Here is a 72,089-nt window from a genome sequence, read left to right as displayed (position 1 = left end):
AATGTTGTCTTGGTACCGGAAATCCCTCGTGAAGTTTCAGCTTCCAGTTTTCATTTAGTAGCTTTATGACCCTCTTGTTCAGTTCTGATCTAGGGGAATTTTGGGGATTTCGCAGTGAGTTTTTTTCGATTCCGTCCACGATGTCGGGTAGAAAACTCGATTTTAGGGGGGGTTTCTTCTTTGTGTTTTTCCAGAAAAACTCATCTTAACCTCCGTTTCAAGCCTCAGTTCTGGGGAGATCAAAAAAAAAAAATGTAGCAGTAGCCAAGGGCTGCCACCAGCCATGTCTTTGGGCGCCTGCATGCACGCCGGTGGGCTCGCGCGTGGGCGCCGTGTGCGCCATGGCCCCTCATCGGGCTTCCGCGACGTCAATTCTTCTGTTGGGCTTTTCTCCTTCGTCCGGACTCCGATTCAAGTGAATTTTTTTTTGAACTTGACTAACTTTTCGCTGTCTTTCCAACGGTGTGCTCGGTTGCACCCGGTTATTCCTGGATTATTACCAATTTACCCATTTTGCTTTAAGTGCTCGTTTTTCTTCGTCATGCCGTTTCTCCTTCGTTCGGACTCCGAATCATGCGATTCTTGAGTCCATCTTGATTAGTTTTTCATTGTCCTTCTAGCGGTGTACTCGATGGCACCCGAACTATAGTTTTCAGAAATGACTATTTTGCCCCTAGGGGCTTATTTGTCATATTTTAGATCTTTTGCTTCCGCATCAGTTCTTGTTGAGTTCCACGACCTCATGGAAGGTCACTTTGACTTCTTAGAGTCTTGTTTTCTGTTTTCGCTTCCGCATATCGGATCCGTTATCGGGTCAATCTTCGATTCATCACAGGACACGCTGGCCTAAAAACCAGGGTCGTTACAACGTCTATGTCAAGGTGAGACTCAGGGAGCATCCTAAGCTACCTTAGAGTATAAGCAACAAGAATCATGATATATATACATATATGAAAGGAATCAAGGTTGGGATAATCCAAGGAACACGATAAGATGGATGCTTGAAAATAGATCAACATGAATTGCATTTTCAATACAATTAAACAAGGTTTGAAATAATCCATACAACACGACAAGAAAATACTAGAATACTAGGATATAAGTTAACAAAAATTACATTATCAATGCAATTAACATGATTGGAGCATTCCAATTAACACGATGGAGGAAATATATGAAACCAAGAACAAGGCATAATATCTATGTAAGGACAAGGCATAAAATCTATGCAAGGACAAGATTAGAACATTTCATATAACGTAAGAGATTCTTAAATCTTCAAAGAATAACGCTTGAAATTTAAGGACTAAAATCAAGGATGAGCATAAAATCTATGCAATGAAACAAGATTGGAGCATTTCACATAACATGATAAGTTTAAATCTTCAAGGCATAGCAACTTGAAATTTAAAGAGTGAAATCAACCAACGTGGAAACTCGGATATCGCCCGGATTAAAATCGTACTCTTGAGATCACTTTAGGGCTACTAACCCATGGGTACCTTTCCCCTAGTGCGCACTATAGTGTAGGAGGACATTCCCCCGTACTAGAACCAAGTCCTAGCCATGTCAATTCTTGATTGATATCCCAAGTCCCAAAATCAACAAGTTGTGCAAGTCAAGATTGTATTAAATACAAGAAATGCATTACCCACATTTTATGCACAACCAATATTTTGAAACACACAAGTCATGCCCTAAGTTCTCAATTATAATGTCATGTGAAATGTCAAGAAATCAAAGTATGTATCTATATAGATTAAAACCAAGACGTATACATATCACATGGAATCCATTGAAGGAAAAATACCATAATTATATGATACATGATTCAAGTACTTACTAAGCAACACATGAGTGATCAAATCATTCTAAGACAAAAGTGCAAGTCTATGAAGTACTTTAATGAAACCAAGTTACAAGGGTCATGATTAAATCGATGGAAGCATAAAAGGGAATTTAATCTACTAAAGGGATTAAATCATCAAGATTACAAGGCAAGTCCAATGTCAAGTTACAAGTGCACTTCCTACGAGATACAACCATGTGAATTAGATTCCATACAAAGGAAATAAATAAATGCAAGTCTCAAAACTTATCCGATTATTCTTAATTCGATACATGTGAAGGAACTTGTCCAGGAAAGCATGGATACTAAGTTAGAAACTTAATCAAGACCAAGGAGCCATTGAATTGATTTTAATTAAAATCTCTAAGTTTAGAAATTCATCCAAATGATCTCAATTTAATATATGTTATGCAACTTGTCAAGACCTGATTTACTAGCACGATACAAGTGATTTCCATGCAATGTACGGCCATGGGTATTAAACTTTAATACTAGAAAAATAATAAATGAAAAGTTTCAAAACTTAATCAAATATTCTAGATTTAATATATGTGAAACTATATGACATGCATATCAAGAATATCAAGTCAGAATTCAAATGGAGTAAATAGTACACATAGAATAAATTAATTAATCAATTAATTGAATATTCTCTAGATTCTAAAACACCTCTCTCAAATTCACCTATGTTGAAGAGCATGCTAGGGCCTAATATAATATGCTAACACATATTGATTTCAAGCTAGTTAAGGCCACATGATTTAATATTTTATTCAAGATAAATACTAAATAAGATCTCCGTTACTTATCCAAATGATCTAGATTTAATATATGTCAATCAACATATCAAGGGGTAATATTCTATCATGCCACATGTTTAAACAAAGTTATGAGCAACCGGGAAAATCAAATCTCATACTAGAAAATAAATAATCAAAAGTTCTAGATTTAATATCCTAGCATGTAAACAAGTTGTATAAGCATCCATAGCATGCTATATAACAAGAAAGTAAATTATAACACCCCCTACCTCAATTTGAGATGAAAATCTCAAAAGCCCACCGAAATAAAAATGCTCCGAATCCGACGATACCGAAGGGTTTTGTCAGGGACAACACGATGAACAAGAATCTCAAGAAGCCCCATGAAAATCACAACTTGACTTCAAACCGAACTCACAAAGTGGTCAGAAATGGGTTCTAATAAGGGGGAAAGAAGCGCGTAGTCAAGACAAACACAAAACGCAAAGACACTATGACTTTATAACAAAGGGAATGAGGTTTAAATGAGAGAAGAAGGGTAGCAGCCCCCCTTGGGCTGCCATGGAAGCTTCAGGTCGTGCATGAAGAGAGGGGAAGATGACTTTTTAATTTTATAACCCCCTATTTATAGAAATCTCAAAAAGTGTCCCGGAAAGGCCCCGCCGGGTCCGAAAAAGTGGAATTTGAGCAAACGTGCTCAAATGAAAAAACTCTATGAACAAAAAAGATTCAAAATGAGAAAATATGAACAACCAAAGAAACGGCGTCAAAAACTGAGTCCCGACCAAAGAGATATGCACTAAACAAGTTCGGCGGCAACTAGGTCCAAAAACTCTGAAACTGGAGAAAAACGACCAGAAAGAAATTCTAAGAGTACACGACTCGATGAAATGTGAAAATGAATCATGTACGAGGATCTAGGCTTCAGACGAGGCATTTTGCAATAACTTTCGTTAATTGCACAATGGCCCCTACAAAAAGGATAAACTATGAAACTGCCTCAGAATGAAAATATCTTCCAAAAGATATTTTCTTAGATGCCCCTGAAATAAAATATCTTCAAAAGATATTTATGAAAAACACCCCAAGAAAAGAAAATAATTCCATAGAACTATGCATCCATAACTCTATGGACACCGGGAGCAACCAAACCAGGAAACCACTGAAGATGAAGACACGTGAAGTCAAAAACCAACTCCGAGCATGAAAAGTGAGGTTGTGCCAAAAGCTGACAAACGGGGAAAAGACAGAATAGGGAAGAAGACGAAATAGGGAAAATGACGAAAAGTGAATAGTGTCCGAAAAGTGAAAATGTGGAAATGACTCAGTCCTCAAAGGAAGTTGTCAATCCACATGAAAGAGTCTCAGAAACCAATTCCAAGAACTTGAGATGACACTATGTGACAAGAAACAGAACTCAGAAAAAAAAATTAAACGAAAAAAATTTATCCGTAAAATTTCAGGAAAAAGGAAAGGAAGGAAAATAACCGGGTCATTACATAGTTTTGGTGGAAAGGCATGAAATGGGATGTTTCTTAGTTCATGGTTAAATGCCTTACTTGTCAGCAAGTGAAGGCTAAACATCAGAGACTGGTGGGTTTGTTGCAACCACTACCAGTAGTAGAGTGGAAGTGGGAGCATATCACTATGGATTTTGTGACGGGACTTCTGAGATCCAAGGCAGGGAATGATGCCGTTTGGGTCATTGTTGACAAATTGACTAAGACGGCTCACTTTTTGCCTATAGCAGTGACAGATGACGCAGAGAGACTTAGTGGACTGTATGTGGGGTAGATTGTCAGGCTTTATGGGGTTCCAGTATCCATTGTTTCAGATAGGGATCCTAGGTTCATGTCTCACTTTTGGCAGAGTTTTCAGGAGGCTTTTAACATGGGGCTTCATTTCAGCACGGCATTCCATCCTCAGACTGATGGTTAGTCAGAGTGTACCACTCAGATATTGGAGGATATACTACGGGTTTGCATTTTGGATTTTGGGGGTAGTTGGGAAGACTACTTACCTTTGGTGGAGTTTGCCTACAACAACAGTTACCAGACCAATATTGGTATGGCACCTTTTGAGGCTTTGTATGGCAGACCTTGTAATCTCTAGTTTGTTGGACCGAGGTAGGTGATGTAGTCGCCTTGGGTCCCGATATTATCTTTGAAACTACAAAAAAGATTAAGTTGATTTAGCAGCGATTGGCTACAGCTCAGAGCAAACAGAAGAGTTATGATGACAAGAGGAGGAGATCCTTGTCTTTTGAGGTAAGGGACCACGTCTTTCTTAAGATTTCTCTACGGAAGGGATTTCTGAGATTTCGGCAGACGGGTAAGTTGTCTCCTAGGTTCATTAGACCATTTCAGATTTTGGAGCGCGTCGGTGAAGTTACTTATCATTTGGCGTTGCCTCCAGACCAGGATAGGGTTCATGACGTCTTTCATGTATCTATGTTGAGGAAGTATGAGCCGGATCCATCGCATGTTTTACGGTGGACGGATGTTATTGTTGATAAGGACGAGACCTACGAGGAGGGTCCAGTTCAGATTCTTGATTCACGAGAGCAGGTTTTGCTAACCAAGACCATTCCATTGGTTAAGGTCTTGTGGAGACATCACAGCGTTGAGGAGGCTACCTGGGAGGTTCGCTCTCGGTATCCCAATTTGTTCTCTCTTTCAGGTCCTACTCGATTTCGAGGACGAAATCCTTTTAAAGAGGGTAGGTTGTAATGACCGGTCATTTTCCTCCCTTTCCTTTTTAGGTGATTTTCATTTTTCGTCTTTTTCCTATTTTGTCTTTTTCCCTTATATTATTTTTCATTGCATAACCTTACCTTTTGTGCTCGGATTTGATTCCGGTTTTGCATGCATCTATGATATTTGATTTCCATGACATTTGTATTTTTACTTTTGTAGAAAATGCATTCTAGTTACTTACTTTCTCGTAAAGGGCATGGATGCATACTTCATTGTAATTATTCTTGATTTTTGGGGTTTTAGTGTAATTATATAAAATAATTATTTTTCGTCTTCGGACCTTTTTGTAATTTAATTTGGAAGATATTTTGAAAAAGGACTTTTTTGTAATTTTTGGAAGATGTGACAAGTGTCACATTCTCATGAAGCCACTTGTTGGCATTGGGGTGGAGTGACTTGGAAACATAATCTATTGACATTTGGAGGGTGGAGATTCACCCACTTGTTAGCCTAGGATTGGAGTACTTGTTGGTTTAGATGGTTGACAAGTGTAAGCTTAAGATGAAGCCTAGGAAGGAGCCATTAATTTGTGACAAGTGTAGGCTCACCATTTAGTCTTGCATTGTGTGTGTGTGTGAGAGGTAGTGTAAGAACACATAGTGAGTGGAGGATTTCTAGACCTTCCACTCACCATTTTACACTTTATCCTTTTCTTTTCATTTGTTCTTCATAATCCTAAACCTAGCCACCATTGGAGGAAAGCTTGGTTAATAGCTTATTCCTTCATTTTGGCCTCCTTCCACTCACCTTAGACCAAAAACCTTGGGAGACAAAAGTTTCCTCTTGCTCTCCTCTTCAAAACCCTATAATTGTTCTCCATTTTTAAGCTTGGTTGCTTGGATTATAGGCATTCAATTCTCTATTGAGGTAGGGGTGGTAATATGTTTATATTCTAAGCATTTTATAATCCTTTGGGGTTTAATATATATTGTGTACATGCTTTTAGAATTGTAATATTGCATACTATAGGAAATCCTTATGATTGACTTAGGGTTTATTGATTTAAGCATGTATATTGTGTATATATCTTGAGTAGGATTATTAATGTTGTTTAGAACTCTTATTAATTTGAATTACTATACTATTGTGATGTTAATCCTACATTCAAGTTGATTACTATTGGTAATTGTAATTATTTTAGAAGCTTATTAATATAATGTTGTAATCTAGTCTATAAAGCTTATTGTTGAGGCATAATTTAAAATGATAAGTTAGTGATATGGTATTGTGCATAATATTATGATGAGGACTTGTCATTTGGTATGCCATTTTAGACTTGGAACCCTAAGACATGGTTTGTGTGATTTCAAAATACTTGTGCATGGAAGGTGGTTTATATGCCTTAATTATAGTGTATGAGTTTTGAACTTGATTATGGTTTTGGATTCTCTTGGGACATTGTTACAAGTGATATGGCTAGATTTTGGCTCTAGTGCGGGAGGTATGAGTTCCCCCTAATTGAGATAGTGCGCACTAGGGTGGTCTTCCCAGTGGGTTAATGCCCAAAATAACCATTTTGATCTTGGTTTAGTCCGAGAAGTGATGTCCAAGTCTTCCTCTAATTGATTTCGCATTCAATTCCAAGTTGACAACTAATGCTTAATTGTAACTTGTAATTTTTGTTATTGGTGAATTGATGTTGTTAAGTACATTGATGGTGATATGTGTTGTTAAAGAATCATTTAAGTTAGCTTAAGATGATCCCTTAGAGCACCTTGAACATAAACGTTAAGTGGAACGATCCCTTGTATTCGTCTATATTGATCTTGCAATGATACCGAAACTTTAAGGTATACGTATATGCTTCGTCCTATAAGTAACTTGATTACTCACCCTAGTGGTTTGGGTTATGTTACAGGTAAGGAGACTATGTTCTTGGATGCTCTTCATCCTTAGGGGCTTATGAGCAATTTGAAGCATTTTTATATATTAACATGCAAGTGTTTAGCATGCTTTACTTTTGATGTTATATTTTTTCATACCATGGGTGTATGGTATTTTGGTAGCTAATGTTACTCCCTTGATGTGTAATGATACTTAAGTATTTACTTTTGATATTATAAGCATGCTTACTTTTGTACTTATATTCACTTGGCATCAAACTTTTCTTTAAAAATGCATTTTAACCAACTTTGGAGGTTTGGCATATGAAATTCTTGTAATGGATATGTATTAGGCCATAAGTTGTTGTAATACATTCATTTATTCATTTTAAGGTTGCTGACATGCTCACATACTCAAATCTCATTAAAAATTAGTCTTAAAATTTCATTTTTGAACCAATTCATTAGGGGATTTGAAGTATGGGTTAAACCTTAACACATTTGGCATATAGTAGGTCTTACAGAAACTTTTTGAGGTGTTTCGGTCATCTAAAACTCCATTTCGATCGACCTATGGTTTTTAGAAAATTCTTTGTACAGTAAATCACTCATTCCAATAGGCTTTTGCATTGTTCAGGGTCATTTCAGTTAACCGAAACTCTATTTTGGTCTACCAAAACAACCTCCTCTCAAAAAACATGTTTTCAGCAAATTTATGTCTAGTTTATTCGTCCGAAACTCCAGTTCGGTCGACCGAAATAGCCCTCATACACCAGCCTTCCAGATTAAGTTTTAGCACTGAAGTTCCAAATTTAAAGGGTCTTAACTTCTTCGTTTCTAATCCAAATGGGGTGATTCTTGAGCCTAAACTGAAGGATTATGAGTCAGCTTTCCAATGGTACTTATTAAATTCTTAGATTCCAATCACAGTGGGAGTTATTTATGTTTTAGTGAGGTAGTGTCAGTTTTTGCTTAAACAGGGAAAGGGTAATTTTATGGGATTCTTGGCCAATGTTCTTGGAACCTCTTGGAATGTTGTGCAATGATTAGATTGGGTTCTATTCACCTTGTTTGACTTGTTTAGAGTTAATTTTCTCCTTTTAATTATGAATTGACCATTTTGCCCTTAATTAACGGATTTAGCCCGTTTTAACTCTAGTTTCCTCTTTTGCTCTCCTTAAGTTCCGTGACCTCATGGAATGTCACACTGGTGTCTTAGAGATGATTTATATCTCAAAGGACTATGGTTTCATCTTTTGCTTCCGCATTTTGGATTCGTTATCGGGTCAACTTTCGGGTCATCACTAACGAACTAGGTTGAAAAACTTGAGCCGTCACAAATCCCCTTAAAATACAAAGCATTAAGGTCTAGAAGGCATGCGTAGGGCTAACTCTAGCGCCAAGAAGATGTTTACCCACTCATTGATGCAGTAATCCAACCCTCAAAGGCCATCTCCATGGTAGGAATGTTCTTCTCCTTGATGGAAACCCTAGAAGAATGGAAAAACTCCTAAAATAGTGTATATTTTTCTAAGCTCTAGCCTCCTCTCTGAGATAGATGATATGAAATGTATTGATATATCTAAGTTATGTTGAGATATGATGTAAAAATGGCTCAAAATCCTTATACAGGAAGCTCACGTGTCACACCCAATGATCAGGTCTCGTGCAATAGGGTCCCTTTAATGATTGCACCATAAGCTATCTTTTAGTGAGTTGGACTCTGTTTTATTTCATACTTGAGGAGGTTCGATCGATCGAATTCAGATGAGATCGATCGGACTGTGGCCAGATCCATCGAAGTAAGGCCAGATAGATCAATCCTTGGCGGCGCCTTTTTAGAATAAGACAATTCTGAGATATTTTTGTGAAGTTTTGGGAAAAAGACAAAAGTGGTAGGTGGGGATAAGATCGAGGAAGTTCGATCGATCTAAAGAAAGTTAGATCGATCGAAGATGGAAATTCTTTGAGGATAAAGACAAGGGGTCTGATCCATCTTGGTAAGGTGGGATTGATCAATGTGAGATCGATCGAAAATATTCCTGATCGATCGAAGTTTGCTGGTTTCCACCACTTTGCTTCCACTTTGCTCCATTCTTCCATTTAGCTTGAGATTACTTCTTTTGTGCTCTAATTTAGCTGAATTGACTTATTTTGGGGATAAGCACCTGAAAAGGGCAATAATATGAAATTAATCTAAAACAGGAAAGTAAGATAGATAAAGGTCCTAGAATACTCGAGCTTAAGTGGTTTAAATGTGCACATTTCTGCTCTCATCAGACAGCTGAGTGTGTAACAAGATACATACAGTTAGTGGATGTTTTTTTTGGCTGAGGCCAAGAACCAAGGTCTTTCCCTATTTGAGAGGGTTTCCTTGTATACCTTGTGTTATGTGCCTTGATTGACTTTTGTGTTCATATCTCCTACGTACAACATGTATGCACTCAAGTGAAAAAGGAAGAAATTGACCTAAGACCAATTCAACCCCCATTTTTTGGTCTAACAATTGGTATCAGAGCCTTGGTCTACTGAACCAAGGCATTAACAAGCCTGCAAAAAATTCTTGGAGTATGATGGAAGGTCAGTATGTTGATGATGCACCATGGTTTGATGGTACATGCTACGAGTTCTAGAAGATTAAGATGGAATCCTATCTTATTTCACAATCATATGATATATGGTACAACACCACCAAGGGAGTAACCGTGTCAAATGAAGAAGCTATGTCAAATGATGTAAATGAAAGATATGCCCTTTTCAGTAGTCTTAATATCCATAATCTCATTAAAGTTAAAGATTGCAATTCATCTAAGGATATGTGGGACACTCTTAAGGCATTCTTTGATCTCAATAAAGATTCTGAAGCATTTCAGACAGTTAGTGGTGAAGGAGATGAGGTTGAGCAAAGGTCTTATTTTGAATCTTTCAAGACTAACCTTTCAATCCTATCTTCTTTTTCATTTATTACTTTCAGCATGTTGAAATAGATGTTAAAGAAATGTGAAGTTGAAGGAGTTTCTGAAAATGAAGCTAATTGCACTACAAAGAAACTCAAACATCTCAAATTCAAGAAGAATGGTGTTCACTATATGTCTTTCATAACTGAAAGTGACAAGGAAACAACTGCTTTGAGAAGTTATAGAAAGTGCAGAGTTGTGTACTTACGATGTACAACCTCTCCTAACTCAAAAAGGAAATCTATGAAGTTTTAAGAATAATCGGATAAGTTTTGAAACTTATACTTAATTAATTCCTTTGTATGGGACTTAACTCACATGGTGGTGTCTTGTATGCAATGCACTTGTAATTTGACATTAAACTCGTCCATGACATGAACATTTTAACTCACCTTTAAATCTTGATAATTTAATCCCTTAAGTAGATTAAATTCCTTTATATGCTTCCATCGAGCTAATCATGTCTTGTTATAGAATTCTTGTTAAACTTGTGAACTTGACTTGAATTTCATGAACCTTCATCTTTTTATCAAGCATCGTGGCCCCTTGTATCTTGATCTCATTAAGTTAGTTAATGAACTTGTACACTTGTCTTGGAATGATTTTATTACTCATGTGTTGTTTTGAAAGTAGTTGAATCATGTATCTTATACTCGTGGTATATTTTCTTCAATGAATTTCAAGCACTACATATCATGGTTGTTGTCTATATAGTTGCATACTATGGTTTCTTGACATTTCACATGCCATCATAGTTGAGTACTTAGGGCATGACTTGTATGTTCCAAAATTTTGGTTGTGCATGAAACGTGATTAATGTATTTCTTATATTTTGATACAATCTCGACTTGTACAACTTGTTGATTTTGGGACTTGGGATATCAATCAAGAATTGTCATGGCTAGGACTTGGTTCTAGTACGGGGGAATGTCCTCCTACAACTATAGTACGCACTAGGGGAAAGGTACCCATGGGTTATTAGCCCTAAAGTGATCTCAAGAGTACGGTTTTAATCCGGGTGATATCCAAGTTTCCACATTGGTTGATTTCACACCTTGTCTTTGTCGTGATATGTGAAATGCACCAATCTTGTTTCATTACATAGATTTTATGCTTCATTCGTGATATCAAGTATACTTCTTGTCATGTTAATTGGTGTAGTCCAATCTTGTAAATTGCATTGATAATGTAATTCTTGTTAACTTATATCCAAGTATACTTATTGTCGTGTTATATGGAATATTCCATCCTTGTTTACGTGCATAGATAGTATGCCTTATCCTTGATTCCATATGTTACTCCTTGACGTGTTTTATAAAATGCACAAGCCTTGTTAATCGCATAGATATTATGCCATGTTCTTGATATCTTATATGACTCCTATCGTGTAAATTAGAATGCTCTAACCTTGTCATTAGCATAGATATTATGCATTACCCTTGATTTCATGTATATTCCTTGTCTTGTTAAATGGGGTGTTCCAATCTTGTTTAATTGTATTGATAATGCAATCTACGTTGATCTATATTCATGCATCCTTCTTATCGTGTTCTTGGATTATCCTAACTTTGACTTGTTTCATGTATATACATATATCATGATTCTTGTTGCTTTGTATAACATGTTTCTATATTGTTGAAATGCATGAATGATGTAATTTATGCTAGAAACACTCTAAGGTAGCTTAGGATGCTCCCCGAGTCTCATTTGGACATAGACATTAGGTGGCATGAGCCCCTTTAACATGTTTCACCTTAAGGTGATAAATTTATAAAATGCTAGGTCGATGCATGCTCATCTCCTACGAGTAGCTTTATGTTGCTCACCCCTATGATACTGGGGCATATTTCAGGTACGAAGACTTGGTTCGTGACGTTTTGCATTCCTTGGGTGGTTTGGAGACTTGAAGTCCTTTTAAATGCATTCTTGATCACATGCAAGTCTTAGCATGCTTAAGTCCAGTTTTTGAATTGTATTGTGTAAGTAGGCCAAAATGTCATTTTTTTTTTTGCCTTTGACTTGTAATATGTGCTTAAGCACACTTTTTGGCACTCATTCTATGTATATGATATATGGCCGAGGGACAAACCTCATTTGAAATCCTTGCGTATTGAAAAATGTATAAATTTGTCTCTAATGTGAATGCTATGAAAACCATGTGAATTACCATGGCATTTTTGCACTGGAGTGTACGTCAAGTGTGTAATTCATCCTTTAGTATCCATTTACAGTGTATGAGGTGTGGCCAAGGGCCAAACACCAATTTGTCTTCACTTTTGCATTTTAGTCTTATACATTGCATTTTGGGCCAAAAGAGTTAAAACCGAGCCTTTAAGGGTTCATTTTCAAATCAGGTGGTGCAAAGTGTGTTCTGGCACCTCCACTAGGTCTCATTAGTCATTTTTGAAGTGTGGCCAAAGGCCAAATGGTCATTTGAAACCATTTCCTAATTTTGGTTTTCAATTTTCTCATTTCAAGCTCATTTTCGCCTTTTTGGCCGTTGGGGGGTCGGATTTTGACTCGGCCGTTTTTGGGAGCCGTGGACCATCCCTGCACGCTTAAAATCATCATTTACGTCTGCGTGCATGATTGTTTCCGGGAAAAACCCTTTCGTTTGCGTTTTGAGCCTCCTATGGATTCATTTCCCCTTTTTGTTGAAAATTCTAGCTTAAGGGCATTTTGGGTATTTCTTATGGGAAATAAATTCCATTCTTGACTTTGTCACATAGAAAATGTGATTTTAAGGGGAGTTTCTTCTTTGTGTTTTTTCGAAAAATGTCATCTTGGCCTCAAAAACCGCGTCGCAAACTTAAATTTCTGCTAAAACACTGTTCCTGCTGTCTTGGGTTGCTTCTGCTCATTTGGGCGGGCACCCACTGGTCTTGGGCTGGCGCCCGACATGCACAGGGCTGCTCCACACCATTTCCCATAGTTCGGCCCATTTGGGCAAGCTCCTGCGGGTCCTTGGCGGGCGCCCGCGGATACTGTTCCTGCACTAGACACTTTTCTTCAACAGGCCATATCTCACTCGTTTTAACTCGGAATTGGTCCGTTCTTGAGTCTAAACTGACTGCGTCGAAATCAGATTTCCAATGGTACCAATTAGGGATTCAGATTCCATTTGTAACTCGACTTATTCATGTTTTAGTGAAGTAGTGTCAGAATTTGGTTCGAACCGGGATAGGGTTTCCCTTCCTTCGACTTCAGGACTTGATATCTTTGCCACACGGACTCCGAATTGGGTGATTCTTGAGTCTAAATTCATTAATTTTTCATTGTATTTCCAATGGTATGTTTGGTAGCATCCATTTATCTATGAAATGACCATTTTGCCCCTGGGGGCTTAATTGTTATCCTTCCTATCTCTTGCTTCCGCACTTATTCCTTTGGGTTCTGTGACCTCATGGAAGGTGATCTTAGGGTCTTAGAGGTGTGTTGTGCCTTGGGTGACCATTGTCTTGTTTCTAGCTTCCGCATCTTGGATCCAGTTCGGGTCATCACAGGACACACTGGGTTGAAAAATCCAGGGTCGTCACAAATACCCGAATTTTTCAGGACCACCCTTTTTCCTATCTCCTTACTTCAATTGCTTATCCCATTTACACTTGAATGTCCACTGTACACTGTTATTATCCCATTTGTTGTCTACTGAACTTTTATCCAGTGCCATCGTTTCAAGAACACAGTTAATCCCAAGTTTAGGGGGGCTATCCCAGCCATTCTTTGCTTAGCTGCACTAGTATACTCTTTCCTTTGTTCTCTTTGCACATTGAGGACATTATGCCATTTAAGTTTGTAGGGGTAATGGTATTAATTGTAGTATTTTCTTTCAATTCAAAAATTTTAGCATGACTTGTGTATTTGAGGAATTTTCTATGATTGGTCCATAACTAGCTATGATTTTGATCTTTTGAGGACTATATTACTTAAAATTTAAAAATTGCTTAACTTGAGAGTCCAATACTCCTTGTATGCCTTGTGGATGCCATTTAGGAGTAAATTTTTCGAAAGATTGATAGCATGCTTGCACTTTTGGTCCACATCATCCTGATTTTGTGAATCTTTTGAGATTCACTCTAGTATTCTATACTAGTATAGGCGCATACTAGCATTCATTTGTGGGGTACAAGCTTTGTTGATTATTGAATTGGTTATATCCCAATTGGGCTAGTAGTGCATTGAAAGCTTTCATTCTTGATAAAGGTGTTTCACCAATTAGCCGAAATTCTAGCCTCATCAAGCATTGAACATTCGCGCCGAAAGGTAGAGGGCCCAAACTCTAGGTTAACAAATAAACTTGAAAAAAATAAATAAATAAATAAAATAAAATAAGTTGCAAAAGTAATAAAAAGTGAGGACTTCTCCCAAAAGGTGAGAAGTGGGAAATGATTAGATGGAGGTTGTTTTGATTTATAGACTAGTTGATTTGAGCTTGTAAGTCTTTAGGGGTGTTTGAACACCTAGTGCCCTAAAGCCGTCTAGTTTGGGAGTCATTGACCTAACGCTCGATCTTATGGATCGCTAGAAAGCTTAATAGATCAACACATTGCACCATGCTTCCATCTTTGATCCCATAAAAAAAAATAAAAAAAAAATAAAAATTGAGTGAAAAGAATAAGCGCACCTAGATCAATAAAGTTTTAATAAAAGGTCCACTTTTTGTCTTGATGATCGGTACTAGATTTGTGTGCTAGTTTAAAGGTAAGGATGTGATCATTTCTTTAGTTAACTAAGATAGCAACATACTTGATGCCAGTCCATTCAAAAAGGATTCTAGAGTTGTTTTGATTTTTATGATCATTTTCTTGGTGTGTGGAGGACCAAACTTGCTTGCTTGATGTTGAGATTTTGGGAGATTGCTTGGACATGGTTAAAAAATTACATACTTAAGGTAGTTTTCTCCCAATGCTTGTTTGCAATATTGGTGCCTCTTTTGAAAGAATGAGCTTAATGTTTATGGGTATCATTTCTGGAAACCCTCATGAGACTTCACTCGTCCACTAGGGCTAACCTAGGGGTTCAAAAGGCTTGTTGCATATGCAAAATGTAATCGTGTTCCCTACGAAAGTGGCGTTATCCATTTATTGCTTTTTAGTTCATAGTTATATAGTTGTTCATTTCATTCTTTTACTTTATAGTTCATTGCTAAGGACTAGCAATATTTAAGTTTGGGGGTCTGATGAGCGCTGAAATGTGCGCATTTAAACCCCTTAAGCTTAGGTGTTTTAGAACCTTTATCTATCTTATTTTCCCGCTTTAGATTGATTTTGTATTATTTCCATTTTCGGTACTTATCCCCAAAATAAGCTAACTCAGCTAAATAAGAGCATAATTGAAACAATCTTGAGATGAATCAAAGTGGGAGCAAAAGGAAGCAAGTGGAAATTCAGCAAGTTCGATCGATCGAAAGTTCATCGATCTCAGCATTTCAAGATGTATCCAAGCTCTTTTGTCCTTATCTAAAGATCCCACAAAGTTCGATTGATCCAACTTTATTCCGATCGATCGAAAAGATTCCATTTTATCCACTTGTACCACCCTACCTAACACATTTGTCTCTTTCCCAAAAATATCTTCAAAATATCTCAGATTTGTTTTTATCCAAAAAGGCGTCACCATAGAGGATCGATCTAGCTTAAATTTGATAGATCTCAGCCATGTTCGATCGTTCTCACCACAAGTTCGATCGATTGAACTTCCCAAAGCCCAAGAAAATCCAATTTCCAACTCATTAAAAGTTGTCTCTTATCCAATCATTGGAAGGAATATTGGTGTACGAGCCCAGCTCATTGGGGGTGATATTTAACCTACCTATATAAGAATATGAGCCATTCTTGAGAGCATATACTTAATAGTAGATACATACACTAGAGACACAATTTCCATATTCTTAGTGAGGAAGAAAAGTAAGGAGGAGGCTAGAGACACAAGCATGGAGTTCTTCCATCAACCAAGAAGAGGAGCAATCTCTACCATGGAGTTAGCCCTTGAGGGTCGGAGGACACCATCCATGAGTGGCTAGACATCCTATTGGGGCTAGAGTTAGCTCTAAGCATGCTTTCTACATCTTGATTTATGTATTTTTGAGGGGATTTGTATTGTGATATATGTTTTAACACTTTTACATATATAGATCTTGTTTATTCAATGATTTATGTGGTTTAATGCTCCCAATTGATCATCTCATTCTATCCAAATGTCTATGTATGCTAGAATAGATGTTTATGTGTTTGTCTCAATTTCTTGTGTTATTGATGCATGTCTATGTGTATTAATGCTATAGATCTAGAGATTGTCAAGACATAGTGCTTAATGGAATGCTCTTGTGGTTTATTTGATGGTTCATACTTATTTCTTTATGGATTGTGCCTCTCCCTTAGTTTAATTAGTTTAATTTTATGTCATTAGCTTAATTATACTGTAGTTGCAGTTTAGATGTTAAATGGGAGGACAAATCCATGCTTGTTGTTTGATGTTCCATACTTATGAAAGCAAGTAACATATATCTCTAACCTTGTGATGTGTTTGGATTGTGAGCTTAAAGAAAGGATTAATGGCTAAGTTTGATATATTGTGCTATCCACCATGTTGCTTAGACAATATATGCTTAATTTGTCATCCATGCTTGTTGAAACAACCACACACACACGATGTTGCAATACATGTTTTCCCCCTCATTAATCATTCATTAAGGGTGTAGAAAAGCTATGCTTAGTGGTGATCTCTAAACCCCAAGATCTCTCTCTTATTTTCTCTCTATTACATTTGATTGCGTACTTCTTTTGGAATTACATTTATGTCATGGATGTTAAATCTTGCCTTTAATGAGAATATATGAAAAATCATGTGTTTTAGTATGCTATTTTGTACCGGAGCGTGCATTGTGTATGAAATTTATCCATTAGCATCCATTAATCATGTGGCCAAGGGTTAAACGGTGTTTTGAAACCATTTCATAATTTTGAGTTCCAAGTTTTCATTCTAAGTTTCATTTTTTTCATTTTGGCTGTCGGGGGGTCGTATTTTGCATCGATGATATTTTTAAGCCATGGACCATTGTAGCGCATCCTAATAGGTAAGTTACGTCTGTATGCATGATCGTTTCTAGGAAAAACTCTTTCGTTGGTGAAATGAGCCTCCTATGGACTCATTTCACATTTTTGTTAAAAAATCTTGCTTAAGGGCATTTTGGGGTTTTCCTTCAGGAAATAATTTATGTTCTCATTATGGTCACTTAGAGAACATGATTTTAGTGGGGGTTTCTTCTTTATGTTTTTCTAGAAAATGTGATCTTGGTACCGGAAATCCTTCGCAAAGTTCAGCTTTTTGTTTTCCATTTTAGCAGCTTTCTAACCCTCATGACCTGATTTCATGGAGGGGCATTTTGGGCATTTCACAGTAAGTTTTTTTCAATTTCTCCCAAGTTTTCATGTAGAAAACTAAATTTTGAGGGGGTTTCTTCTTTGTGTTTTTCCAAAAAAAATGTCATTTTGGCCCTCAAAAATTCTTTTTTTTTTTCAAAAAACCCTGCTGCTAGGTTTTTGTTGAGTTGGAGTACAAGTGATCAAGTGGTAGACTTATTGTAACCGGTTACATGTGCATGGGCAGTGTTGTGACCTCTATTTTTGGCCTCCTAACCGGTTAGGAAAGCTTGGTAACCGGTTAGATGGTCTTGGTTCATTTTGACCTTTTTATCCCTTTTTCTTCCGTTAGCCATATCTTCTTCATCCAGACTCCAAATCGAGTGAACTTATTTTTGAACTTTACTAATTTTCATTGTCTATCCAACGGTATGCTCTGTTGCACCCAAATATTCTTGGATAATTATCAATTTACCCTTTTAGCCTTAAGTGCTCGTTTTTCTTCGTCTTATCGTTTCTCCGTCGTTCGGACTCCGAATCATGCCATTCTTGAGTCCATCTTGATTGATTTTTCATTGTCTTTCCAATGGTATGCTCGGTAGCACTCACTTTCTTGTTAGAAATGACCATCTTGCCCCTACGTTCATTCTTGTCCATTTTTGAAACGCCGCTTCCGCATTTGTTTTCTTTGGGTTCCGTGACCTCATTGAGGGTCACATTGGGGTCTTAGGGACATGTTGTGCCTCTTAAGACCATTGTTTTATCTTTTGCTTCCATTCTTCGGATCCGTTACCTGGTCAACTTTTGAATCATCACTAACGCACCGGGTTGAATAAAAATTTGGGTCGTTACAAATATGGTTTGATTAAATTATTTTGATCAATTATTAGATTTAAATGAATTTAATCAGAGTATGGAGGTGTACATACAATTTAATTGAGATGCATGTTAATTGTGACGATCTAAACATGAGATGCTCTGATACTGCCTGTGACGTTCCAAATTTTCACAAACCCGGATAAGTCAATGTAACCCAAAAGTTGATTCGATAACGGATCCAGAATGTGGAAGCGAAAACAAAACACAAAGTCTATGGGGATATTCGGTATCCCTAAGACACAAACATGGCTTCCCATGAAGCCATGGGCCAAAAGAAAACAAATGTGGAAGCAAAAAGGTGAAAATAGACCAAATATACCCCCAAGGGCAAAATAGTCATTTTACATGGAAGCAAAGTCTCAAAAGATGTATGTCATCCCTTAGAAAATCTCCTAGTTATACTTATTGGGCCCTTATCGGGGTTATTGCAAATTTGTTGTTTTATTCAGAGCATAGGTTTTTGTCGTGGCCAATTTAATTTATTTTCATTATTGTTGAATTGAGGAAAAATGGATCAATGTATGTGGATGTATTGGAGAAAAGGTTGTTGTGCTTGTTGTGTTTGATAGTTGATGGTAGGTCGTAGATCATCGTCTTTACCACATCTTGAGGAACCAATTGATATCGCTTTACTTGAAAGAACTCTTAGGCAGCAAAGAAGGAACCTTTAGGATCCTGAAATTTTAAGAGAACTTGAAATTGAAGTAGATAAAATGGCTAATAAATATGAGAATCTCAGAAATCCTAATGCTGAAAATGAAAATTTAGCACCAATGACTCTTAGGGACCATTTTGTACCCTCTACATACATATCTCCATTATGCATTGCCATGTCCAATGAGGCTCATCATTATGAGATCAAATCTACCACAATTCAAACGCTTCCAACATATCATGGGTTTGATAATGAGAATCCTTATAAATATCTTGATGAATTTTTGGAAATTTGCTCCACCATCAAGATAAGGGATTTCCTCCAAGATGCAGTTCATATGCTTTTTTTCCCATTCTCTTTGAAAGATAGAGCAAAATATTGATTGAACTCTCTTGTTGCTAATTCCATCACTTCATGGGTCCAATTGCAACAAGAATTTTTTAAAAAGTACTATCCTATGAGTAAGACCAATCAAATGCATCATTTCATTCTTAGTTTTTCCCAAACTGATGGAGAAATATTCGATTAGACACGGGAGAGACTTCAAGATTTTCTGAGGAAGTGTTCGCACCACCAAATTCCAAAATGGCAATTGGTGCAAGCTTTCTATGATGGTTTAACAGAACAACATAGGCAATTAATCGATTATTCCTGTATGGGCATGTTTATATCCAAAAATCCAGATGATGCATGGACTCTACTTGAGAACATAAGCAAAAATTCTATGCAACATAGTTCTCATAAAGCTTCTACATCTAATGAGGTTAAACCCTCAAATCCATGTCAACCACGGACTCTTAGGGAAGAATCTTTTCAAGTGGATGCCATAGCCCACAAAGTTTTTCAGCTTGTGGCACCACATCTCTCATCTTCTCAGAATTCTTCATTAAGTGCTATGTGTGCACATTGCACAAGTACTTTTCATATTACAGAAGATTACCCCCCACCGGAGCAATTTTCTGAATGTATGCCAAAACAGGTAAATGCCATGTTCTCTCGCCCTGGAAATAATCCTTATTCTAATATATATAATCTAGGTTGGAGAGATCATCTAAATTTCTCATGGAGGCAACAAGCCCCACAAAATTCATCATTCCAAGGTTATGGGCAATCAAATCAATCTAATTCTCAGTCTGTGAACCGGACATTTTAAGCTTCTTCAAGTTATCGTCCTCCTTCATATAATGCAAATTTTTCCAATCAAAATCATATTCTTTCTCAACAGTCTCAATTGGATGAGCTAGTAATTTCCAATAAGTAGATAATGGCTACTCTTAGTGGTTTGCAATCAATTGTACAATTGGTTAATACTCATTCCCAATCAATAGCCAATATTGAAACCCAACTGGGACAAATGGCTAATTCAATAATCAGCTTCACAAAAAGGAAATAGGAAAACTTCCAACTCAACCTGTGGTGAACCTGAAAGGGCAGTATATGATTAATGAGATCACTCCTCCGAATGGATCAAATCTTGAGCAAGTTTAAGAAATCACCACACTTCAAATATGAAAATCTTGAGCAAGGTGGACAAATTCTACTTCCTGGTAGACTTTGTGGTTCTAGATACTGAACCAGTCCATAATCCAATAAAACATAATCCTGTAATCCTTGGTCGGCCTTTCTTAGCTATGGCTAATGCTTCAATTAATTGCTGAACCGGGATGATAGATATTTCTTTTGGAAATATGAAGGTGAAGCTTAACATCTTTAGTACTTCTCAACATCCTCAAGGGGAATATGAGTGTTTCTCTCTTGACATCATTGATGAAATGGTTGAAGAATCTCTCCCATTTATTTTAAGTTAAGATCCTCTTGAAACTTGCTTGGCTCATTTTTACTTTAAAAATTATGACATTAATCAAACCATTCATGAAGTCAACTCTTTGCTTAAAGCCAATGCAATCTCAGACTTTCCTCTTTGGAAAGTGCCAAAGAAACCTCTTCCATTCATTTCCAACACTCCTCATGTCCCTTCACTGAAATCTCAACCTCAACTTGAGTTAAAGCCACTCCCGGTTAATCTTAAGTATGTATTTTTTGGTGTAAACAAAACTCTTCCGGTCATCATTGCACCAGATCTTTCTAACGACCAAGAAAACAGCCTTTTAGTGGTGCTACAAGAGCACAAAGAAGCTATTGGTTGGTCGGTGGCTGATTTAAAATGAATTGACCCTTCCATTTGTATACACCGCATTCTTTTGGAAGAAGAAGCTAAACCTTCCCGAGAGGCGGAGCGTCAGTTGAATCCTAACATGGAAGAGGTTGTCATGAAAGAGGTAATCAAGCTATTAGACGTGGGAATCATTTACCCAATCTCGGATAGCAAGTGGGCGACTCCCACTCAAGTTGTTCCAAAGAAATCTGGCCTCACTGTTGTTGAAAATTTAGAGGGAGAACTTGTGCCACAACGTATGACTACTTGTTGGCGTGTATGCATTGATTACAGAAAACTAAATTCTGTAACTAGGAAAGATCATTTTCCACTCCTATTCATTGATCAAATCCTAGAAAGGTTAGCTAGTTAGAGTTACTATTGTTTTCTTGATGGCTATTTTGGTTATAACTAAGTGGTTATAGATCCTCAAGATTAAGAGAAGACCACCTTCACTTATCCTTTTGGAACTTTCGCTTATTGTCGCATGCCCTTTGGGTTGTGTAATGCGCCGGCCACTTTTCAAAGATACATAATGTCCATATTTTATGATATAGTCAAAAAATTTCTTGAAGTATTCATGGATGATTTTTCTGTCTTTAGATCTTCTTTTGACTCTTATCTCCATAATCTATCACTCATTCTTCAAAGATACGAAGATACCAATCTGATTTTAAGTTGAGAAAAGAGTCACTTTATGGTGTAAGAAGGGATTGTCCTGGGACACATTATCTCTAAAAGAGGGATTGAGGTCAATAAAGCAAAAGTTAAATTAATTCATGGCCTTCCTCCTCCCTTTTCGGTGAGACAAATTTGATCCTTTCTTGGTCATGCAGGCTTTTACCGCCGTTTCGTCAAGGATTTTAATAAGATATCTCGGTTTTTATGCCATCTTCTAGAAAAAGACACTAATTTTAACTTTGATGAAGCATGTTTGGAAGCTTTTAAGAAGCTCTGTTCACTACTCTCGTCTGCCCCAATCATGAAACCACCTAATTGGTCTCTACCCTTTGAGATTATGTGTGATGCATCTGACTATACATTAGGTGCTATTTTGGGCCGTCGTGTGGATAGAACTCCTCATGCTATTTATTACGCTAGCAAGACTCTCTCGGATGCTCAAAAGAATTATACAACAACGGAGAAATAATTACTAACGGTTGCCTATGCCTTGGATAAATTCCGTTCATATCTTCTTGGATCTAAGGTCATCGTTTTCACGGATCATGCCACGTTGAGACATCTACTTGCGAAGAAAGAAACCAAACCTTGTCTTATTCGTTGGATACTCTTACTCCAAGAATTCAACATTGAGATTAAGGACAAGAAAGGAACTGATAATGTAGTTGCAGACAATCTTTCTAGGCTTCTAATTGAGAACATTTCTAATTTTTCTGTAGTTTATGACCCCTTCCCAAATGAGCAATTGTTCCAAATTTCTCATGAGTCACCTCCTTGGTTCGCTGATATTGTCAACTATCTTGCGGCTTGGAAAATTCCATCAAAATGGTCTAAGCAAGAGAAAGACCGGTTCTTCGCTCAAATTAAAAATTTCTTTTGGGAAGACCCGGAATTATTCAAGTACTATCCGGATCAAATAATCCGGAGATGTATTCCTGAATCCGAAGTCTAAAACATCTTGAAATTCTGCCACACTCTTGAATGTGGAGGACATTTCAGTGCTAAAAAGACTTCATCTAAAGTTCTTCAGAGTGGATTTTATTGGCCTTCATTATTTGGGGATGCCTACAACTTTTGCAAGTCTTGTACACAATGTCAAAAGCTTGGGGCCATGTCAAAAAGGGACATGATGCCATTGAACTCCATTTTAATTATCAAAATCTTTGATGTCTGGGGAATAGATTTTATGGGACCATTTCCATATTCTTATGGTTATTTTTACATTCTCCTAGCAGTGGATTATGTATTTACATGGATAGAAGCTGTGGCGACCATAACCAATGACCACATTGCAGTCAGTTTGGCATACCTCGAGCACTCTTAAGTGATGGAGGATCTCATTTTTGCAATAGTTATCTTCGATCTGTTCTCCTTAAATACTCTGTCAGTTATAAGATTGCCACACCTTACCATCCTTAATCGAGTGGTCAAGTGGAAGTTTCTAATCAGGAAATCAAGCATATTCTTGAAAAGACAGTTCGACCGAACAACAAAGATTGGTCATTACGACTAAACGATGCATTTTGGGCCTACCGAACTACGTTTAAAACGCCAATTGGCATGTCACTATATTGGATTGTTTACGGTAAGGCATGTCATCTTCCGGTTGAATTAGAGCATCATGCATTTTGGGCCATAAAATGGTTTAATTTTAATCTTGATCAGGCCAGCTCTAACAGAAAATTATAGCTCAATGAGCTAGAAAAAATCCGGAATGAGGCTTATGAAAATGCAAATATTTATAAAGGAAAGACTAAAGCATTCCATGATAAACATATCATCAATAAGTCTTTTGCTTTAGGTCAAAAGGTTTGGCTTTTCAATTCTAGATAGTAACTCTTCCCACGAAAGCTTTGATCACGCTGGGAAGGTCCTTTTCAAACCACTGTGGTATTCTCTTATGGTGCAGTTGAGCTACAAGACCTGAAGAATGGGAATCTTTTAAGGTCAATGGACTGCGGCTTAAGCCTTACATTGATAACCTAGTCCCAATCGGATATGTGGATTCCATAATCTTTACAGATCTAATTTATGAGGACTAGAAGGATTCCCATAATGTCTAGCTATCGACGTTAAATTTAGCACTTCAGAGAAGCAAATTCTTCCATTACACGCTTCCTTATTGACTTGTTATTGTAAACCAAAAATATCTAAAAAAATGCCTAAGTAGAAACTCCACTTTGCATTCTTCAAAAATCATTTAGATTTTCATTCAAGTAGTCATCGTGGGTTTTTATGATCAAAAAAAGGTTTAAGTAACATTTTCAGAAGTCTTCAAGCAACAATCAATCTGAGGAACTGGGCACATTCGTGTCCAGATGCCATTTCCGGTGTCCGGACGCCATCATACTCATGCCAAATCCCAAGACTAAGATTTGGTAGAATCACACCGCACTACAATTCGAGTCCGGATGCCATCCCTCGTGTCCGGACAAAAAGGCCCATTTGGAGAACCCGAGCCCAACCTTGTGTTTATATATTGCTACCCTCCTTATATAATTGCATCTCCTTCTTTTCATCCTCAATTAATACACATCCAAATTACCAACCCTACCTTACCCATCTTCTATAATTTGATTTTAACCAACTCAATTCCATTAAAAATCAAATCTTTCTCTTCCATTATCATCAATCCATCAAGAAAGCAAGATTTTAATCTCTAAATTGAGGTAAGTTCTTTCATCTTTCATCTTTCAACTCTTGAATATTCCATAAAGATTAGAACTTCATTTTGTGGGAGATTAATTCTTTTTAAATGAGGAATGGTTGTGTTTTCATTCTAGATTCATGCTTGTTGGTTCTAAATAATCTAATCTTCACAAGTGTTCTTTACTTTTTAGTCTTGCACACCACGTGTTTGAAAAAGTTCTGAACCAACTTTCTTCACTCAAATGGCTTCTTCTTCTGCTTCTAAGTGCCCTCGCAAATCAAAAAGTTCTTCTAAGCAAATTATTAATCTGGATTGGTCTAAATGGCCTTTTCAATTTGAAACTACATTTGATGTTAGGAATGTCTTTCGTAGATGTGCTGATACAAACTGGGCGTCAAAAATCTCAAGAAACGGGGACTGGCATCCATTTTTCAACCATGTCATAATGTAGTTCATCCTCGCTTGGTTCGTCAGTTTTACCAGAATCTTTCATTCAAACCTCAGGAGCCAACCAAGCTTTTCACTGAAATCGATGGCACCATGTTTTCGGTTACATTAGAGGATATTGCAGTTGCATATGGATGTCCAATCAACTCCCTAGTCAATGTGGACGGTCAGCCTCTCTTTGCTCTCCTACTAGATATTCTTGATTTATTAGATGACCTAGCCGATGTTTTGAAAGAAGTAGCACATAGCAATCTCAAAAGTTTAGATAGCACTTCACCTAAAAGATCTTTTGTTCCACCCCGGATTTGGTTCTTGAGGTTTTACTGGCTATGAATGTTCTTCTAATTGGAAAACCTACAGCAAATAACAGTGTCCTTTTGGATTGTCTCTTTTCAGCAGAAAATGAATTTTGGTTTTCAGTTCCCACTTTGATTAAAAATCAAATCTTAAAGGTTTATAACAAATTGATTGTTCGTAAAAAGAAAGCTCTTTGACTTGGTCATTTCCGTTTCCTTATCTCATCACGAAGCTGATTAAAAATCAAGGGTTGGTGATTCCATGTAATGAGAAGCGAGAAACTATAAAGATGGTTTACAATTTCAAAGATTGGAAGGAGCAACTTCTTGCTCGCACTGGTGCAATCAATGAATGATCATGCTCCTAAAGGAGCAGACACTTCACGCTCTAATTTGTAGGGTGAACTGATTTCTCTTTAGTTTTATTTAGTTCATGTTATTTACTTCTGTTTTTTGTGCTTTGAATAATTATAGGATTTGGGCCATGTTTGGCATGACAATTGTGGGTGCACTTTTTTATGTGCACATTTTTTGGTTTTTTTTCCCCGTTTTGAATAAAGCATGACATATTACTTCATAATTGTATCTATATATATATGTCTATGCTTTTATGCTTGGTATATAGTTTTTGTGAATAGCTTATCAGGTCCAAATTTGGGGGAAGAAATTTTGCTTTTTCACTACGACTGGGTGCACTGAAGTTACTGTCTCGCACTCGGTAGCTTCTCTCCTTTTACATCTCTTGGCGTGCTTAATTTCTATACATGTTTTCATACATTAAGGACAATATATCATTTAAGTTTGGGGGTGTTGAGAGTTAACTATTCACAGGCAGATTATCATTATTGAATATGGTAGAATTGTTTATAGTGGAATTGGTTTCAAATAAATAAATAAATAAATTTAAAATTTATGTTTAGGCAAATGATTTTTTGGCATTGTTGGAACTAAGTTTGGGGGGGGGGGGGGGGAATTTGTAATACCCCTAGTTTTCAAAAAGATAAAATTGGAATTTAAATTTGGTTCTATATGCATTTATAAATTGATTTTTGTGGTTATATGCTTATGTGTCAAATTGTCTATTTGCGTAGTGGTATTTTAATTAATTTTTTTATCTAAATAAATTATTTTCTTTAATTGTGTTTATTTGAATTAAATTGTTAATTGTGACATTTCAATTAATTGAATTTTTCTTACTTGAATAATTTGACCTATTTGTAATTATTTGGGTTTAAATTATTATATGCTGCATTAATTTCATTATTAGGTTTAAATTATTGTAATTAAGGTTAGTGAGTTTTTAGATGTCACCTAAGTGTAGCCGACATAGATTTTAAATGTAGGCTTTGTTTATGGGCCGACTAGGATTTAAATTAGGGCTCTATTTTAATCCTACAGGGAGTAGGGTTTTAGTTAAGTCTATATATATATATATAGAGCACTATGTCACTTTAGGGTTTTAGCAAACATAGATGCTATTTACGTTCAGGGTTATTGAGAGATAACAGAGAGAGGTTGTGAGAAATAAACAGAGCAACCTTGGTGAGGGTTTGGCTGTGACTTGAAGGACGGACATAGGAGAGGGGAAGATGGAGCAATAGGAGATTTAACAGTGAATTGGATCACCGGAAAAACTTAAAACGACGGCAACAGAGTTTTGAATCCAAAACTGTAAAGGCAAGTTCTTTCATTTCTCTCTCCCGTTGCCTGTGTTCTGTGCATCCTTAGACTGTCTCTAGGGTTTTAATTGATCATTAATTAAATTATACATGCTTGTTACATGCTAAATCAGATGTCTATATGTGTGGAATTATTCTGCTAAAGTTCTTGTACCTCTGGTTTGCAGTTTGGAGTGGAAGCATATTTAATCGGTTAAAGTTTTAAACACTGTAATTGAATTGAACTATTATGAGCAAGACATGGGGATGATATTGGGTGTAAATAGGATTCTTAAACTCAGTATTAAATATGAACCGAAGGTTGGGAATAGCCGGAGACGAAGCTAATAGTCAAAACGGAGCAACAGAGCAAGAAAAGTGGGCGGAGAAAGCTCTCACATAGGGAGAGCCGGCTCTAGGAGCAAAGAGCCAGCTCCTACTCTATTAGAGCCAGATCCAAGGGTTGTAGGAGCTGGCTCTAGGCAGGTTAGAGCCTGCTCTTTATTTCTAAGAGCAGGCTTTGTGATCCTTTATGTGTTCTGAAGCAGTTTGGGTCTTGTTTGGTTCAACTGTGGGTTTCGGAACTGTGTTTAGGCTACTAGGATGGTTTGTAACACTAATTTCATGGAGTATTAAAGCCCTAGGATGCATTAATTTAATTTATAGGGTAATGTTTTAAACTGTAGGAAAGTCTAAGGCAAGTCGCAGGCAGTTTACGGACTTAACGGACTGAAAAGATTTAATTATGCAAACTTGGTCTATAAATTAAAAAGAGTTGGAACATGGATTCCAAACATTATATCATGCTATACTAGAGCCATTTTTAATAAATTAATGTCTTTGTACTCAGGGATTTAACCGTAGGAAGATATACAGCGGTGTAGGTTGTTAACGGATAGAAGAGGTTTAATTGCTTAATTTAGTTTTAGCAATTTATTGGAGTATATATATATTTATAAATCTGGTTGTAGGTGCATGCTAGTATCATTTAATTAACAAGTGTGATCTATGCATATCCTAGATGTTAATTGTTGAAATATATAATACTTTTCTGCAATGCATGGATTTAAGCTTGGAACTTTAATTGCGGTAATTTTAAGCATTACACTTCAATTATTTGGATTAGAGTTTGGACTTAAATTGTTGAACTAGTACTTAGGTTTTGTCAATCTAATTTGGCGTTGGCTTAGGATTAATTGAAGAATTAAATATATATTTTCTGTCAATTACTTGGATGGATGCTGGAATATAACTTGACGAATTAGTAAACTTTGTCTCATTTAATTACATGGATGGATTCTGGATTTTTAGTTGATGACTTGTCGTTTAAATTCTATGTTTATCAACTATATGTATAATATGGACTTTATTTGATGTACTGCTTATAATGTTGCATCATTTATAGATTATTTACATGTATGCACCGGTATGGAACGGTGTCATATGGAGGGATGTATTAGGTCACAACGTTAATTCCTACCCATTCATACATACGGAATGGATTAACTAAAATATTTAACTTCTACATGGTTTCATATCCTGTCAACTAAAACAGTTGAACGACATGCTGGATGGTTGTTTATATTTCTGTATTAGGAGGGATAGGGTTTTAACTAAAACGTTTAAATCCTAATTACATGTTGTGTCTTAAACAATGAACTGTTGACCGGCACAACATTGTACTTGGAGGGAACTTATACATATAAGTGGGATAGGGATTTAATTAAAATATTTAAATCCTAATTTTATATTGTGTCATGGCAACGAATCAGCTGAGCAGCACTATATTGGTTTGGATGGGAATTTATATATATAAATTATGGTACCGCAATTTGAGCTTGAGTCTCATAGTCGACGGTTAGGGAGCGTATATGCAGTATGATGCATAGCTAGCTGTGTTGGTTGAGGTATACCTTGTTAGGCTTAGATAGTCATGCCCACTCAGGTGCGTTTTGCATGGTACCTTCTATACAGGTTGAGACCCTCAGCATAGTCTGGTGAGAGTCCTATAGTGTGGTTATATGTATATATCTATTTATGGACTATATAGATATGATTGAGACATCTAGGATATATCTGCGTATCGGGTCTCTGTTTGGATTGTAGTTAGGATAGAACTTGTTCGTGGGCCTGACCCACTATTATTCTTTCAGGTAACGGACGGTTCCAGGTCTTAGATCTTGTTCATGCTGAGTAGAGACGACTTCTCATTCCATCGACGATGTAGGAGTTTTCTTTATGGTTTAGCAGTGGACTTCTTTTCAGTTATTCACTTTCCAGTATTGGTTTTGATTAGGGGTCCACCAGATAGATTCCCGAGTTGTATTAGAATTGGAAAAGTTGGATGTATCAGATCAATATTTTATATATAAACTTTTATTTTGAGGCTTTCAGTATTTTGATTTTTATTCTAGTTTCTTTTCAACAAAATTTTATTTATTTCTATTTCTTTAATTGAATTCTGTGTTCGTTTATTGCTAATTGGTTTGATATCCTCGGGTAATCGGGCGTGGGCCTAGCCAACCCGCATCCAAAAATCTGGGGGTATCACAGTTGGTATCAAAGCACTCCAGGTTCTAGTATCCTTAGGAGTGTTTTCGTTATAAGACTTCTGCGTTGCTTCTCTTAAAAACTTATAGCCATATTAGGATTTGTTGTAATCTTTTTACGGTTCGTTAGGAGGAGTTAATGTCAATTGAATTATATAGAAATAGAATGGTTGACACTAGGAGGAGGATGGGGTTCATGGTGAAAGCGATACGGACCCAATGGCATAAAGGAGTACATTGTCGAGTTCTTTACCAGAAGAAGAACTTGGGATCATAGGTAGTTTCGAGGTTGGCATTATTTAGGAAGTATACGCCAAGAACGGATTAAGGTGTAGGTGTTAGGTCACCGCATAACGGGGCCAACACAACTTCAGATGATCTCAAAAAGGAGACAAGAGAAGAGTAAGATTCTGAATAGGATCCTAAGGGAGGAGATATCAGCGTCTCCAAGAAAGGGGATATTGAAGCTTGAAGATGAAGGATTGCACGAGGGTGCTCTCATTCACTCGTAGTATAGTGAAAGATACTGGTAGCGTTGGTGTGAACCAATCTACAGATGGATGAATTTTCGTATCATGTCTTAAAGAGTTAATTGAGAAGTATTTTTTTTAGGAGTTTGGGAATTGGATGGAGTTCTTATTAGAACAAGGACGTGATTTTATATCATATTCCGGAGTGTATGGGGATTAGGTTGTAATGTTCTAAATTGCTTTGTAAAGCCACGAAAGGCAGTCTGCATTCTGCATATAAGGAGGATGAGGGTTAAGCCTTTTGGTTTTTGCTTAGGCAAATAAATTTTGCTTTTGAGCTATGTTTAACGGATAGGTTTCAAGGTTGGAAGATTTCCAACGAAACTATAAAATGAACTTATGTGAGAAAAATTGACAACTTGAGTTCAAAGGAGGTTTTCTTCTCTGGAATGGAGGATGTCTTAAGTAAAATTATATTTTGGTTGTTTGTTGTATTGGGTGTATTTACGTACTTCATTTTTTGTTATTACGTGATTCATTTTGTGATTACGTGTTTCATTTTTTGTTAATTAGTCCGGATTGGGAATATGGATGGGTTGGGGACACAAGTGTGTGATCCACCAACTATTGTTTTAATAACATGGAGTAATAACGTTATGTACGCTAGGATTTGTGGATATAGGGTCATAGGATTGGGTAGAGATGCAAACTTCTAGCCAACCTATTGGACCTAGATATGCATCAATATGGTATGCTACTTGGGAAGGGATAGTTAAACTATCAATACGGGTCCAATAATTTAAATATTAGTTAAATGTGCTCTACGCTAGGTAGGGATTTGTTTTTACAACGCTATAAGAATGGTGGCTATGAATGTCTTGGGGAATTCGTGAGGTTATGGTAGGTAAAGATCACTGTAATGCCACTATGGTTCGGATGGAAAATTTAAGGCTGGTAGGTACTTATTGGAATGACGCCGAGTGGGGATAGTGGACTAATTTAAGTTTTATCAGTCTATTCGTAATCCAGACATTATTTTTCGAGGGTGTCATTTAGAGGAGTTGCTAGTGTTGCACTTGGAGGAGGAACCAAAGTTTCTACATTGTATAAAAGTGGAATTTTTTTTTTTTAGGGTTATCTTTCGCAACAATTAGCTGTTGCTCCGATGTTGATGACTATATGGAGGATGGGAAAGGTTTCATATTTAATTGAAACAAGACAAGGAGTTAACTTGACACTTACCCATAATAGAGAAGTAGGGTGTGTTAAGGATAGGAAGGTGAGACTGAACACCTATATAAGGAAGCAGTGCACGGTGTGTGTGAAAAAGTTATAATGAGTTGACCTTCGATAAATGGAATTACCGGTTAATTTTATTATCGGTAAGTTTATCACTAACTGGTGATGCATAGATACAGTTGTAGGGTTAGCTTTTGACAATGCTTCAATGTAAGCAATAGGTGTATACGGAAGCTAGTGGTACCAGACCAGTTGGTACTTTCTGTAGACAAATGGGAAGGAGGATATAAGGACTGAGATTCACATCTCTTAGTTCTTTATTCATCCTGGTGCAACATAAAATGCTTCATGGTATGAAGTAGTTGTTTGGCGGATCGGCAAGTAGAGGGACGTGGTGATTTGGATACCATTTTTAATATGATCGAGACGGACCATTCGAGATTACGAGACCTTTGTAGACATTTTCTATGTTCAACTGATAGACCCCTTTCACGGATTTGGATTTGGATTTGGTTAGGATGTTGGTTCGTTTCTTTATTAAGTCAGCTAAATTCTGGTTTATTGCGAACTGGTGGGTCATCAGTTCGTATGAATAGAGGGGATTACAAGATGACTTAGATGTCTCAATGTGGTGATTCACATTTTGCATTAAGTTCTGTCCGGGGGAACGGAATAGGGAGGTGGATGCTCTCAACAACCGATCGGATATTCATATCTTGCGATTTATTGTTGAGTTTATAGTAGCAGTTTCGCTTGTATAACACTGCCACGGGCTGTTATCATAGGAAATAAGGAAGTCAGCTGTACATATTGGGGTTGATCTTTGTGGAGGTGTTGCCTTACTAAGTTAGAGCTTAAGGTACTGATGGGTGATTTGTAGTTTTGTTAGTGCTGTCAGAATAAATGCGATTTCATAATCGACACTTCTTCTCAATGCACTCGGATGCTTATCAGGGACATTAAGACATCAACTGTCAGTTCTAGGGATCAGGTTTGGGCAACAACATGTATATAATTGTCTTTACGAGTAACACTTATTTAAAAGGTGGACGATGGATAACCGGAGCTCATTGGAGATTTTTGCCACTGCCTCGATCAAAATGGGAGTGGGAAACAGTTGATTTGGGGATGTCTTCTATATCAGAAGCAAGATGCGATATTGAGGACGGTCAGTTTTTATATATTATATTGCCGTTCATGGAGGGTGTTTCTCCATTTAGGCGGTAGCCTATTAATTCGTGATTTACAACGTTAGGACGAGATCCATAGAAGTTTTACACATTTATGTTATATACCTTGGAGGAATTTGGATCTGTACCCTATTTAAATAATTTGGGTACGGATAGGAAGTTGCTTACTACAACTTACGTGTTTCATAACTTTTATGTTTCCTTGATATGGAACTCAAAAGTTTCCTTGGAGGATTTGGAATTCAGTGGAGCTCCTGCATTGCAGCAGCATCCACAATGGAATGGAAATGAATTTTCATAAAAATAATTCAGAGTTTCGTGAATTCCGAGGACGGAATTCCTTTTGTTAGGGGGGAAGAATGTAATACTCCTAGTTTTCAAAAGGATAAAATTGGAATTTAAATTTGGTTCTATGTGCATTTATAAATTGATTTTTGTGGTTATGTGCTTATGTGTCAAATTGTTTATTTGAGTAATGGTATTTTAATTAATTGTTTTATTTAAATGAATTATTTTCTTTAATTGTGTTTATTTGAATTTAATTGTTAATTGTGACATTTGAATTAATTGAATTTTTCGTACTTGAATAATTGGATCTATTTGTAATTATTTGGGTTTAAATTATTATTTGTTGCATTAATTTCATTATTGGGTTTAAATTATTGTAATTAAGGTTAGTGAGTTTTTAGATGTCACCTAAGTGTAGCCGACATAGATTTTAAACGTAGGCTTTGTTTATGGGCCGACTAGGATTTAAATTAGGGCTCTGTTTTAATCCTGCAGGGAGTAGGGTTTCAGTTAAGTCTATAAATATATATATAAAGCAGTATGTCAACTTAGGGTTTTAGCAAACACAGACCCTATTTACGTTCAGGGTTATTGAGAGAGAACAGGGAGGAACGGAGAGAGGTTGTGAGAAATAAACAGAGCAACCTTGGTGAGGGTTTGGCCGTGACTTGAAGGACGGATGTAAGAGAAGGGAAGATGGAGCAATAAGAGATTTAACATTAAATTGGATCGCCGGAAAAACTTAAAACGACGACAACAGAGTTTTAAATCCAAAACTGTAAAGGCAAGTTCTTTCCTTTCTCTCTCCCGTTGCCTGTGTTCTGTGAATCCTTAGATTATCTCTAGGGTTTTAATTGATCATTAATTAAATTATACATGCTTGTTACATGCTAAATCAGATGTCTATATGTGTGGAATTATTCTGTTAAAGTTCTTGTACCTATGGTTCGTAGTTTGGAGTGGAAGCATGTTTAAACGGTTAAGGTTTTAAACACTGTAATTGAATTGAACTATTATGAACAAGTCATGGGGATGATATTGGGTGTAAATAGGATTCTTAAACTCAGTATTAAATATGAACCGAAGGTTGGGAATAGCCGGAGATGAAGCTAATAGTCAAAACGGAGCAACAGAGCAAGAAAAGTGGGCGGAGAAGGCTCTCACAGGGGGAGAGCCGGCTTTGGGAGCAAAGAGCCGGCTCCCACTCTATTAGAGCCAGCTCCAAGGGTTGTAGGAGCCGGCTCTAGGCAAGTTAGAGCCAGCTCTTTGTTTCTAAAAGCAGGCTCTGTGATCCTTTATGTGTTCTGAAGCAGTTTGGGTCTTGTTTGGTTCAACTGTGGGTTTCGGAACTGTGTTTAGGCTACTGGGATGGTTTGTAACACTAATTTCATGGAGTATTAAAGCCCTAGGATGCATTAATTTAATTTATAGGCTAATGTTTTAAACTGTAGGAAAGTCTAAGGCAAGTCGCAGGCAGTTTACGGACTTAGCGGACCGAAAGGATTTAATTGTGCAAACTGGGTCTATAAATTAAAAAGAGTTGGAACATGGATTCCAAACATTATATCATGCAATACTAGAGCCATTTTTAATAAATTAATGTCTTTGTACTCAGGGATTTAACCGTAGGAAGGAATACAACGGTGCAGGTTGTTAACGGATGGAAGAGGTTTAATTGCTTAATTTAGTTTTAGCAATTTAATGGAGTATGTATATATTTATAAATCTGGTTGTAGGTGTATGCTAGTATCATTTAATTAACAAGTGCGATCTATGCATATCCTAGATGTTAATTGTTGAAATATATAATATTTTTCTACAATGGATGGATTTAAGCTTGGAACTTTAGTTGCGGTAATTTAAAGCATTACACTGCAATTATTTGGATTAGAGTTTGGACTTAAATTGCTAAACTAGTACTTAGGTTTTGTCAATCTAATTGGGCGTTGGCTTGGGATTAGTTGAAAAATTAAATATATATTTTCTGTCAATTACCTGGATGGATGCTGGAATATAACTTGACGAATTAGTAAACTTTGTCTCGTTTAATTACATGGATGGATTCTGGATTTTTAGTTGATGACTTGTTTAAATTCTGTGTTTATCAACTATATGGATAATGTGGACTTTATTTGATGTACTGCTTATAATGTTGCATCATTTACGGATCATTTGCATGTATGCACCGGTATGGGACGGTGTCATACGGAGGGATGGATTAGGTCACAAAGCTAATTCCTACCCATTCATACATAAAAAATGGATTAACTAAAACAGTTAAATCCTACATGGTTTCATATCCTATCAACTAAAATAGTTAAACGACATACTAGATGGTTGTTTATATTTCTGTATTAGGAAGGATAGGGTTTTAACTAAAACGTTTAAATCCTAATTACATGTTGTGTCTTGAGCAATGAACTGTTGACCGGCACAACATTGTACTTGGAGGGAATTTATATATATAAGTGGGATAGGGATTTAATTAAAATATTTAAATTCTGATTTTATGTTGTGTCATGGCAACAAATCAGTTGAGTGGCACTACATTGGTTTGGATGGGAATTTATATATATAAATTATTGTACCGCGATCTGAGCTTGAGTCTCATAGTTGACGGTTAGGGAGCGTATATGCCGTAGGATGCATAGCTAGCTGTGTTGGTTGAGGTATACCCTATTAGACTTAGGTAGTTATGCCCACTCAGGTGCGTTTTGCATGTTACCTTCTATTCAGGTTGAGACCCTCAGCATAGTCTGGTGAGAGTCATGTAGTGTGGTTACATGTATATATCTATTTAAAGGCTATATAGATATGATTGAGACATCTAGGATCTATATGTGTATCGGGTCTCTGTTTGGATTGTAGTTAGGATAAAAATTGTTCATGGGCCTGACCCACTATTATTTTTTCAAGTAACGGATGGTTCCAGGTCTTAGAGCTTGTTCGTGCTGGGCAGAGACGACTTCTCATTCCACCGATGACGTAGGAGTTTTCTTTATGGTTTAGCAGTGGACTTCTTTTCAGTTGTTCACTTTCCTGTATTGGTGTTAAATAGGGGTCCACCAGATGGATTCCCGAGTTGTATTAGAATTGGAAAAGTTAGATGTATCAGATCAATATTTTATATATAAACTTTTATTCTGAGGTTTTCAGTATTTGGATTATTATTTTAGTTTCTTTTCAGCAAAATTTTATTTAATTCTGTTTCTTTAATTGTATTCTGTGTTCGTTTATTGCTAATTGGTTTGATATCCTCGGGTAATCGGGCGTGGGCCTAGCCAACCCGCATCCGAAAATCCGGGGGTATCACTGAATTTATATGATTAATACAGCTTGTATGCTTATATAGAATATCAAGGAATGATTGAAAGTTGTCAGCATGATTGTTCAAATGAAAAAGGTCCATTGCATGATTTAAATGTTTTATTTTGGAGTCTTTCATCTCTAAGGACTTCACAATGCACATTCAGCACACCGAAAATTGCATTCCCTTCCTTGTGGTTTTACTTAATTGACTCCTTGAATTGGTAGGTTGGATAAATGAAATAATCTTTGGCATATTTAAAAAAATAATAATAATAAAAAATAAAATTGCATTCTTTCAACATGTCAGCTGATTAAAAAAGAAGACAAGGAAAGAATGTAAGATGTATGATTAGTTTGAGTTCGTAGCCTAACCATTCTGAGTCATTACTCCCTTAGGAGTGTTTTTACACTTAACGCCCTAAGACCATCTAGTTTAGGAGTCGTTGGCTTAACACTTGTTACATGGGGTGGTTAGATTGCTTAAGGAACTTTGACATTACACATCATCATAAAAAATAAAAATTCAAAAAAAAAAACCAGCACAAAATGTGTTCAAATAAATGTATGCCTTGATTATGATTTCAAAAGATTGATTAAGGATGGGAATATGTTAAATAAGTCATAAAAGGGTTAAAAGTGCATTCTTAAAGAAAATGAAATTTCGGTTCACTTCTAAAGATCTTGACATGAAATTCTATTTTAAATGAAATATTAAAGATCATATATGTGGACTAATCTGTTGATACATGAGGGCTGAGAAGTGAAAATTGTTTTGAGATGTCATTATATGCATACTTGTTGTACTCCCCTTGATTGAGTTTTTCCTCAAAGTCATATGTTTTAATGTACACTAGAATGAGCCTTGTTGTTTAGTATTTGTGGGTATCATTTCTGGTAAACCCTCACGAGACTTCACTCGTCCTCTAGGGATACCTAGGGGTTTAAAAGGCTTGTTGCATACGCTAAATGCAATCGTCACTTACACGAAAGAGGAGAAGTCTATGTTTCAATTTTGTTTTGCTAAGGGACTAGAAAAATGTAAGTTTGGGGGTCTGATAAGCGTCAAATATTGCATATTTAAGTGCCCTTAATTTTATTAGTTTAGCCCATTATTTGATCTATGTATATAGATTTACTTTATTTTTATGTTTTTGTGTTTTTGCAGGTCTAATTGCGAAAAAGGAATAAAAAAAAAGGTTTTAAAGGATTTTGAAGCACAAGTCATTTTGGGCTTACATTTCAAGTGATCATAAAAAAGAAATGACATGAAGATGCATGGATGAAACCGGAGCTAAAGAAAGAATTTTGTGCCAGAGTAGCATGCCTGGCATTCGGACACCACCTTCCATAAGCTCGTGTATGGACACATGCTGTGGCATCTGGACGCCACATCATCAGGGCCTCGTATCCGAACGCCAGTCCTCACGTTCGGACGCGAGACCATGGGCCCCCGTGTTATTTTAGTTCAATTTTGTCTATCTTGAGTGGGGGATTCGAATTTTAAATAAGGATTTGGTATTTTGAACTCACGTAAGGATAAAAGAGGGGGAAAGGCTGAAAGCCAGGGATCTTGGTTTGGATTTTGAAAAGATACAGAGAGAAGAGGAGGATTTTTAGGGTTCTTGGAGGAAGTTTGCAATAATGGTGAGAGAGGGGATTCTATTCTCTTCTCTAATCCTGGAGGTTGTTGCCATATTAATGAGAGGCTAAATCCCTTTTCTAGGGAGTTGATGTAACCTAGACCAAGTAAACATGGTTTGATTTGTATTCAATTTGGGAATTTTTATTGTATATATTCAGTTTCATAAATTATAAGTATTTACATTAACTTGATGTACTTTACATTGAATTGATGCATGTGTTTATCATATGAATATATATTTGTGTTGATTTGTTATCTTGTCTTAGAAATCTTATTGATACAATTATTACACTTGATTTCTTATAGTGACAATGGGAAAGAATTTATGGAATGGTTATATTGGCATGAAGTTGAGCATTTATATAAGTTATACTTAAGGAAGATGGACCATGCTACACCCTTAGATTAATGTCGTTAGGTAGATGGTCCATACCAACTGAAGATAATCTATGATATTTAATTGATTTCATATGCTGCAACATACTATTGAAAAACCTTGATAGGCCATGCCTAGGGAAGATCGTTCATACCACAATCTAGTCTAGGTGGATGAACCATGCTAACCAAAGATGGGTTATACTTAGGCCTGAATGTATGATCTTCTTGATGATGTTGTGGTAGTTTTATACTTCTACACATCATTTTATATATATAATTGTCAATCCCCAAGTTGAGTGCAAGTTTAACATGTTTATGAGGTTGAGGTGAAGTCAATTCCCTAGCCTTCTCTTTATAAGTTCAATTCATTCTATTCACATTATTTACTGTTTTATGAAAGTTAAATTCATAGGTTAAGTGACAAACCAATCAATTTATCGTCTTTATTATCAAATGGAGGAAGTAGTTGTATAATTTTATTTGCTATAAACTAGCAAACCTTGTGATTCGACAACCCCCTACTCTAGCATTAATCTGCAATGATGAATGTGTTATTGTTATAAGTGGTATTTTTAAATGGTACATATTTATGAGCATCAGACGTTAGATGGCATGATCCACTTTAGCTTTTTTCGTATTTTAGATTTCAAGTTGATGGCTTTGAGAATCTATATCTTGTTGCTTCGTAAAACATGCCTTTATGTTGTTTGAATTGCATGAATGATGTGATTTATGCTAGAAATGATCTAAGGTAGCTTAGGATTCTCCCTGAGTCTCACCTTTGACATAAATGTTAGGTGGCATAACTTTTGGAATTGTTTCACATTAATGTGATAATCTTGTAAAACGTTAAGTACTTGCATTCTCATCTCCTATGAGTGGTTTTATGTTACTCACCCCAAAGTTACTGGGGACATTTTTCAAGTGCAGGAATCAAGGTTAAGATTTTTATTATGCTTGGATGATTTGTGGACTTAAATGTTTCCATTCTTGTAAAGGTTGGCTTGAAATGCCACTTGTAGCCTTATATGTCAAAATGTGTATATTTGATTCTAAACATGTAATGTGTACATAAATACACTCTTTATAGTGTATTTGACCATGTATGAGATGAGGTTATAGGCTAATGATATCTAATTTATATTCTATGCATTTTCACTTTCAAGGTATAATATGGAAATAATGAAAAATGTTATGTCATTGCTTCACCATGTTTACATCGGGTGTGGGAATTCCATTCTTATTCTTTCATAGGGTTTCATTAACCATGTATGAGGTGTGGCCAAGGGGCAAACACCATTTTGTTTTAGGTTTTGAATTTTGGTTTCATTTATTGCATTATAAGGCAATTTTAAGAAGAAAAAAAAAATTTAGGGTTGAGAGGTCAAATTTTGCATCGGGGTTATTTTGAGGCCATGGGCCATTGAGACGCATATTAAATGTCATTTTATGTTTGCGTGCATGTCCATATCTCACAAAACCTCTTAAATTTTAGTTTTGGAATTATCTTAGGGTAATTTATAAGTTTTTATGTAAATTTTATGCATTGGAGTTTGATTTAAGCTTCCCTCTTTTTTTTAGCATGTTATGAGTGCATATTTGAGACCATGGAAGGTTTTTAAACTTGTTTTGGGACACTTGGGATGCATGCATAGCATTAAGTTTAGACCAAGCACCTTCCCTACACTTTACAGCAGCAGCTTTTACTGCTATCTGTTGCGTCGGTCGGCTAACAAGAACCATCAGCCGGCTGATGGTTCCTCGAGACCAATTCCAGTAGGTTTGCTAGTGAAAAAGGTTATTTCGGCATGCTGATGATTGAGCTTTGGCCAGTTGATGATTGAGTTTTGGCCGCTGATCCTTGCCGTCGGTCGACTGATCTTCCCTGAAGCTTGATTTCTTTTCAGTTTCTTGGATAGCATTGTTATACCAACTTTAGAGGGTCATAACTCCTTCATTTATGATTCAAACCAGGTCATTCTTAAGTCTAAATTCAAGAGCTTGAAGTTAGCTTTCTAATGATACCAACCATATACGATAAATCCAATCGTAGTGAGAGTTATTATAGTTTTAGTTAGACAGGGTGTTGGTATCTCTTAATCGGAGGATGCCTCCTTATTCTATTATTGTATCTTTACCATCCGGACTCCGAATCAGGTCAATCTTGAGCCTAACTTCATTCATTTTTTGTTATCTTTCCAATGGTGTGCACGTTGGCACCCATTTTAGTTTGAAATGACCATTTTACCCTTGGTTCATTTCTTATCAGGTTTGAAATCTTGTTTTAGTACTTGACTCATTTGAGTTCTGTGGCTTCATGGGGAGTCATTTTGGTGCCTTAGGGATGACGTATATTAATAGAGGACATTTTACTTCTTTCGCTTCCGCATTTCAGATTCATTATTGGGTCAACTTTAGGTCATCACTGACGCACTGGGATTATAAAACTTGGGACGTCACAATTATATGTTCTGTAATTGGATTTCATTCAAATAAATGATTATGTTGAATTATTTATCTTGTCTTAGAATTCATTTCTTCATAATTATATTTCTTATATCTTTATAGTGAGAATGAAGATGAGATTATGCAATGATTTTCTTGGCATGTGGTATGAAGATTTTGATAGTCCTTGACTTAGGGAAGCCTTTGATGGATTGTGACTTAGTCTTTGACTTTATGTGCATTTACCATACATGTTAAGGGATTTGATAGTCCATGACTTAAGGAAAGATGTTTTCTACTACACCGTAGTTTAGGTAGATGAATCATACTAACCTTTGATGGATTATGCTTTACTCTTAAATGTATGAACTTCTAGAAGATATTGTGGTTAGCATGCATTTTTACATATCATGGTTGTAGACATAGTTAGTTCCTCAAGTTGATTATAATTAGAGATATTTGCAAGGTTTGAGGAGAAGTCAATTTGCTTGTCTTCTATCTATAAATTTAATCCATTTGAATTCACTTTATTCACTATTTTTATGCAATTTCAATTTATAACTCTAAGTGACAAATAAAGCAAACCATCATATCTTTTATGAAACTTGAAGTGATTTCACAACTTTGGTTACCATAAACTAGCAATTCTTGTGGTTCGACAAACCCTTATAATAGCCCTATTCTACATTGATTTGTGTTATTGCAATTGGTGATTTTAATTGGTAAACAAATCGCACACATCAATATAGCAGGTTATTCAAGTTTACTTCACAGCCTAAATATTTATTTCGGCACAAAACCCAAAACCTCAAGGGCTTTAGAGTTCAAAACTGGTTTGGTCAATTCTCAAAATAGTATAAAAGAGTTCAATGCTTTGGATCATCATTTTAAGCATGCTCACATATCAAACATCAATGTAAGAGAAAGTTATTCAATTTAAAATACCGTCACAATAGCTTTGCATCAGAAAATGAAGATTGAGGTAGGTTTAGATTATGAAAAATGATACCAGCTCAATTGTGGTTATGTAAGTCTCTTCTGCAGATGTAGACACCCCAAATACACTTAATTAAATCTTGTTCAAGCCTCAGAAATAGCCATAGCTAGTTTTCACCTCCACAACCTCTCTACCTTCCACCAGAAAATAAGCTTCAACATGGCCTTCTTTGAACTTCTTGTTGGGAAACGTGCAAGTTTTGAAAACTTTTCGAGGGATTTTGATTCATATATCTTGATTCATCACATAGAGACAAGTTTTATGCAAAAATAAAAATATGATGTATCATTCAATTAATGGATTGAATACTTATATCAAAGGTCTGAGTAAACCTTTAAATCTTTCCTCTAAAGTGAATGTTCTCACTTATTGTACATCCCTTAGCAAGATGCCTTCTCCTTTGATCTCCATCTTCTTGGTAATTGTATTGCCTTTAGGAATCACACATAAGCCTCCATGAATGACCTTGGAAAACTAGGCTTGTGGGAGACTCCATTAGATGAGAACATAAACCCTAATTTTCTAGAGAGAGAAAATATATTCCTTTTTCCTTCTACTAAAAATCACCCCTAAAATATACATAGACCATGTATATTTATAGGCAACATAAAGGTAAAGAAAAAGAAACAACTAATCCTTCTCAATCTCTAATTCACATGTCTCAAATCTAATATGATTCCAATATCAAGTTGGGCTATGAGTGAGAATCCTTTGGGCTTATTATTATATTGGCTACAATGAATTAATAATTGGCCTAGTTCATGGACCCAATTCAATCAATTCATAAATTAATTTCTACTCCACTAAAAGAAATTAATTGAACTCCAATTAAATAATAAACAACCTCTAAGTCAATATTGCACTTTGACCCCTCTATGCATAATTAATTATCGAATAAATAAAGCCATCAATCCGACTACTTAATTAATATATTTATTTTGGTACCATTGATTATTTCTGGCTCGATCATAATAAAACATTTGTTTGACAAAAATAATAATTTAAATAAATAAATATATAATAAATTATTTTATCTAAAAACACACGAAGGCCTTTGAATTTACTTTGTGATCAACCATAATCAATACAAAATAAATACAAGTAGCAATAATATAAATATTGAAAATATAACCCTCTAACTATTAATTACATAACTACCCAAAGTGTGGGTCTAAGGATCCCGAAGAATCCGCCGAACAAATCAAAGTAATTATTAATTAATAAAAGAGTCTATAATTTTCTCATGCTTAAGAGTCAAATGCCATGACGGTGATAGGAAGCAATTGCATACGACGGCTCTCGCAATATATCTCAACCTAACGCGGATCCAGTTCAAGTCTTAATTAATTATAAGTCCATCCATAATTACCGACTATGAACCATTTATGATTACCATTTATATTCATGTATTGATCGCCATCACATACATATATAAATATCTCTCGTAATCAAATGGGCACTATCAATTCCAAAATAAATTGAAACATAATACATTGAATCCACCAATTATATAAATCATAAATATTTCAGATATGTCAGGAACATATGTCACTTTAATCCAAATAGGAATTTGCTATAGCAGGGCATATAAATCCCAACAGATCCCACTTGCCCTCATAGCCAATTCAAATTGCATCTAACTCCAATGTTATCCAGGTGTTGATCAAAACTATTGATCGATGACACCTTTGTAAATGGATCAACAAAGTTGTTCTCCAATGCAATGTCATAGCCATGAGTACATATTCTTGCCGAACAATATCATGTAGGACATGATACTTTCGTCTCAGTGTACCTTATTCCTCTATGGAACCTTGGGTCATTGGTTTGGACTACTTCTACACTATTGTCACAACATAGCTCAATAGGTAGGCTAGTATACTCCACAACCTCTAAATCAGTGAGATCAAACTAATAGGCTTCCTTTGCCGCCTTTAAGGCTACAATGTATTCCACCTGCAGGTTTGAGTCAGCAGTTGAAATCTGCTTAACAATCTACCAACTGATTTCCCTTCCATTAAGTGAACATACACTAAGTCATGAACCTCATAGTATCTACTTCTGATTGAAAATCAGAACTAGCATACCTGACTAGGACCATATCATCACATCCATAAATGAGTATGATATCATTAGTCCTCCTTAGATACTTAATGATATTTTTAACAACAGACCAGTTGTTAAGTCCAGGATTGGATTGATATCTTCTGACTATCCCTACTATGTAGCGGATGTCCTATTTGGTATAGACCATGGCGTATATGAGACTTCTATATGTCAAAGCATATAGTTCCAGTCTCATTTACTCAATCTCCTCTGCTAGTCTTGGAAAACTACTTACTTGAGAGAGCAATCCATACCAATAAAGCAAGAACTCATTATTTGAGTAATGCATACCAAACCTAGTCAAAACTTTATCAATGTAGGATTATTAAGATAAGCCTATTTTCCTTTTAACCTGATCTTGCAAAAGCTTGATCCTAAGAATATAGCTTACATCTTAAAGATCCTTTATTTCAAAGTAATTAAACAACTACCTATTTATTGATGACAAAACTTCCACATCATCCTAAATGAGTAGGATGTCATCAATATATATAGAATCAGAAAAATAATGACATTCCCTTGTACACTCATGATTTATTCACTAAGAAATCTTCTGGTGTCTTTTTGTAGATTAACTTGCCTTCCATAAGTATCACCCTACTAGAAAGTTCTACAAGATCCCAGAATTTATTAGAATACATAGATTCCAACTCTGATTTCATAGTAACTCGCCAAAACGATCTGTATCCATATCGGTTCACGCTTCCGTTTAGCCTACTAGGTCCAACTCATGTTTAACAAGGATGTCCATAACGGTCTCACCTAAAAACATGATTCTGTCGGATTGGATAATAATCCTCCCACTACATCAATATACCGATGCAGGAATCTGTGTACTAGATGATGCTAATGCATCAATAGGGAATTCATATATTATTCTTAATCTCTATAATAAGTGTGTTCATCATAAGGTACATTTGGTACTCATACCATAATCTCTAACATTATGTTACTAGGTATGTGATTCATAATATGATACTCCTATAGATAAACAGTGAATGAAAACAATCAACTTTTATCATTAAGATCATAAAATAATCCATCCTAGTGCATTTAGAGTAGCCATCAAATCAAGCATGCCTATGATCTGCTTCCAACTTACTTGTCCATATCAAGTGCACATGTGCAAGACTACCCTATATGTGCATATGATTTAAACTAAGATTTAGTCAAAAACACAGCTCAAATGGTATCCTTAAGATAGACTAAGATATAATGTAGTTCATAATGCGCATCGATATCATTAACGCTAAACTCTTAAATGAAAGAGATAATGTGGCATAACTGATCATAGATCTAACCATGTTAAGTGGAATTCTGTTATTCCTATTTGACACTTAAATCCATTTAGCGTCACTTGCGGAAAACTGGTACACAACACCCTCATTGACCATATAGTCTTTGCACTATCCCAAGAAATACTCATATCCTCGATCAGATCAAAGTGTCTTGATAAGTTTACATAATCTGTGCTCCACATCAGTCTTGACCTTCTCAGAATATACTAAGAGTTTAAGACTTGTGTTGTATCAGATAAACTTATCCAAAACGTGAGTAATCTTGCTTGGATGTTCATAAGACCACACGTGTCAGTGTGTACCGACTCCAATTGTCCTTTATGTCTATTTCATCTGGGTGATTAAGCCCTTAGAGTTATCTATCCTTCAAAACAGGGTTCACAAGTTTTGTTTAGGCTCCTCTGCCTCACTAGGTAATTAACCTTCTTTGACCAATCTTTGAATCTTATTTTGACTGATTACAACCCAAAAATAGACACTAAAAATACAATGAGTCAGGAATAACAATTTTTCTCTTAACATTCAATCTAGAAGATGCAACATTAGTTTCTACATCCTGCAAATCTTAAGAGTTTGTGATTATAGTATATTAACCATCTTTCAATGCACCAGAAGCAATCGCATATCTATTCAATTTTATAAAACCAATTTTAAAATAACAATCCAGTTTTTATAAACCACAAGTGAAACAAGAATTAGATAGCGTCTAACTTCTGTGCATAAAGATAATTATCTAATATTAATATCCTCATATTCTCTAATTTTAGATGTAATACTCCCACTGACTTAGCTCCAACCTTAGCATCAGGTCAAAAGATAAATATATATCCATATCATCAAGGCTTTTGGATTCCTGAAATCTATACAATGAATTGCAAACATGTTTAGTGGCTCCAGAATCTATCCATCAGGAATTAATAGATGCAACCACATAACATGGCTCAATGATTAAATATATATTTTCCTATGCGACGTCATTGCTTAGACAGTTCGTCCTTTAGTATTTTAGTTAGCGGTAAAAGAAATAGTTTCCTTCACCCTCAACATACACTGCCTTATTCCCTTTAACCTTTTAGATACCTATGTTTTATGCTAGCCTAGTCCTATTATCATCCTTCTTCTTTGCTTGCCCTTCCACTTGGGCCTAGAAGAAGATGGTATAGACTAGGTTAGATTGATAAGAATGCCTATGTTTTTTATTATCCCTTCATTTGTTACCAATTCTATAAGAATATCAGCGAGTGTGAACTCAAACTAATTCCTTATTTAGTTCACTCTAAAAGAACCAAACCAGTTTGGTAACAAGGCAATAATCATGTCAATTTGAAACTTACCACCCAAGTCAGCCCTATAGATCTCCAGCTCATTTTAAAATAATAAACTATCATTTTCCAAAATTCGATCTCATACTGGAGTTCCTTAGCCTATCTTGATGGTGTTCAAGTCTGACATAGTATGTAGGCATACGCCCTATCTAATCTCACTAACACATCTCTTAAGTATATTAAAGTAAATGAATTAGGTATAGAAGTATTAAATAGATTTTGTACCCTTACGTTGTGAATAATATATCTAAGTTCCTTTCCCAATCAATATTAATAAGGTCCAGTTATATTGAATATGTAAGCAAGCAGATAAACTGGATTACGCATAATTAATCTGAATATAAATGCATTCATACAATATGCAAGGTGAATTATTAATATTGTCATGCATATTTAAAATTAAAATGAGTTTGTTAACCACATAATATAATAAATCTTAATCGAACAAGAGATTATTATCATTATTGGTGAACAATCCCATTTAATTAATGCGGGTCCCTCAACTCTGTAGCATAATAAATCAACCAATCAATATGTCAATAACTTATCCTGTTGGAGGAGTTCATTATTACTATTGTTAAGAGTCATTTACTATTAGGCGAGCACTTCCATTAAAATAGTATGTGGGTCCCTTAACCACTACATGAAAAATCGGATAACCAATACGCCAATAACTTATTCGGTTGACGAAGTTCATTATTGCTATTGGCGGGCAAATCCCATCATTTCCATATCTCTTAAGACAATGCCTTGTCTATCATATGAAATGATTCCTGATTTATGTTTAGCCTTTCAAAAATCGACTAGTGTAGACCACTCCGTTGGGGAGCTAACACTATTGATTTTAGATTGAGTGTATAATGTTATTAATGGTCTAATGAAAAATAAAACATTAAATATCTTGCCATTATAATCTAGACTCTTTAAATCAAGCGTAGGGCCTTATTTTTAAAGATATAATTACAATGAACATTTAATATTTTAATTTTCATGAGACAACCAATCTTGAAATATTAAGACTCCTCAAATCATGCGTGAGGCCTTTTGGGGTAAAGCCTAAGAGCAAAACCGTGCGGGCTCAGGCTCAAAGTGGACAATATCATACCATATGGTGGAGTGGGTCGTTACAAATGATATCAGAGCTTGACCCAGCCGGAAGTGTGACGACGGGGATGTCGGGCCTCTAAAAAGGGTGGATTGTGATGACCTTGTGGGCAGGTGTGCCATGGGCAGGTGCGAGAGACACTGTCAGGCTACCACACTGGCGAGCTACAGGTGCACAAGTCCCACATCGCCTGGGAAAGGGAAAGGTGAAGTGCTTATATGTAAGTGTGTCATCTCCAATTGGCATGAGGCCTTTTGGGGTGAAGCCCAAGAGTAAAACCGTGCGGGCTCAGGCCCAAAGCGGACAATATCATACCATGTGGTGGAGTGGGTCGTTACAAATGGTATCAGAGTATGGTTTAATTTATTACTAGAGATCATGATTTTATGAAAATCATCATTCATGGATCCAAAATTATATTCATATATATTTTTATTGATGTATGTTGATGTGTGATTTAATATGTTAATATATATTAATATATGATGATGTATGTATAATTGTGAATGAATGATGATGTCAGTTTGGGCCATGGATGAAGCTTATAGGTTATTGAATGTAATTTTATCTTTGGATGAATGTAATTAAGGTTTTGATTTAGCCGTTTGAAAATTCAATGATGTAATTTAATTTTTTCCATTATATTTCAAATTGTAAATTTATTTAAATCCATGTAATCTTCATCAAAGGATGCTATGAAGCTTCAGGAAGGTTCAAGAGAGTTTATTTTGGCTTCAGGAATTTTCTGGAATTTATAGAATTTTTTTAAAATTTTTCAAGAATATTTTGGGCCAAATAATATTTTCTGGAATTTTTTACTATTTTCTGGTATTTTTCGGCATTTTTCCGATGACCGGAGCGTCGCCGGTGGTGAGACAAGGTGCTGGAGGAAGCTGTAATCAAGTACAGCACAAAACAATTGCATCTGGCGCGTGAGGAGCACGCCAGAGTGAGGATGCTTGCTGGCGCGTGAGGAGCACGCGCCAGACCAAGTAAGGATCTCCACGCACATGGCAACGCGTGAAGGCGCATACCACGCGCCAATCCTCCTCCCTAGCATGTGGCAGTGCGTGAAGGCGCGTGCCACGCGCCTAAACCTCTCCCCAGCGCGTGCAAGTGCGTGGGAATGAGCTGTAGCTCCTCCAGGCGCGTGCCAGCGCGTATGGGGTCCTCCGGGCGTGTTCCAAGCGTCGTTTTGCTTCTCCTAGCGCGTACCAGCTCCTACAGGTGTTTACAAGCCATTGGTGGACACACGTACAGCAAGAATAGTATTTAAATGTTAAAAGCTGAATCCATTGGCCATTTAAATTGCTTCTGTCTGTTATTTATTTATTTATCTAATACATGGAATAATTAATTGTTTATTATTATTATTCATGCATTGGATCCATGATATTTAATTAAATGACTTGATTTGTATTAATTAAATTATGAAAATTAATTGGATTTAAATACTAGTTAATTTGAGGGCACTTATTAGGAAACGTGCAAGTTTTGAATACTTACAATTAATGGATTGAATACTTACATCAAAGGTCTGAGTAAACCTTTAAATCTTTCCTCTAAAGTGAATGTTCTCACTTATTGTACATCCCTTAGCAAGATGCCTTCTCCTTTGATCTCCATCTTCTTGGTAATTGTATTGCCTTTAGGAATCACTCATAAGCCTCCATGAATGACCTTGGAAAACTAGGCTTGTGGGAGACTCCATTAGATGAGAATATAAACCCTAATTTTCTAGAGAAAGAAAATATATTCCTTTTTCCTTCTACTAAAAATCACCCCTAAAATATACATATATCATGTATATTTATAGGCAACATAAAGGTAAAGAAAAGGAAACAACTAATCCTTCTCAATCTCTAATTCACATGTCTCAAATCTAATATGATTCCAATATCAAGTTGGGCTATGAGTGAGAATCCTTTGGGCTTATTATTTTATTGGCTACAATGAATTAATAATTGGCCCGATCCATGGACCCAATTCAATCAATTCATAAATTAATTTCTACTCCACTAAAAGAAATTAATTGAACTCTAATTAAATAATAAATAACCTCTAAGTCAATATTGCACTTTGACTCCTCTATGCATAATTAATTATCGGATAAATAAAGCCATCAATCCGACAACTTAATTAATATATTTATTTTGGTACCATTGATTATTTCTGGCTCGATCACAATAAAACATTTGTTTGACAAAAATAATAATTTAAATAAATAAATATATAATAAATCATTTTATCTAAAAACACATGAAGGCCTTTGAATTTACTTTGTGATCAACCATAATCAATACAAAATAAATACAAGTAGCAATAATACAAATATTGAAAATATAACCCTCTAACTATTAATTACATAACTACCCAAAGTGTGGGTCTAAGGATCCCGAAGAATCCGCCGAACAAATCAAAGTAATTATTAATTAATAAAAGAGTCTATAATTTTCTCATGCTTAAGAGTCAAATGCCATGACGGTGATAGGGAGCAATTGCATACGACGGCTCTCGCAATATATCTCAACCTAACGCGGATCCAGTTCAAGTCTTAATTAATTATAAGTCCATCCATAATTACCGACTATGAACCATTTATGATTACCATTTATATTCATGTATTGATCGCCATCACATACATATATAAATATCTCTCGTAATCAAATGGACACTATCAATTCCAAAATAAATTGAAACATAATACATTGAATCCACCAATTATATAAATCACAAATATTTCAGATATGTCAGGAACATATGTCACTTTAATCCAAATATGAATTTGCTATGCCAGGGCATATAAATCCCAACACTTCTGTGAAGTAATCTTTTCCTACTGAATTCATTATTGAATCTTAGCTTAAATTAACATTTAAAATCTCAGAGAACCTCTTTCATTCTTTGGTCTCGAGTACCCTCTCACACAGCAGCTAAAATGTAGCCCAAAGGGCCTATTTCTGTGCACACTCACTGCAAGAATTATAACAGCATATATATACTATGAATTTTACAGCCCTAATATGGATAAGTGTGAGATACTAACCACCAATAATTTGATGGGAAATATTCAGATAGTAAATGCTATGAATGGACAAGAATACCCCTGTACAACCCTAGCTTGACACAAACAAAACACCTTTTCTGCAGCCCTCAACAGTCATTATACAATGCTGATACATACAGCTAAGAATTGTATTTATGTCACTATCCACTCTCTAGGACCACTATACACGTGGCATAATATTATGAGTCCATCATTACACCAAAGATATTCATGAAATACCATAAATACCCTTACATTAGACTTATAATTGCAGCACCTGTCTGTGTATATAAGCCAGAATATGACAACTATAGTGTATTACTGCACCAAAAAAGGTGTAACACATCCACACACATAAGTGTAATGTGTGATACCAATATAGAGAATAACCACAAACCCTTTTGATCATTTGACATTAAAAGGGAAAACCTCACTTAGAACCAACAATCTCCCCCTTTTGCCTTTAATGTCAAAACCCCTGGAATTCTCCCCCTTTTTGATATTGAAGTCAAATGGGTTAAGGGATTAACATTGAGAGTAGAATACACATGAGTGAAGAACATAAGTAACACATCAAAATATCTTCTTTGTGTAGAAATATAGGCTTTTCAATGGTATATATAGAGTTCAAATAATATCATGGAGATACTCAGTTGATGAGCTTGATGGTACTGAGCAACATGTCAAGAAATGAGGATTACTTTAACTTCAAGAGGAGTGGTGTGTTGTCGTACCGATACACCAAATTGTGTGTAGTGTGGCCAAGTTTAAATTTATAGAATGTCACTACTACTTCTAACTATAAATATAGCTAGGGTGAGTAGGGATCGTCCCAAGGGAAATAGAGTGTATTTAGCTTAGAAATCAATGTTGGATTAGTAGGTCGAGTGATGAAAGATGATTTGATTAGTTAATTAAACTAAAATGTCAACTAAATGGATGTGAAGTAAAGCAATTGAAGTAGAGTAAAATGTAGAGAATATAAGAGAGGGATCTTGGGACTTAGAGGTCACCACCAAACATCACCTTCCTAGACACTTAAAGTATAATGTATAAGGGGGATTATATGTTGCAATACTAGTGTGTGTCATTAATTGAATCAATAAGCATGGATGGCTAAATAAGTATACATTGTCTAGCCAAACTAGTGAATAGCACAATATATCAAGTTAAGCCATTATTCCTTCGTTTAAGTCCACAATCAATATACATCATCAAATTAGAGAAATATACTATTTGCATTCATAAGTATGGAACATCAAACAACAAGCATGGATTGTCCTCCCATCTAAGAAAGTAAGGCAACTACACTACAACTAAGCTAGGGATATGAAAATTAAACTAATTAAACTAAGGAAGATGCATAATCTATCAAGAAATAAGTATGAACCATCAAACAAACCACAAGAATATTCCATTTAAGGACCATGCCTTGACCACCACTAGATTCATAGCATCAACACACATAAACATGCATAAATATCACAAAACCTAGAGATAAACACATGAACATCTCTTCTAGCATACATAGACATATGAATAGAATGAAATGATCAATTAGAGGTATTAGACTACATAAATCATTGTAGAAACAAGATTCATATATAAATCAAATGTCAAGACAAGAGTTACAACACAAATCCCCTCAAATTACAAAATATCAAAGTCTAGGAGGCATGCTTAGAGCTATCTCTAGCCCCAAGAGAATAGTTTAGCCACTCATTGATGTAGTCATCCAACCCTCAAGAGCTATCTCCGTGGTAGAAATGATCTTCTTCTCCTTGATGAAAATCCTAGATGAGTGGAAGAACTCCCAAATGGTGTGTGTCTCTCTAATCTCTAGACTCGTCCAACCTCTCTTGTGTGTATGGTTCCTTTCTCTCTAGGATTATATATGTATAAAATGGCCCAAAATCCTTATATAGGTAGCTTAAGTGTCACACCCAATGCTTAGACCTCGTGCACTAGGACCTCCAAATGATTGTACCACGAGCACACCTTTTAATTGGCTGGAACTATGACGATCCTGGTTTTTAGGCCAGCGTGTCCTGTGATGAACTGAAGACTAACCCGATAACGGATTCGATATGCGGAAGCGAAAATAGAAAACAAGACTCTAAGAAGTCAAAGTGACCTTCCATGAGGTCGTGGAACTCAACAAGAACTGATGCGGAAGCAAAAGATTGAAAATATGACAATTAAGCCCCCAAGGGCAAAATAGTCATTTTAAAAATTGTAGATTCGGGTGCCACCGAGCACACCGCTAGAAGGACAACGAAAAACTAATCAAGATGGACTCAAGAATTGCATGATTCGGAGTCCGGACGAAGGAGAAAGGCATGACGAAGAAAAACGAGCACTTAAGCCAAAAAGGGTAAACTGGTAATTATTCAGGAAGAATCAGGTGCAACCGAGTACACTGTTGGAAAGACAATGAAAAATTAGTCGAGTTCAAAAAAAAATTCACTTGAATTGGAATCGGACGAAGGAGAAAAGCCCAAAATAAGAATTGACGTCGCGGCGGCCCGACGAGGGGCCACGACAGCCCCATGCGCATGCCCATGCGCGCGCCAATGCAAGCCGGGTGCACGCTGGTGTATACATGGCTGGCAGCAGCAGCCTATAAAGCTGTTGTGGGTTTGTTTTTTAGAAAAATCCAGAACAGAGGCTAAATTTGGAGGCCTAGATGAACTTTTTCGAAAAAATACAAAGAAGAAAACCTCCTCAAAATTGAGTTTTCTTCGTGACATGCAAAAGAATTTTAAAAAAAACGCAATGTAAAATGCCCAAAATGCCCTCCCAAGAAATCTGGTCCAGAGGGTCAAAAAAGCTGCTAAATAGAAAACTGAAAGCTGAACTTTACGATCGATTTCCAGCACCAAGACGACATTTTCTGGAAAAACACGAAATAGAAACCCCCCCCCCCCCCCCCAAAATCACGTTTTCTATTCAACCATGTTGAAAAAAGAAAATAAAACCACCGTAAAAAGTCTATAATGCCCCTAGATCAGAATATGCAAAAAAAAGTGCGAAATGAATTCACAAGAGGCTCAAAACACAAACGATAAGGTTTTTCCCGGAAACAACTATGCACGCAAACGTAACTTACCTATTTGGACGTGCTACAATGGTCCATGACTTAAAAATACCACCGATGCAAAATGCGACCCCCCAACGGGCAAAAAGGCAAAAATGGAACTTGGAATGAAAACTCGGAATCTAAAAATATAAAACGGGATCAAATGACTGTTTGGCCCTAGGCCACACTTCAAACATGATTTATAAGAACCCATGAAAGAATGAAAACGGAATTCCCACACCCGATGCAACCATGGTGAAGCAATGACTTGCGATTTTTCAAGATTTTCACAATATTTCATGAAGTTAAAAAGTACATAGAATACAATATAATGGTCATTGGCCTCCGGCCTCATCTCATACATATCAAATACATTGAAAGGAGTATACTTAAGTACACATTACATACATGGAATCAAATATAAATATTTTGACATATAAGTCTTCAAAATGACATTTCATGCTAACATTTGCATGAAATGGAAACTTGAAAGCTACACGACATCCAAGGAATGCTAGGCGTCACGAACCAAGTCTTCGTACTTAAAATATGCCCCAGTATCGTAGGGGTGAGTAACATAAAGCTACTCGTAGGAGATGAGCATGCATCGACCTAGCATTTTACAAATTTATCACCTTAAGGTGAAACATGTTAAAGGGGCTCATGCCACCTAACGTCTATGTCTAAATGAGACTCGGGGAGAATCCTAGGCTACCTTAGAGTCTAAGCAACAAGAATCATGATATACATACGTGTATGAAACGAATCATGGTTGGGATAATCTAAGAACACAACAAGAAGAATGCTTGAGCATAGATTAACATGAATTGCATTTTCAATACAATTGAACTAGGTCTACAGTAATCCATATAACATGATAAAAGCATATTTGAATACAAGTTAACAAGAATCACATTATCCATGCAATTCAACAACAAAAGAGCATGTTATACAATGCAATAAGGTATAAGTTCTCAAAGCCATCAACTTAAAATCTAAAGCACAAAATAACAGTGGTGGTTCATGCCACCTAACGTCTAAGTTCTAAATGAATCAATAGGATCAATCCTAAGCTATGTTAGAACATCAAAACACAATTTTCAATATCGATGTAATTTAACCAATATTAGGACTTCCATTACAACGCATAAAGCACAATTTCGCAAAGTTAACATCATGTAACTTAAAATGGAACGACAAATAAGGAACAACAAGTTACAACATCATCTAGTTATCAACTTGAAAATGAAATGCGAAGTCAAACAAAGTGGATACTCGGACGTCACGTCGGATCATACCGACAACATAGTTACTTTAGGGTTACTAGCCCATGGGTAACCTCCCTATGTGCGCACTAGACTATATAGAGGGACTATCCCCCGTACTAGAACCACATCCTAGCCATAGTCAAACAACGACATCCCCAAGTTTCCAAAATCACTTCTAAAACACAACTAGATCATGGAGCAAATTGATAGAATTTAAACAGATAAACACAATTAAATTCTATAGATTCTGATTCAATTCTAATTAACCTCAATTTAATACATGTTAAAGGACATGGCAAGATCATCACCTATATCCATTCTAAAACTCAATTAGGTTGGTAGAACAACAAAGTAGAACTTTAATTAAATCATGCTAATTTAAATCCCAAGGTTCTAAAATAACTTCTAATAGTCCCAAATTAATATATACTAGTAAACAAGTTATGGCCAATACAAATATCAAGTTAAAACCTTAATTAAGCTAATAGGACCACAAAATAGATTTTAATTAATTCTTTCAATTAAAATCTCTTGATTTTCAAACTTAACCAAATGCTCTCAAATTAACCTATGTTGGAAAACATGCCAAGAACTAATGTAATATCACATTACAAGTTTATTTCATTCAATTTAAGACTATGTGAATTAAACTTTCACTAAAGTTAAATATAAATTAAAAATTGCAATTCTCATGCAATTAATCCTAATTTAATATATGTGAACAACTATACCTAAGCTTAATTTTCTAGCATGCCACAATATAATTCCAAGTTGTATATCACCATGAGGATTAAATCTTAAACATGGAATTTAATTAAATAAAAGGTTTCAAAACCTAACCGAATATTCTAAATCAAATATATGTGAAACTATATGGCATGTAAATCAAGAATATCAAGTCAGAATTTAAATACTGTGAATAGTGCACTCGGGGCAATTTAATTAATCAAATTAATTAACAATTACTAATTTTCAAAACACCTCCAATCACTTTCAAATTCAACTATGTTGGAGAGAATGCTAAGGCCTAATTTAATATGCTAACACATATTGATTTTAAGCTAGTTAAGGCCAAGTGAATTAATCTTTCACCTAAGATAAATATTAAATAAAATCTTTAATACTTATTCAAATGTTCCAATTTTAATACACAACAATGAGCATATCGAGGGGAAATATAAAATCATGCTACATGTTTAAACCAAGTCATGAGCAACCGGAAAAATTAGATCCCGTACAAGAAAAATAAATAATAAAATCTCTAGATTTTATATTTAATCATGCAAACAAGTAGTATAAGCATCACAAACATGCTATATAACAAGAATTTAAACCTAGAACATCTCCTACCTCAATTTGAGATGAAAATCCCAAAGGCCCACCAAAATGGAACGGCTCCGAATCTGACGAAACTACTAGGTTTTGTCGGGGACAACGCCGTGAACATAACCCCCATGAAAAGCCCCATCAAAATCATAACTTGACCTCAAAACCAAACTCAAGAAATGGTCAAAACTGAATTCTAATAAGGGGGAAAGGTAGAGCACGGTGAGGGGAACAACAAACGTTAAGGCCGAAGACTTTCCATCATGGAAAAGTGAACCAAAAGAGGAGAGAGAAGATGGAAGCACCCCTTGGGCTGCCATGGGAGCTCCAGGTCATGCATGAAGAGGGGAGAAGATGAAAAATGAAATATCTCACCCCCCTTTTATAGAGATCCCAAAAAGTGCCCCGAACGGGCCCCGCCGGGTCTGAAAAAGTAAAATTTGAGCAGACGCACTCAAATGGCAAAACTTTGTGAACAAAAAAGATTCAAAATGATAAAATATGAACAACGGAAGAAACGGCATCGAAAACCGAGTCCGAAGCAGAAAGTTATGCCCAAAATAAGTTTGACGCAAACTAGGGCCAAAAACCCTGAAACTGGAAAATATCGACCAGGAGGAAATTCCAAGAGTACAAAACTCGAGGAAATGTGAAAATGAATCCTGTACAAGGATCCAGACTCAAAACAAGACATTTTGCAATAACTTTCATCAATTGCACAATGGCCCCTCCAAAAAGTGAAAACTACACTTATAACCCAGAATGAAAATATCTTCCTAAAATATTTTCTTAAAAACCCCTAAAATAAAATATCTTCGAAAGATATTTACAAAAAACACCCCAAGAAAAGAAAATAATTTCAAAGAACTTTGCATCCATGCCCCTATGGACACCGGGAGCAACCAGAGTACTTTCTTGCAAAAGTAAATATACGTATTTCGTGGAAACCACTCAAGATGGAGATACATGAAGTCAAAAACCAACTCTAAACACAAGAAGTGTGGTTACACCAACAAAGTGTCAAACGGGGAAAAGACAAAATAGGGAAAAGGACGAAATAACGCATAGTGTCGAAAAATGAAAATTGTAAAAATGACTCGGTCCTCAAAGGAAGTTGTCAATCCACGGAAAAGAGTCTCAGGAACCAATTCCGAGCACTTGAGATGACACTAAGCGACACGAAACAGAGCTCAGAAAAGAAAATTAAACGAAAAAAATTCATTTGTAAAATTTCAGGAAAAATGAAAGGAAGGCAAATGACTGGGTCGTTACAGGAACTCTATTTTTCTCGCACTTCAGGAGGTTCGATCGATCACAATGGTGGTCAAATCGATCGAACTATGGCGGCACCTTTTTGAAATAATGACAAATCTGAGATATTTTCAGGATATTTTGGGAAAAGGACAAAAGTGGTAGGTGGGGATAAGATCAATGATGTCCGATCAATCGAAGTAATGTTGGATCGATTGAAGATGGAAATTTCCGGAGGATAAGGACAAGAGGCTCGATCTATCTTGGCATGGTTAGATCGATCACTGTGAGATCGATCTGAGCTTGGTCTGATCGATTGAAGATTGTTGTTTTCCACCACTTTGCTCTTTTCTTCCACTAAGCTTGAGATTACATCTTTTATGCCTAATTTAGCTGAATTGACTTATTTTGGGGAAAAGTGCCTGAAAAGGGAAATAACATGAAATTAGAAAAATAAGATAGGATAAGGTCCTAGAATGATTAAGCTTAAGGGGTTTAAATGCACACTTTTCAATGCTTATCAAAGAGTAAACTGTCTATCTTCATATAACACATGCTTAAGAGAAAATAATAGCAGAGGTGGTAATATGTAGAAAATTCAGTAGGTAGACCAAGCTTGTAATACTTTAAGATCCATTCAACTTCTGAACTTTAATATACTTATTGGTTTCAAGGAAAACACATTAATTTTTATTGAATTATGAGTTGACCAAGATTACCATAGACATGGTTCTACAAACCTCATAAGCTCATATCACCAAAAATCATTACACAGCTGAAGAAATTTAGAAATTTGATTGGGACAATCTTCAACATTGAGTCTGCACAGTTGTTGTTCAACTGGGGCAAAAATGCGAATCCACAACAATATTGAAATAGAACCTTGCACCATTACTTCAACATAAGCTGAATAATCATACTCTAGTGAGGATTAAATATAGAGAATCAAGAATGAAGAGATAGACATACTCAAGATGGTATTCATAAGAATTCTGCAAAATTACTGTTCATATAAACACACATGGAAATCCACAGCAACATAGACCAAAATTCAGTTCCATTACTCATGTATCAGCTGTATAATCATGCTTAGATAGTAATCTCAGTGTACAACATGTTTCCAACATGATGAGCAAATATTCAAGTCTACAAATGAGCCACTATAAGCAATCAAAAATTTTCAGATACCAAAAATCATTGCACTGAGAATATAAGATAAATCCTATTTTCAGCAATTGTAGGGTATCAAAATAGATGTGTTTCAGCCTTTGTGTTATGAGAAAACCTTGTCTTTGAGTGGAGGTGGTCTTAAGCCTTTAACCAAAAACTATCATAACAATAAAAGCTGAGTAGCTATATTATTAAGAATGAAAAGCTAAGAATCTGAGTGAAAATCAAAATAATTATCTTCAAAGAACTTGAGATTGTACTTCAATATTTCTGGTCTTTCTTCATCTAAATAATGGACTAGTTTGTCTCTGGGAGTTGGAGGTTTTGAAAAGATTTGAAGATGGTATTTAACAAATGAAAAAGATCTTTTTATTCTTGAATCTTCTTTGGAGGAGGATTGATTATAGACTTCTGTCCTTAATATCAAGTGACTTGAGCCCTTATCTTCATATTCAATAGACCAGTGTATTTCACATTTGTTCATTACTAGAATTAATGGGACTCTGGAATGATTCAGTGAAAGAGTAGTGAGGTAGTGGTTGTTATACCTCAAGAAGGTATGTGGTTAATAGTAGCTCTGTGAGTATGTTTGAAAGATCTTCTGAGAATGACATTCTTCAAACCATCTTGATTTGACACACTTGAAGGAATTTATCAAGGAAATCGTGAATACCACGTTAGAAACTTAGTCAAGTTCAAAGAATCATTGAATAGGTTTTAATTAATCCTTTTAATTAAAAACCCTAGATTTTGGAATTCATCCAAATACTCTCAAGTTAATGTATAACACACAACATGTCAAGACTTGATTTGAAAACACGAAACAGGTGAATTACATGCAAAACACGATCATGTGTATTAAACTTTAATACTAGAAAAATAATAATTGAAAGGTTTCAAAACCTAATCAAATATTCTAGATTTAATATATGTGAAGCTACATGGCATGTACATCATGAATATCAAGTCAAAAATTGAATGGAGTGAATAGTACACTCGGGGCAAATTAATTAATCAATTAATTAAATATTCTCTAGATTTTTAAACAACTCCGATTACTCCCAATTTAATATATGTGGATGAGCATGCTAGTGTCTAATATAATATGCTAACACATATTGATTTCAAGCTAATTAAGGCCATGTGAATTAATCTTTCACTTAAGATAAATATTAAATAAAAGCTTTAATACTTGTTCAAATGTTCCCATTTTTATACACGACAATGAGCATATCATGGAGTAATATAATATCATGCTTCATGTTTAAACCAAGTCACGAGCAACCGGGAAAATTAGATCCCCGTACAAGAAAAATAAATAATAAAATGTCTAGATTTTATATTTAAGCATGTAATCATGTTGTACAAGCATCAATATCATGCTATATAATAAGAATTAAACCTAGAACATCCCCTACCTCGATTTGAGATGAAAACCTCAAAGGCCCACCGAAATAAAAATGTTCCGAATTCGACGATACCGAGAGGTTTTGTCGGGGAAAACACCGTGAACAAGAATCCGCAAGAAGCCCCATGAAAATCTCAACTTGACTCCAAACCTGAACTCAAAAAAATCATCGAAAATGGATTCTAATAAGGGCAAAAGGTGCGCAGCGTCAAGACAAGCATTAAACATTAAGGCCGAAGAGATTTCACTTAGGAAATCAAGTGGAGGAGAAGGTCAAAGGGTGGCAGCCAAGGAGCTTCCATGGCTGCCGGCCAAAAGGTGGGGAAGAAAAGTGAAAATCTGATTTTTCACTTTAGGGCATCCTATTTATAGTTAGTCTCAAAAACTGCCCCGAAAGGGCCCCGCCGGGTCTGGAAAAGTGGATTTTGAGCAGACGCACTCAAACGGCAAAACTCCATAAACAAAAAAGATTTAAAATGAGAAAATATGAACAATGAAAAAAACGGCGTCAAAAACTGAGTCCCGAGCAGAAAGTTATGCCCCGAACAAGTTCGGCGGCAACTGGGTCCAGAAACTCTGAAACTGGAGAAAAACGACCAGAACGGAATTCTATGAATTTACAAGTCAACGAAAAGTGAAAATGAATCCCGTACGAGGATCCAGGCTCCAGACGAGATATTTAGTAATAACTTTCGTTAATTGAACAATGACCCCTATAAAAAGGGTTAACTGCAAAACTGCCTCTGAATGAAAATATTTTCATAGATACCCCTGAAATAAAATATCTTCAAAAGATATTTATAAAAAAACACCCCAAGAAATGAAAAAGATTCTAAAGAATTGTGCATCCATGCCCCTATAGGTACCGGGAGCAACCAGAGTACTTTCTTGCAAAAGTAAAGATACGTATTTCGAGAAAACCACTTAAGATGAAGGCACGTGAAGTCAAAAACCAACTCCGAGCATGAGAAGTGAGGTTGTGCCAAAAACTGACAAACGAAGATAAGACAGAATAAGGAAAAGGACGAAATAGCGCATAGTGTCGAAAAAAGAAAAATGTGAAAATGACTCGGTCCTCAAAGGAAGTTGTCAAGCCACGGAAAAGAGCCTCAGGAACCAATTCCGAGCACTCGAGATGACACTAAGCTACACGAAACAGAGCTCAGAAAAGAAAATTAAGCGAAAAAATTTCATTTGTAAAATTTCAAGAAAAAGGAAAGGAAGGCAAATGACTGGGTCGTTACAGTATTACTCTCTCTCACTGAAGCCATTGGGATGCACCTGATGGAGTCAATTACAGACAGATATATCAATACGCAAATATGACATCCATAAATAAAGTATGCATAAAAGAGAAATAAAGTATAATACAATACATCCAGTGTCTCGGCCAACAGACTGGCCGCAAATATATAATGGTAGTAAAAATATGACAGATATCACAGATATATAAGAGGAGAAGAAGATATGGAAATCATAAAGAGTAGGTAGGACGAGCAGGGCGTGCTCCACGGATGTCTCTAGATAGATCACGTAATGCAGCTATGACATCCGTGCGGAGTGAAGCAATATCAGCCCAGATGGAAACCATGCCATCCTCCAGAGTCTGAAGATGCTCTCCGAAGTTGGGTATCTGAACTGGAGCCTCAGGTGCTGCTGAAGCGGGAGAATGATGATCCTGAGCCTGCTCCTCATCATGACTGGGTGACCCAGCCGGAGAGTGATGCTCCGGGTCCTCTACGGGCTACTCTAAGTCAATATCCATATGCATGGCAGGCGGATCGACTGGTATATCGTCTGCCGCCTGCTCTACAGCTGCCTCTATAGCATCTTCCTGTAGACTCTTTATAAGAGCCTGGTAGCTCTTATCCCAATCCTTCTTCTTAAATGAGCAAGCCCCAGACTCAGTACGCTCCCGTGGCTGGAAGGGATAGCGCTGGTCTCTCAGAATCTATGTGATGAGATGGCCGAATGGGAGATACTTAGCCAGTTTGGGCTTGGCCTTGCTGATATGGTCAACATACTGCTTCATCATAACGCTCCAGGTGAGCGCAGAAATGGATATCCAGTGCCCTGTATAGAAGGTATACAAAGCTGTCAGAAAGTCGTCGCGCCTCTATATCTTGTGGTCGACTATAAAAACATTTTGGTATAGCACTGAATCGAAGAAACACAGGTCGTCTGGCAGATAAGTTCGGGTGGCAAAAGTTTTGCCACTGGCATAGTGACCTGTGAGTACAACGGCCATGTCTGCATAAGGGCCTCCATAGAGTAGGATAGGTATCCTAGAAATCGGGAGGGCAGACGTACAGACAACGGCAAGATCTGGAAAGAGTGTCCACCGTGATACTGATAGGGTGACTGTCAATGGTAGTCAGCAGCTTCGCCAGGTTACTCGGGGCAGGTTGGAGGTTATGGAAGAACATCCGGACCAAGCTCGGGTATACTGGGTATGTAACAGGGGCAAGTATGGCTGAGATGCCCCTCCAATCTATATTGTCATATGCTGCTCTGGTAAGAATAGACCGGGAGAAGTAGTCTATGTCGAAGACCGACTCATACGCCACTCGAAGGCGTGAGTATCTCAGCAATGGCTGGTCTAAGGCCTGGGCTGGCTGAGCTGGTGGTGGTGATGGAGATGGTATGTGCTCAGCCTCAGCATCAGCCTATGAAGAAGATGCCTCAGCCAAAGGCTGTAGTTAACTATCAGATGGAGACTGAGGTAGAGTGGGCTCTGCTGGCTCCTCCTAAATATGAGAGGGCTCTGGCTCGGACTCGTGAATGGGGTCCTGGGTGTGAGATGGACCTGCCTCGCTGTCCAATCTCCGTCTGGCCCTGCAGTGATAATGTCCATGAGCAATAGTTTTTACCCTAGCCACGGCCTGTAAAATAAAAGGAACACTTGCAAAAAGGAAGTTAGTGCCGGTATAAAGAATTAAAGCACAGTTGATAGAATCATGTATGTTAAATAAAATAGACAAAACAAAAAAGAAACACGAATCTATGCAAGTGACAAGGAATGAGTGACATGATATGAAGCACGCTAGACAGTATAAGTATGGAATGCATCCAATATGGAAAACACAGGCATTGGACATGTATGAGATAGCATGAAACACAAGAGATGGTGTGTAAAATGTGTGATGCAAATCTGTGAAGTTCGATCGATCACAAAAATGTGAGATCGATTCAAATTCGATCGATCGGGAATAAGTGAGATTGATCTGTTATAGATCAATCTGAGAAAAAGTTCGATCGATCGAACTGTGAAGTGAAACTCAAAAAGTCACAGATCTGTGACGTGGATGGCACGGGGCCTCACAAACAAGCTTGGTCACTTTCCATGTTTGGTCACTTTCCATGGCTCGTGACCCCCAAAATTAAGAATTAAAATAAAGAAAAAACCTATATATAGATATATATACACATATATACATAGCTTCAAAGCTTCATCAATGGCAAGATTTATCATCAAGACATTAAATATCTAACATAGAAGGCATAGATTCATGAAGAATAAGCTTGAAATCGAAAGAGGGGCTTCAAATCTTACCTCAACCAAGAGATGAGATGAGATGAAGATGAAATCGAGATCTGGGATGAGGGAGAGAGATTCGAGATGAGGTGGACTCGCCGGAGGGTTCACCGGAGGTGGGGAAGTGAGTTACAGCGGTGAGGGACAAAGGAGAGGGTGTTAGATCAATCTGTGGTAATCGATCTAACAACCCTAGATTTGATTTTTAAAAACATTTCGTTACCAGTTCGATCAATTGAACTGAAATCTCAGATCAATCGAACTGTTATCGATCTCTCCTCACTAAAAGACAAATTTTTTTGAAGATTTTGAAATTTTTTTTTTTTTTTTTGAATAAACAAAATAAAATATTTATTATTTTAAATTTAAAATTCAAAAAAAAAAAAAAAAATCAAACTTAAAACAGTAAATCAAATAATAGAGATCGATCTTTTCAAGATTGATCGAAGAATAACTCTGATCGATCAAACATGCAATAAGCTGCAGATATGTTCGATCGATGGGACAGAGAGCCTTTTGATGCAGGTTGGATGCAAGTTCAAAAATTTTCTAAGTGTTGAGACTGCAGATCGATCCAAGATGAAATTAGATCGATCGAAGAACTAAAGATTGATCTAGGAACAAGTTCGAACGATGGGACAGAGAGCTGAAATATACAGGTTTTCTTTGAACGATTGGACAGAAAGGTGATTGGATGTAGGTGGATGCAGGTATGGAGTTCGATCAATCGAACCTCCTTGGAGATCGATCGAACTTACGCAAAATGCTCAGTTTCAACATGAAAGTGCATGTAATCCTAATCACAGTTCTTAGCAATGCATATGAACCTAAAGCAAATATCTAGACTTCGCAAGAAATGAAATTTAAAATAGAAATGAGGGAGGAATAGGGTTATGACATCCTACGAAATGTATTAGTCTTTAATGTCTCTAGCAAGACGTTGGGCTCTTTTAGCCTAGATCAAACATCTTGTAGTGCATCCCCACCTTAATGGGGTGATAAATGTTTTGAACTCCAGCCAACAAATGGTTCTCTAGAGAACTTGTTAGATTAGGCTCAAAAGAAATTTTTGGTTCTTGGTCAACAAGATCCTTGGGCTTCCATGCTCTTTTAAAACAAGGTTTTGAAACAACTTTCTTGGAATTCAGGGTTGAAGATGGACTTTTTGGAATTTTGGTTTTATATAAAGACTCTATTCCTTCACATTCAAGGTTATGATATTTCTCTACAACATTCACTTCTTCATGCTTGTCAAATGAATTGGGGGTTGGATTGAAGATATTCAACTTCACCTTCATGTGGCCAAATGAGATCTTCATTATCCCCGTCCTACAATTAATGTTAGCATTCGCGGTTGCCAACAAAGGATGGCCAAGGATAACAGGAATTTGGCTCTTAGGGTTCTGGACCGGTTCTGTGTCAATGACAACGAAATCAACGGGGAAGAAGAATTTATCAATCTTAATCAATATGTCCTTAGTGATACCCCTAGGCTTTTTGATGGATCAGTTAGCAAGTTGTAAAACCACCGACGTCGGTTTCAAGTCTCCTAAGCCTAATTTGACATATACCGAGTATGGAAGAAGATTAACACTTGCTCCTAAGTCTAGAAGAGCCCAATTAATGATATGATCTCTAATGATGCATGAAGTGGTAGGTGAACCGGGGTCCTTAAACTTCGAAAGAGTGTTATACTGCAAAATTGAGCTTACTTGCTCAGTTAAGACCACTTTCCTAGGTGTTTGGCTTTTGTTCTTCCTCTTTTGGGTGCATAAGCCTTTCAAGAACTTGGCATAAGCCGAAATTTGCTTGATTGCATTCAAAAGTGGAAGATTGACTTTCACTTGCCTAAACACATCTATAATTTCATTTGTTTTGGCCTTTTTCTTGTCAATTGAAATGGATCCTTTTAAGGCATCCGAGAATGGAGCTCTTGGCTTAAAAACCTTTTTAGAAATTTTCTTTGAAGTCTCTTCAACACAAGAAGTTTTGAAACCATTTTGGAAATTTTTCTTTTCAAAATCACCTTTCAAATCACTTTTCAAGATATTCTCATTTGAAAGATCATGCATATGCAACGAAGGAGGAATAGGATGAGAAACGAGGCGGGTGTCAACTTGTGGTTGCACCGGTTCACTCTCTTCATTGGACATACCCACTTGGTTGTCCACAACCTTCCTACTTCTCAAGGTAGTCACTGCGTTGACATGCTCTATTGTGTGACCTATCGATAAGGAATGAGTTTCCACAACACATTGTTACTTTTGTGGGGTATTCAGAGGCATTTTCCCTTTCTCTCTAGCATTTAAAGTACGAGCTATTTACCCTACTTGGGTTTCTAGCTTAGCAATGGATTGAGAATGAGAGTGAAGTAATTGAGTGTTCGCCTCTAAAGTGCCTACAATGGTCAAAACTTTCTCTTCAAAAGCGGGACTCCTAGCATTTCCTTGAAAATATGATGGTTGATTAGGAAAATGAGAATTAGAAAATTGATTTCCTTGTGATTGAAATGATGATCTAAAACCTTGGGAACCTTGGTTTTGCATTGGAGGTGGAACATACTTCCCTTGGAAACCACCTTGGGGAGGGTTTAAGCCTTCCCCTTGGTTTCTCCAAGAGAAATTCGGGTGATTCCTCCAACTAGGATTGTAATGATTGCCATAAGGATTGTTCCCTTGATTAACAAAAGCTGCATTGACTTGTTCATGATGCTCACTTTGCACATGTCCATGGGGACAATTGGAAGTAGAATGTAAAACACTTGAACAAGTCATACATGTCTCATTGGATGTATGATGGAAATGGTTAGGGACGGAAGATACTTGATTTGTCGAGTTTTGGTTCATCAAGAATTGATCAAACCTTTGAGATAACGATTTCATCTCGGCGGCTATTTCATTGGAATGTTAACTTGATGTAAGCCAACACTCTTCTTTCCACTTGAATTCCTACCATTCTTGGAAGATAAAGTTCGATGTAAAGAATTTTCACTCATGCTCTCATAAAGACACCACACGTCATCCTCATGCCTATCAATATAAGAGCCACCCGTGGAAGCATCAACCATGCCCTTATAATTGTCTAATAAGCTCTTAAAGAAATATTGAACTAATTACCATTTGGGCATGTCATGATGTGGAAACTTCCTAAGTAATTCATTGAATCTTTCTCATGCCTCATAGAATGTTTCCCCATCCCCGTGTGAAAACTCTTGAATTGAGGTTCTCATAGCATTAGTCTTAGAAACTGGATAGTACTTCTTCAAGAACTCTTGTTTCATTTCTACCCAAGAAGTTATTGAAAAAGGCCTAAGATTGTTAAACCAATATTTTGCCTTGTCTTTAAGGGTGAATGGAAAAAGTTTAAGCCTTAAGACCTCTTCCGGCATGTCCGTGTATCTCATGGTGGAACATCCTTCAATAAACTCATCCAAATGCTTGTAAGGTTCTTCACTTGGAAGTCCATGATAGTTAGGAAGCATTTGAATGGTTTATGGTTTGATCTCATGGTGGCGTGCTCTAAATGGTGGCAATTGAATACATATGGGTGCATTGTATTCATTAGGCACATAGTGATCTCTTAAAGTAAGAGGAGGATTAGCAATTGAAGGTGCAACATGGGCACCTTGATTTCCTTGAATGATAGGAGGTGGTGGAGCATAGATTGGCCTTGGCATTCCCAATGGAACTTGGCCTTGTTGTTGTGGTGGGTGAACGAATAGCCTCGGCATGCCTAATGGTACTTGCATGTTATCATGATGCATATTTGGGTGGAGGATGCCTTGTTGGTCTATGTGACCAAGGTCCCCCACATGGTCCTCATTATGTCCTTCCATTGATAAAATGGATTGACTAGAACTTCCTCTTCCCCTAGGGTTTTGAACAACGGATTCAAGATGAAAATTTTGAGGGACAAGAGTAGGTTTCAATGATCTACAACCATGCATGCACAACGAAACACAACAAGCAACAAGTAACGAACAATCACTTCACCTTCGCAACAAATCAACAATCAACAAACTTCCTCCACACACAATGATCCCATACTCCCATGCTATCAACAATATGCAAAGAAAAGTAAATTGCCTCCACATGGGCTCACGATTTATCTAAGAATTGAAATACAAGCCTCCACGCGGGCCAATGATTTAACTAGAGATTGAGTTAAGAAAGAGCTCACAAAGGGTCCTTTAGCACTTCAATTCAATTTTTAATTTTAGCCTTGCAAAATTTTTTTGATTTTAGCTTTTTCCTTGCTTTTGCTTAGCTCCTTGCTTGAAATGCACCTTTGCTCACCTTCTAGCTCAATGCACCTAGTCAAACAAGAACCAACACAATAAGTAACCAAAATGAAAATAAAGTAGAAACACGATCAAAAGAGTACTAATTCCTAATTGATCCCACAAATACGATGTTACCTTCAATCAATCCCCGGCAACGGCGCTAAAAACTTGGTGGTTCAAGGGTCACACCCCAAATCCAAAGTTTGTGCACTAAAAGATAGTGGTGTAGGGCTATGATGAATGTAGCCAAGTTTTACATTTATAAATTGCCACTTCTACCTTTCACTAAAAATATAGTTAAGGCGAGTGTGACGACCCTGGATTTTTCAACCCAGTGTGTCTTGTGATGACCCGAAACGGATCCAAAATGCGGAAGCAAAAGAAGAAAGGTGACCTCTAGAGATGTACATCATCCCTAAGGCACCAAAATAACTCCACATGAAGCTATGGAACTCAAATGAGCCAAGCAATGAAGCAAGAATGCCAAATCCGAAGAAAAATGAACCAAGGGGTAAAATGGTCATTTCACACCAAAATGGGTGCCACCGTGCACACCATTGGAAAGACAACAAAAAATCAACAAGAATAGACTCAGGAATCGCATGATTCGGAGCCCGGACGACAAAAATATCAAGTTCTGAAGTTGAAGGAAGGGAAACCCTATCCCGGTTCGAACCAAAAATAGACACTACCTTAATAAAACTTAAATATTTTGAGTTATAAGAAGAATATGAAGCTCTAACTGGTACCATTGGAAATCTTATTTCGACGTGGTCAATTTAGACTCAAGAATGGACCAATTCAGAGTTAAAACGAAGAAGATATGATAGTTTGAAGTTGGAGGTGCAGTGCTGAACCAAGACACAAACACACACCACATGAACAGTACCTCGAGTGCTCGTGCAAGGGCTTCAAGCACTCAAATGGCACACGCCCAAGGGTCAAAACTCTCTACCCCATCTTTGAGCGCTCAAACCCCCCTTTGGAGCGCTCGAACTGCTGTAGGCTGCACTTGAAATGCAACCTTGAAATGCAATTTTGCGGACTTTTTGGGCCTTTTTTAAAAAAACACAAAGAAGAAACCCCCCTCAAAATCATGTTTTCTAGCCAACCATGCCAAAATAAAACTTTATTTTTTATGTGAAAATGCCAAAATGCCCTAATGCTCAGTTTAGGCTCAAAACAGCAAAAATGTAAGTTTGCACCAAACATGCATTTCACCCCAAATGCACTTCTAGGCTGAAACGAATATGCACGCAAATATAATAAGTGATTTTGAGTGCACGGGAATGGTCCGCGGCTCCCGAAAATGGTCAAGTCAAAATCCGACCCCCCAACGGCCAAAAAGGCGAAAATAAATTTGAAATTGAAATTTTGAAAACCAAAATTCACAAATGACCTTAAATTACCATTTGGCCCTTAGCCACACTTCAAACATGAATAATGAGACCCTATGAAAGAATGACAACAAATTTTCCACACCCGATGCAACCATGGCAAAACTATTACTTAACATTTCTTAATATATTCATAATATTTTATGGAGTCAAAAGTACGAAGGATACAAAATACAAGTCATAGGCCTCCGGCCTCATCTCACACATGTCAAATACATTGTAAAGAGTGTACTCATGTACACATTACATATATGAAATCAAATATATACATTTTGACATATAAGGCTACAAATGGCTTTTCAAGCCAACCTTTACAAGAAATGGAAATCTTCAAGTCCACTAATTATCCAAGCATGACGAGAATCGCAACCTTGATTCTTATACCTGAAATATGCCCCAGTAACTTTGGGGTGAGCAACATAAAGCTACTCGTAGGAAATGAGTATGCATCGACCTAATTTTTTACAATTTTATCACCTTAAGGTGAAACATGCTAAAGGGGCTCATGCCACCTAACATCTATGTCAAAGTGTGACCCAAGGAGCATCCTAAGCTACCTAAGATCATTTCTAGCACAAATCACATCATTCGTGCAATTCAAGTAACATGGGAGCATGCTATACAAGTAACAAGATGTAGATTCTCAAGGTCACTAACTTGAAATCTAAAATGCTAAAACAACTATAATGGATCAAGCCACCTAAAGTCTATGTTCCAAATGAATCTATAGGATCATTCTTAAACCACATTTGAACTTATAAGGTATAATGTACTTAACAAAATCAAAGTTCACAATGATTCACTAAAATCATAAAACATAGATGCGCTTAACAACATCAAAATGATTCACAAAAATCATAAAACATAGATGTACTTAACAACATCAAAATGATTCATTAAAATCATAAACATGGATGTACTTAACAACATCAAAATCACCAATAACCAAAACCACAAGTTATAATATAAACATGATTGTTAACTTGGAATTGAATGCGAAAACAAATAGTGGAAGACTTGGACATCTAAGCTTAGAATTCTGTCGAGACCTCGATGGTTATTTCGGGCACTAACCCGTAGGGAAGACCACCCTAAGTGCGCACTATCTTAATTGGGGAGAACTCATACCTCCCGCACTAGAGCCAAACTCTAGCCATGTCATTTGTAACAACAATGTCCCAAGACTGCAAAATAAACCAAATAAGTTCACAACTTATACATAATTTATATAATGCATGAAAACGCCTTCCACGCACAAGTAGGTTGAAACCATATAATCCATGCCTTAGAGTTTCAATTCTAAAATGGCATACATGATGTCAATTACAAAGTGTACAATTCATTACATATGGCATCAATATATTCCATAAAGAAAACATGTTCTCATGAACATAAATATAATAACAAAGTTGTCCAATGCTCAAAACACAATAAAGTGAATACATAACAAGTTTAAGTCCATGATTTGAATATAGAAACAACTTCTAAAATACCAATAGATCTATGGAGCCATTAGATAGAATTTAATTAAACAAGATAATCAAATTCTCTAGATATCAAATCAAATTCGAATAACCTCAAATTAATATATATTAAACAACATAGCATGCTTATTACATATATCAAATCAAAACTGTCAAATAAGCAAGATAGCATCATATAGAATTTAATTAATTTAAATTAATCAAATATCTAGATTTCAAAAGTTATTTAAATGATCCCAAATTAATATATATCAAGCACCAACTCATGGTCATACCATATCTCAAGCCTAAAATGGAATCCAAGTAAAAAATACAATTTACTAGAATTTAATCAAATTAAACCCATTTAATCTCTAGATTTGAAAACTCATCTAAATCATCCCGAATTAATATATATCAAAGATCAACTCATGGCCATGCCATTTACCAAGTCTAAAATGAGTTATAGACAAGATATGATAAATCACTAATTTCTCAAATTAACAAAAGACATGCATACAACTTATATAAGCACCAATAGCATGCAAGAAACAAAAATATAACCCTATAACATCCCCTACCTCACTAGAGAAGTGTCTCTCTAGAATCCAAGGTAAATTAACACAAAATGGTAAACCCTTCAAGTGTTATGTAGAGGAGGATGAAGGGAACAAAAAGTGTTCAAGCTTCATGGTCTAAGGTGAGTGGAAGGCCATCAAAAATCAAGGTCAAGGCCAAAGGTTTCAAGCTTCATCCATGGAGGCTAGGGTTTTTGGTGAGGAAGGAAATGAAATAATGTGAAAATGTGTGAGTGGAGGAATTAGAAATCCTCCACTCACTAGGTAATCCTACACCATAGTCAACACACACATCTATAGTCAATTACACAAAAACCCTTCTTTAAAACCATAATCCCAAAGTGGCCCAAAGGTATTTGCAAAACTAAATTGAGAGCCTACACTTGTCACCAATCCATGGCTCCTTCCTAGGCTTAATCCCACACCTACACTTGTCAACCATCCAAGCCAACAAGTGCACCAATCCTAAGCTAACAAGTGGGTGAATCCTCACCCTCCAAATGTCATCATCCAATGCATCAAAGTGTTTCCACCCAAATGTCAACAAGTGGACCAATGAGAAGGTGACACTTGTCACACTTTCCAAAAATTGTAAAAAGATCCTTTTTGAAAATAACTTCCAAATAAAATTGCAAAATGGTCCCTAAGACGAAAAATAATTACTTTACAATAATACACAAAAACCCTAAAAGTTAGGAAAATTACAAAAAGGTTATGCTTCTATACCCTTTACAAGAAAATTAAACACTTAGCATGCTTTTCTAGGAAAGTAAAAATACACATAGAATGGAATTTAAATATCGTGGATGCATACAAAACCGGAATCAAATCCGAGCATGAAAACCAAGGTTGTGCTAATAAAGTGACAACCGAGAAAAAGACGAAAATGTGAAAATGACTCGGTCCTCGAAGGAAGTCGTCAATCCATGGAAAAGAGTCTCGGAAACCATCCCCGAGCACTCAAGATGACACTAAGTGACGAGAAACCGAACTCAGAAAGGAAAAGATCAACAGAAA

General features: G+C 36.4%; 1 pseudogene; it reads left to right on the top strand.

Moving 5' to 3' along the window:
- Nucleotides 1-66,477: 66,477 nt before the first annotated feature.
- On the top strand, nucleotides 66,478-66,576 carry LOC132305812 (small nucleolar RNA R71; annotated as a pseudogene).
- Nucleotides 66,577-72,089: the final 5,513 nt, after the last annotated feature.

The sequence above is a fragment of the Cornus florida genome, unplaced genomic scaffold (genome assembly GCF_030987335.1).
Source record: "Cornus florida cultivar Cherokee Brave unplaced genomic scaffold, ASM3098733v1 CherokeeBrave_3.0.0_Hap2_Chr04, whole genome shotgun sequence".
In the NCBI taxonomy this organism is placed as follows: domain Eukaryota; kingdom Viridiplantae; phylum Streptophyta; class Magnoliopsida; order Cornales; family Cornaceae; genus Cornus; species Cornus florida.
The sequence above is the reverse complement of the archived record's forward strand: the minus strand, read 5'-3'. Positions and strand labels throughout refer to the sequence as shown.